The following is a 72,089-nucleotide window of genomic DNA, read 5'->3' as shown; positions in this document are numbered from 1 at the left end:
TTCTGGAGGGAAGCAGGCCAAGTGGGGCCAATTGGACTTGACTCCCCAGACTCTGACCTCCAACTTCTGCCCTAGGCACCCCTTCCTCTGCACCATGGGGAAGGACAAAGGGCCAACAACGTACGCACTAACTAAGCCGCTGCCATACTACAAGCCATTCAGGCATCCGGGGAGATGATAGAGACTAGAATAGGGGAGGTCAAGGTGGATGTCTCACTCATCCGGCAAGACCTCCGGAACATGGCCCACAGAATAATCGCAGGGGTGGAGGAAATCTCCATGGTGGAAGACGACGTGACAAAAGTGGCCAAGATTATATCCCTCACCATCACCCTGTAAAAATGCATAGAGGATGCGGAGAGCAGATCACGGCTCAACAACCTACGATTTCTGGAGGCTGCGGACTTCCTGCATGACTGGTTACAGTCCTGGCTGCCCAAAGAAGCCATTTCGCAACAGTTTGTGATTGAAAGGGCCCACAGGTCTTTGACCCTATGCCCCTCCCTTCCCCAGGGGCACCCCGGCTGATTGCTAGGATGATTAATTACGGCGACAGAGACTCTGTCCTACATGAGGCCAGGAGGATTGGGGCACTGACATTCCAGGCACCACAGATCATGATATTCCCTGACTACACCCGTGAGACACAGAGGCAATGCAATGTAGATCCTTCAATGAGGCAAAACAAAAGTTGTGAGCTGTCAACCTAAACTGTATGATCTTCTTACCCCTAAAACTCAAAGTCCTGCATGAGGGTCGCTCCCACTTCTTTGACTGCCCAGAGGATGCATGGGTGGGGCGGCCAAGCAGGTGCCCCTGTGCCACCTGGGACCAGACCCCAGGGCTTCCCTGAAAACGAGAGCATTCTTGCCACCTCTGCCTCCGAAATCTAGGCAACATCAGCATGCTAGATTCCATCAAATATGTGACTGCTCTGCAGACTCTCCAGACTCATCTGGCACAGAGATCTGGGAGCACAGTAATGTGGCCATCCCGCAATCGATATGGGGTGGCCAGCCTAAGGGGCAGGACCCGAACAGAAAAGCGACCTCTCTGGTGACTCCACGGATGGCAGAGCAGGCGATACCGAATGATTACCCTCCAGGCACATGTCAATGAGCAGTGCCAGAGAGGTGTATGAGTACCCGTCTGACACAGATAAGCCACCACTAACAACACCTGAAGGACCACTACCTTTCTTTTGAGTTGAAAGTTGGTTTTGGGTATTTTTGCGTGAAAGATGCTTCAGGGGAGGAAGTATGAGGTGGGGGAGTTGGGGGAATTGGAGATTAGTCGGTTTGTTGTTTATATTGATTTGGTTTGATTGTCTAGCCTACCTACTGACCACAACACATCTGATACCAACACAGAGATGACCAGTGACCGCTCCCAAGTGGAGGCTCTAAATTCCCTTTCTATGCTCTCATTGGATTCCCCCTTCAGTGTGGACACAGAGCATGACCACTGCGCCATATTCATGGAGGCATATACGACACTCACTTAGAATGTTATGGGTCTGTTGGACCGTACTAAAAGGACAGCAGTCCTGCAATACACCAAGCACCTCCAACAATCGATTCTGCTGCTCCAAGAAACACCTTTTGGGCTTCGAGCTGCCCTTTTCTGAAGCGAATTGGGTATGACAGGATTTTTCACGCCAGGCTCCGGGGGGTAGTGATACTCCTGCATAGATCCTTCCCTCTATTGGTTACCCGCACGATCACTGATCCCCTGGGCAGATATGTAGGAGTGGAGGGCCCACCTGAACAATGTCAGTGCAACATCCTCAGAGTTAACATCCCACCACACTTACCTACCCAAACCTACAAGGCCATCATGGACGTATTGTCAACTTTTCCTGCAGGTCTAACTATTATAAGGGATGACTTCAATACCACCCCTAGCCCTGATATGGATACAACACACCCTTTCGCATGATCGCAGAAAAATCGAGGGTGGATGGAGTCATTTGGTCTATGTGACATCTGGAGGACTTGACATCCAGACGGCTATTCGCTAGAATACTACAGAAAGTTTTAAGATATCTCATTGCCCCACCTCCTGGAGGACTTGACATCCAGACGGCTATTCGCTACAATACTACCGAAAGTTTTAAGATATCTCATTGCCCCATCTCCTCAACCCACATACAGAGGCAGTTCAGAGGGGCTGGGATCTACCGACATTAGACACAGCCACTATTGTGGCAATCCCGAAGCCCAGCCAACCCTTGCCTCACTGCAGTTCATATCCCCTCATCAACAATGAGATGAAGATCTTCACGAAAATTCATTGCCATTAGATTCCAACAGGTAATCTCCAGCCTGGTTCACCCAGACCTGTGTGGGTTCATGCTCAACTGAGGCTCTCGGCACTGTATATGCTGACTGCAGGTCACAGTGGCAAGAGTTCATGAGATATTCTTGCATGCTCCTGCTTCTTGATTTCGAGAAGGCCTTTGATTCAGTGGACTGGGGTTTTATGAAGACCGTACTGGTCAGAATGGGCTATGGTTCAGATGCTGGTTAATGGGGTACTCTCAGATCCCTTCCCTATAGGTAGGGGAACCTGCCAGGGATGACCCTTGTCACCCCTTCTGTTTGCCGTCACCATCAAGCCCCTCACCCAGCCCCTCACCCAGCTATTACATTGTGATGCTCAACTTTAAGGGTTGAGCTGGGAGGGCTCGGTGGAAGATAGAATTGCAATTTATGCCGATGACGTTCTCCTATACCTGGCTGACCCCGGTCAAACAAGCTGTAATATGCATCTGCATCTGACACCTCTACGAAGAGACCTCCAGCCTACCAGTGAATCCAACTAAATCTCTGCTAGTCCCAGTCCATGGCGATGCTGCGATGACACACTGGTAAGCCTCTGTACCTGTGAAAAGACTGAGATTCAAATATCTGGGTATTCACATCTCCCTTTTTCCTGAATTGGCCTGGAACCTCAACATGCCACCTTTCCTCGCCTGGGTGGGAATGGACTTGCAGTGTTGGGCGCACCTTCTCTTAACCTCTTGGGTCACGTGGCCCTTTTAGGATGATGGGTCTCCCACCCTGCCTAATCATTTTTTTAAATGTCCCCATGTTAAACCCTGACCAGTCATTTAGGGTCTTAACCTCCATGGTCTGCGCCTTCCCATGGGCCCGTCGCCAACCTTGCATTGCCTGGAGCAAATGCCAGCAGCCGGTGTATGACGGAGGGGTAACAATGGCAGATCTCCAGATGTGCTACCAGGCGACACATCTTCTGGTGGCCAAAGTTTGGCTGATCAAGGGTTGGGATGATTCTGAATATTGGACTGAACTCGCCATACTAAACCTGGATAAAGTCATGGGAAAGACCTATGGAGACCCCATCCCTAAACATCCTCCCAAAGTGACTAAAGGAGTTTTCCATAACTGGTGAGTGGCATCACAGTCCATGGGATGGCACAACACACATACCCAGCAGACCCCACTGTGGCAGAGCAACCGCCTTCACCATACCTCCAGCCTTGAGGCGTCAGGAATGGGATTATATAGGTATTACGACCCTAAGTGACATGTGGGAAGGAAACCACATTAAGTCTTTTCAGGGCCATCAGGCACAATGCGCCCTTTCTAAACCCCAATTCTATAAATGTTTACAAATTAGACACGCTTTCTGTGTATATGGGAAGCCTCAAAGCGCTCCTGGAGTACAGTCTGCTGGAAGCTCAACTGCTGATGTGCACGTTGGGCAAGGGAGGGGTGTCATGCATCTACCTTACTATGACTAACAATGCCCCTGATGTATCTGTCCCTATGAGGAGGATGTGGGAAACTTGGAGAGGTATGAGTTGCACTAGGTAAACCTTACCTAGTGTCCCCACATTGCACTCTGTGGGTTCCTCAGATGAAAACCCTTTTTCTGTGATTCGAATATGTGCACAAACTGTTTTTTTTAATTTTCCAAAGAAATTTCTTTCGTACTTTATTTGGATACTTTAGAAAATCGTCATGTTAAGTTTCACATCCGATTTTAGATTATGTGATTTTTCCAAAGACATTCAAATTTGAAACTTTGCAATATATAGCATGTCCCAAAGCATTTCGGGTACTAGACCCTTCATCAGGGGAATATTGCTCTGAAAATAGAAAACGAGAAACCACCTTCTACAAACAAAAAGTGAATGAACATGTGCATGACACATTTATCTACATGAAACTACCTAACAATCCAACAGAAGAGTTTAAAAGAATCTTGAGTACCATCATGGACCTAGGGACGTCAGTTGCTCCTGAGGCGGAAGCCGGGAGTTAGTTAGTTTTTAACCTTTGTAAATTGTTCCTGTTTACTTTTACTTTCACCGTTCTAATTAAACTTGATATAATTAAATTTTACCTGTCTTTTGCACATCGCGCTCACGAGCATCAGTCTACACCCGCATAGCGCAGTACCTTTGGGGCCTTCTTAGCTCCTCGTGACGCTGGCACTTTGGTACCGGGACCTAGAGGGGCCAACTCATTACAGCGGCCATCTTGGGGAGGACGAGGTTGGCACGCTAGTTGTTGGGAGGTAGGGCTGGACACGCAGGCAGGAGGCACATAAATTGAGTGGGACTGAACAGCCTGGTAAGACCTAGGGACGTCAGTTGCTCCTGAGGCGGAAGCCGGGAGTTAGTTCGTTTTTAACCTTTGTAAATTGTTCCTGCTTACTTTTACTTTCACCGTTCTAATTAAACTTGATATAATTAAATTTTACCTGTCTTTTGCACATCGCGCTCACGAGCATCGGTCTACACCCGCATAGCGCAGTACCTTTGGGGTCTTCTTAGCTCCTCGTGACGCTGGCACTTTGGTACCGGGACCTAGAGGGGCCAACTCATTACAGCGGCCATCTTGGGGAGGACGAGGTTGGCGCGCTAGTTGTTGGGAGGTAGGGCTGGACACGCAGGCAGAAGGCACATAAATTGATACGGTCCACTTACGCGCTAGCGTACGCATTTGCGGACGCGCCGTGAGCGCCGAAGGAGCGCCTAAGGAAAGCCCGTCTGTGCCCGTCCGTGCCAGGCCGGACCAGGACGGGGCATAGAGCCAGAGCTATGGAGTCCATCTCACCCAAAACTCTCGTTTACAATGGTGAGCGGTTAAAGGCACTTAGGAATGTGGAGAGGCTCACTTGCCCGATAGAGGCTTTACCTGAGGATATATGCACCTTCTGCCCCCATTGTAAGCATGCTAATCCAGGTAAATCGAATAATAGCTGTTATACATTCACCCTGCTAAACTGTAGATCCCTTCCGAAGCACGCCTTGGAGATCCATCTGATCCTAGAGGAATGTGATCCTGATATACTCTTCTTAACTGAGACCTGGCTGACCGAGTCATCAGACCCAGACATAGTCCAGGCGCTCCTGCCCAACTTTTCGATCATCAGACAGGATCGCCTGACAGGTCGGGGAGGCGGAGTTGCAATTATTCATAAAAACTCTTTCAGATGCAGAACCTATGAAAGTCCACTCTTAGATTGCGAAAGTCTTGGTTTCTCCATTTCCCTTGCGCCCACATGTACCTTTTCAGGGATCTTGGTGTATAGACCACTGGGTGCCCACCATAATTTCTGCCTTAACCTTGTGGACAAAATCTCTCACTCCATCAGTAATTCCCCCAATTTTTCCATTCTGGGTGACCTCAACATCCATCTCGATGAAAGCGATGCTGCTGCCTCGCAATGTCTGCTTGATTCCTTGGGATTAGTACACTTGAAACAAATTGTGACAGAGCCTACTCATGTTGCTGGCCACTTATTAGATCATTGTTTCACTAATCTCACGAACCTGGCATGTGAACAGCCCCTCTTTGTCCCCTGGTCAGACCACGCCCTACTTTCTTTTAGGTGGTCGCCAGAAACACAACACCACAGAGTTACTCTCTCTAAGAAAGTTAGCCGAGTGTGGTCTAGACTACCAGTTGGGGAGTGGGAGACTGCCTTGAAGAGCTGTCCGCCTTCTCTTCACGAGGACCCAGTGGTTGCTAATGAAGCCTTTGACAACTGGCTTAATTCCACCCTAGACGCCACTCTCCCTAAGAAAGAGATACACCATCGGAAGGGCCACAACAAACAACCATGGTACTCCGATAAACTCAAGGAACTTAAGCAGGTGTGTAAACGGGCGGAAAGGAAGTGGAGAAAGTATTTTGCACCCGCTACGAAAACTCAATATAAAGCCTCTCTCAGATCCTATAAAAATTTACTAAAATCTACTCAAGCAGCATATTATCAGGGTAAAATCTCAGAAGCAGCTAATGCTCCTAGAGAGATTTTTAAAATCTTCCAATCTCTGGTGGCTACTCATAGGACCACTAATCCTGCTCCAGATCCTCAAAAACATTGTGAGGATCTAGCCGCTTTTTTTGCGTCCAAAGTGTCCAATATTTACTCGACTTTTGCAACAACTTTACATAGTCCAGATGAAGTGGAGATTAGCCCTGAAACGCCGGATGTGGTTACCCCTAATTCAGCTGGAGCTCTCAAAGCCTTTCCGCTGCTTGATCTGGCCAATGTCGAAAGGCTCCTTAACCACCTAAAATCGGGCTCTCCTCAGGATGTTGCCCCCCGACGGTTCTCAAACAGGTTTCTGAAACAGTATGCCCGGTGATAATGCAGGTCATCAATGCCTCTTTAGCTTCAGGAGTAGTACCCCCCAATTGGAAGAAGGCAAAGGTTCGTGCCCTATTGAAAAAACCTAATCTAGACCCGGAAGATCTGGCGAATTACAGGCCTATCTCGCTTCTCCCGAGCCTTAGTAAAATAGCCGAAAAACACGTCAACCAGGTTCTTTTCTCATTTGTTGAGTCTTCTGGTGCATTACACTCATCCCAGACTGGATTCAGAGCCAAGCAAGGAACAGAAACTGCACTGGTGGCGGTAGTGGAGGCGACCAGGGCTATTGTGGATGCTGGAGGCTGCGCTGCGGTGGTCCTACTGGACCTCAGCGCAGCCTTCGACACTGTAAATCACTCTCTCCTGCTGCATAGGCTTCGCCATGCAGGGATTTCCGGATTGGATCTTAAATGGCTTCACTCCTTTTTATCGGATAGATATTTCTCCGTCTTTGAGGATGAGGTGTCATCAAGCCAGCTGCAACTGAGTCACGGCGTTCCCCAGGGATCATCCCTCAGCCCCACTTTGTTTAATATTTATATGAGACCTTTGGCTGAGGTGGTGCTTCCTTGGGGAATTCAGCTTGTCACCTACGCCGATGACACGCAGCTGGTTGTTTCCCTCGTGAGAGACGATACCTTACATCAGGGGATTAACAATCTTACCCCTTGTCTCTCCAATGTCCTTGACTGGATGACCTCGTCCTGTTTAAAGCTAAATGGAGCCAAAAGGGACATTATGCTGCTGGGCTATAAAGCCCCAATCAATTTGGACCCTTGGTGGCCGCATTGTCTTGGACCCCCTCCGAAGCCTAAGACCAAAATAAAAAGTTTGGGGGTCTGGCTGGACTCTGCCCTGAACTTCCAGAATCAGGCTAACAAAGTAGCCGCGACCTGTTATGGGCTTATGAGAGTTCTTAAAAAAGTCCTAGACCTGCTTCCTTTTGAAGCCAGACGTATATTAGTCCAGTCGCTGGTTCTCTCGCGACTGGACTATGCTAATGCTATCTATTTGGGGACTTCAGCAACTACAACAAAAACTTTGCAAGCTGTACAGAACTGTGCAGCTCGCTTACTCATGAAAGTCCCCAAACGGTCATCAGCAAAGCCCTCAATTCGATTGCTCCATTGGCTTCCAATCCACGAAAGGATTGTGTTTAAGACTATGTGATTGGCACATAAGTCCATTCACAACCTGGGCCCTCCCATTCTGGATCCTTTCTTTCGTCGTTATCATTCGGTTAGATCTCTTAGATCTAACCAACGCAATCTGCTTGTTGTGTCAAAGGTCAGGCTGGCCCGCATGGGCGGCCGTCGACTCTCGGTCCTAGCAGCTAAAGAATGGAATAAACTCCCTGACAACATCAGGCATGAATCAAATCACATTGCCTTCAGGAAGCAACTAAAGACATTCTTGTTTAATAACATCCTTTAATGCTTGATAATGTCCTTGGGTCTGACAGCGCTGGGATGCTCTAGGGTAGCCATGCGCTATATAAGAAGGTATTCATTCATTCATTCATGGGAAAAGCTTGTGACATGGGAATCATTATAGAGAACGACAAAAAGTACCTTCTGCTAGAACACCCAAAAAGCCCAAGTCTACATATGCTTCCTAAAGTACATAAAAATTTACAAAATCCTCCATTTCGACTTATTGTGTCCACCATTAACTCCATCCACGAACCTACAGGCAAATATCTGGATAAGTACCTCCAACCACTAGTTCAAAATATGTCCAGTTATTTACGAGACACCACTGACTTTCTGGTTAAAATCAACAACATTGTTTTTGAGGAAGACAGTACCATCATTATGTGCACCATTGACGTATGTGCATTATACACTTCCATCCCACATTTACTCGGTATTGAGGCAGTGGAATCATTTCTCATCAACCATCCTATCGCCGAACAACTGAAAGTGTTCCTTTTGGAACTTTTACAATTTACTCTCTTCCACAGTTACTTTTGCTGGGAAAATTAATACTTTCAACAACTGTCCGGAACATCTATGGGTAATTGTGCAGCACCTTGTTACGCGAATCTCTATATGCACAGACTCGAAATTGATAACATCTTATCCAACCGCACATGGAGCAACAATCTACTCGCGTACTGGAGCTACATTGACAAAATTTCGTCATATGGAAAGGAGAATTATCAGAATTATTACAGTTCCTGGAATGCCTTAACAACAATGATGACAGAATTAAATTGCCGAATACAATTGACCCGAATCAAATATCGTTCTTGGATGTACTGATTACCAGACAAGACAACAAATTGGAAACCGACCTTCACATCAACAGCACTGATAGGAACAACACTTTACACTTTAATAGTTGCCATCAGATCTCTTTGAAAAAACACTTGCCTTACTCACAGATTTTAAGAGCCAAAAGGATTTCGTCAAACAATGTAATCTTTGAGAAAAACAAAAACAGGATGATCACCAGATTTCAGGAACGTAAACATCCTACTCAATTATTAGAAAATGCCACTGAAGGGGGCGTGGCTTGGACGCCGAACAAGATGGCCGCCTGAGACCGGAGCTCTCCCGCGCCGCGGCGGACTTTTCATCTCTTCGCCGCTATCCTCGACCATTTCGGCGGATTTCTTGTGGCTCCTGTAAGCGGATGACTTCGTGCTGAAGATGTGACTGCCAGACTTCGTTTTCCTGCAGTTTTTCGCCCATTCCTGCCTCTCGATGTAAGTCCCTCAGCGCGACCGCCATTTTGTAATATGTGCGATGTGTGCGCGACGCTGAGGTGACTGCAGACATGCTTTTCCTGTTCTTCCTCCAGACACTGGACTTTATTCTTAGCAACTAAGGACCTCTCCTTTGTGTTTTGCGCCCTGCCAGTGCGCTATGTTTGCAAATTACTCCTCATGTCGACGCTGCCTCCTGAGTGACCTCTGCCTTCATGCTCCCCTCGCAGGCTACCAGATGCGCTGTGCTCTTCTTTGATATCTTACTTCAGTCTCAAGGCGTAAGACTCATACCATCCTCATTGCGTCTTCGTGCTGTTTTTTTGTTGCAATTTTGTTCACCAAGTCTTAGTGCGCATGGCTTTCGCGCCCACTGGTGATCTCCTTGTTATTACTGGAAACACTCTTTAACTCCTGTTTACATTACCTCTGGGTCCGGAGTTTCTTCATGATTTTTGCTGGTGTCCTTCACTGCTCCTGCTGACCGCTGGGTTCTTCAGACCGGACATATTGACATTCTTTGCTTTTTTGAGTGCAGGTCGTTGTGTTGGATTGCCTCTTTGCCTCCCTGTCACTGGCACGTTCAGGCTTCTATGGGCAAGCTACGCAACCCAAAGTTTGTCTTTGTGCCCTCGAAGACTCCACCTTCCTCCGCCTCTTCCTCAACGGCATTCTTCTCATCCTCCTCCCACAGATCAAATGGCGACAATATCCTCCACCCGTTCTTCTCCATCACAACCTACCTCCAGCAAGTCTTCTCCTTCTGCCTCCTTACCTAAGCGCTTGAAGCAGGACTCCTCTCCTCCTCCATCTGAGTCTTCTCCATCCCCTATATCTATGGAGTTGATACTTGAGGAGATTCGCGCTTTGCGCCCATTCGTGGAGGAGACTAATACTAAGATGCAGCTTTTTGAGGCTAAATGGTCAACTATGGAAGCTCGTGTTTCTTCTGTGGAGCAGCAGGTTACAGAGATTCAGTCAAACTCTCAACGCATCTCCTCTCTGGAAAAATCTCTTCTCGCCCTTCAACAGCACACTGAAGATTTGGAAAACAGGAATAGGAGGAACAACCTACGCGTTTATGGCCTGCCGGAATCCTTGGAAGGAGATGATCCTGTTACGTTTTTCTCCTCTTTCCTTCTGAAACTCCTGGACCTTCCCGCTACTACCTCTCTCAGTATCTAACGAACCCATAGACTTGGCCCTCGCTCCTCCTCCTCAACCAAACCGCGAGGGGTCATCCTCCTCTTCCTCAAGTTTACTGATCTCCTTCTGGTCCTCTCTACAGCTCGAGCGAAGCGCCAAGTGTCCTGGATGGGTCAGAGAGTTTTTCTCTCTCAAGATGTCTCTAATGTCACTGCTGCCAGAAGAAAGGAATTCTTGTCTCTTCGTGCTCCTCTGCGCTCTATTGGAGCTAGATATGGCCTCTTTCACCCCTGTACCTTCAAAGTAACTCATCAAAACAACACCTGGACTTTCCAAGATCCAGCTGAACTCAAGAATTTTATTCACATTCAGACCAATGCTGGCATGGATACATCCAATCCTACTACTGGTTGATTATTTATCTGTTTTGTTTCTCTCCTTGCAGGTTTTTGCTGAAATATTCTCTCCTTGGTTTGATTCTTCTCCTGCTTGATGTGATTATATAGTGGTTGTTGTCTGGGTTTTCTGTTTTACATATAATGTCTGCTTTTGTGCTGTTTATCTTAACATGACTTTTGTATAACACGTTTCTTTTTCCCTCCCTTAGATTATTCGATAAACCCTTTTGTATTCCTCTCCGTCTCATACGATTCGTCTTCCTCATATCCCGTCCTGGTGCGGTGTGTTGCTCTCCGGCTTAGGAGGCCGTTCTTGTCGAATCCTCCCATACCCCATCGTCATCTTGTCATCTCCCTTCCCCCTTCAGGTATGTTTTCCTCAGTCATCCGTTTTGGATATGTACTGTCTCTTCTTCTACTTCTTTTTTCTTCCCTCTTCCCCTCCTTCCTTTTTCTTTGCTTTTCTCTTACTGTATCTCCTGACTTTCTTTTGTCTTGCTCTTTTCTCTCATTCATTTGTTGTTGTCCTTTATGGCGTTCTTGGTTTTATGCCTTTTCTGTGTTCCTTGCACATTTTATTGTTTTTTAATTCAAAGTTATTTCATGGAATGTGAAAGGTTTCGTTAGCCCTATTAAACGACAGAGAGTGCTTTCCCATCTAGCCTCTTATACTCCTGATTTAGTTCTTTTACAGGAAACTCATCTTTCTGAGGCGGAGTCTCTTAAACTAAAGAGAGGCTGGGTGGGGACGGTTTTATTCTCTCCTACATCTAATAAAAAGAATGGTGTGGCCATTTTGTGTCACAAGAAACTCAAATGTAAAGTTCTTTCTCAAGAGAATGATACTGATGGCCGTTGGGTCTTAGTTAAGCTGTTAATCAATTCTGTATCCTTGACTGTTTTTAATGTTTATGGTCCCACTCATCCCGATTGTAATTTTTGGCCTCTAATAACTTCTAAATGTTTTCAATACAGTGATTCCCTGTTCATTTTGGGGGGGGGATTGTAATCAAATTGTTGACCCGTTTCTTGATCGCAAATCCTCTGCCCGCTTTACCCCCCACAAATCACATACGCAATTCCTTGACACTATTTCTAAATCTCACCTTCTTGACTCATGGAGACTGTCCCACCCTGACTCTCTGGACTATTCCTTCTTTTCACCTCCTCATGCCTCTTTCTCTCGGATTGACTACATCTTCCTTTCTCAGTCTCTTTCTCAAAATCTTCTATCCTCGTCTATAGAGCCGATAGTTATCTCAGACCATGCTCCCATTGTCACAGTTCTTGATCTTCTCCCTCCTCATCCCAAATCTTCTTGTTGGCGTTTCAATAACTCTCTTCTCCTGGATCCCCTCTTTTCCTCTTCTTTTCTTTCTTTTGCTACGGAATTTTTTCTACTTAATTCTGATCCCTCTTTAGCCCCTCATGTTATTTGGGACTCTTTTAAGGCTACCGCTCGCGGTTTTGTGATTGATTTTGTCTCAAAGAAAAAGAAGTGTTACCTTAAGAAACAGAAAGACCTTCTCTCCCATATTAAATCCCTGGAGCATAAATTCTACACTACTTCTTCTACTAAAACGGTTTTACCAGACCTTATACGCGCCAAACTTGATTTTAACAAAACCACTACTGATAATGCTTCTTCAATATTACTTCGGAGCAGTGCTCGCTACTACGGAGGTCGCAACAAATCAGGTAAACTTTTGGCCAACTACCTTAAGTCTCGCAAGGAGCGTAATTCGATTGATTCGATTTATTCCACCGATAATCTTCTCTTGCATAAGGAGCAGGATATACTCACCCAATTTCAAGGTTTCTACCAATCTCTTTATACTCCTGAATCCCCCCCCTCGGCTTCTCTTATTCAATCCTACTTAGATAAAATTCCTGCCCCCTCCACTTCTCATCTTAACTTCCCTAGTCTCGAACTTGATCTCTCTATTACTGAACTGGATAGCGCCTTAACGTCTCTAACTAAAGGTAAATCTCCGGGTCCGGATGGTTTCTCTGTGGAATTTTATCTGCATTTTTCAGATCTTCTGCTTCCTAAACTTCTCTCCCTGTTCCAATCCTTCTTTACCTCTGGCACAGCTGCCGGTACTTTTCACGAGGCTACGATCTGCCTTATACCTAAAGAGGGTTGCGACCCCCAATTCTGTAAAAATTACCGCCCAATATCCCTTGTTAATGTAGACTATAAATTATTTGCTAAACTTCTTGCCCTGCGCTTGGATCCTCTCCTCCCGCATCTCATAGGTAAGGAACAGTGTGGTTTTGTAAAGGGCAGGCTTACCTCGGATAATTCCCGCCTTTTCCTCAATGTTCTAAATAAAGTACCTTCTCTCAACATCTCTTTAGCTGCCATCTCGGTTGATGCTGAGAAAGCTTTTGATAGAGTAGATTGGTCCTTTCTGTTTGCCTCCTTGCGCTGGCACGGTTTTGGCCCTAATTTTATTTCTCTTGTTTCTTTACTTTATTCTGCCCCTAAGGCGTCTGTTTTAATTAATGGTCAACTATCCCCCTATTTTCCCTTACAGCGCGGCGTCCGTCAGGGTTGCCCTTTGTCCCCTCTACTTTTTGTTCTAGCCTTAGAGCCATTCCTTACGTCTATTAGAAATAACATTTCTATTTCTGGCTTCCCTTATGACAAGACTCATTTGAAACTGTCTGCGTATACAGATGACATTCTTTTGTTTATTTCTGACCCCGACCAATCCATTCCGGCCTTACTGCTTGAGTTTAACTCCTTTTCCCAAGTTTCTGGTTACAAGATTAACTCTGATAAAACTGAGATCCTTCCTCTTACCAAATTTTGTCTCCCTCATCAGTTTTCGACCACTGGCTTTGCATGGAATTCCTCTAAAATTAAGTACCTTGGAATTTGGTTCTCTAGCTCCATCTCCTCATCTAGTCGGTTGAACATGTCTGCTGTATTATCCCGTATTGATAAGTTGTTCTCTTCTTGGAATCCTCTCTTTCTCTCATGGTGGGGTCGGCTGGATTCGATCAAAATGATGATATCTCCCATTCTTATATACATCTTTTCCATGCTCCCCATTCATATCCCTGATATCTATTTCAAACGCATCGATTCCTGTCTCTCTAAGTTTCTATGGAATCATAAAAAATCGAGAGTTGCTCTAGTTGCTCTTCGTAAACCGAAATCCAATGGCGGAGTCAATTTTCCGGATTTCCGTCTCTATCATAAATCTTTTTCTCTCCGTCAGGCTTCTAATTGGCTTGTTCTCGCACCCTCCCCTCTTGCTCCTCTTTGGCTCTCTATTGAACGCTCACTCCTCTCTCCTTTCTCTCTATCTGAAATTGTACATTTCTCTGCTAAGAACTTAACCACTCCTCTACCCCTGTTCAAGCACACCTCCTCTCTTTTACATGCTCTGGTCCGTCCTGATCCGGTTTCTCGTGAATCCTTTTTGGCCTCCCCTATCTGGTACAATTCGCTTATTCTCCTCAATAATCGTCCTATTTGTTGGACTGTGTGGAGATCAAAGGGTCTGATGTGGGTTAACCAACTTTTCGATGGTCTTCTTCCATGTTCTTTTCCTCGATTCCGACTTTTGTTTCAATGCCCCAGGCTTTTTTCCGCAGATTCACTGTCCTCATGGCCATCATACTTGATGTTTATTATTCACTTCCCTTGTCATCCTCTCCCGTATCTCATTCCTCACTTCTTCAGATCTTGTCTACTCTCCCTAAAGCCTCTCTTATCTATAAATTCTTCTCCTCCCCCAATCCGACCCGCCCGAAATCCAAATTGAAACTTGCTTGGGAGCTGGATCTGGGCTGTGACTGGCCTATAGCTGTTTGGGACAAAGTTTGGGCCAGGTCTTTAAAAATTTCCCGTTCCGCTTCACTAACTCAATCTATGTTCTTTCTATATCACAGACTCTATCTCTCTCCTGTTTCTTTTTCTCGCTTTTCTCCTGATAAGGACTCTACCTGTTGGACCTGTTCTGCCCCTAATGCTGATCTTTTTCATCTACTTTTTCTGTGCCCTTCTGTTCTCGCACTTTGGGATCAGGTGTGGTCTTATGTCTCTCGTCTATTTTCTATCTCTATTCCATACTCTATCCCTCTTCTTTTTTTAGGTAGTATTTCTGACACTCTCGATATTTCTTCTCATTCCTCTGGTCTATTAGATCTTATGTTGGCTCTGGCTTTTCAACACATTTCTCCTAACTGGAAGGATCTCTCTAAGCTCTCTATACAATGTTGGTGGAATTCTCTCTGTCATTATCATAGGCTCGATGTCCGTTTTGCCGCTGCCTCCACTCCTACCCTCACTAGAGATTTATTCTGGTTGCCTCTCACAACATATCTTGACCGCATGGCTCTGAAATCTATCTCTCCTTTATCCTCTGAGAATTTTAAACCCCCATAAGTGACTCTTTCTCTGTCCTTCTTCTTCTTCTTCTTCTCCTTTTACCCTTCTTGTATCTTTTACATTTGCATTTGTCTTTCCTGCCTTTCAACTATTCCCTATCCTTGGCTTTCTTGCTGTTTCTATTCTACCTAGTCTTTGTCTGATCTCGTTATCTATTCTTCTCCTAATGCCTCATATTTACCTTTTTCTTTTTTCTTTCTCCTTTCCCTTCCTTCCCTTCTCCTCCTTTTTTCTCCTCTTTCCCCCTTTTCTTCCTGGTTGCCTTTAAAAAATTTTACAAAATGCTTTTTAATCTTCCTTCAGGTTTCTTATGTTAACACACGATGATCCTCTGTTTTTTCTCTTTTTGATTCTATATGGACAATGTTCTTTATATGATCTGTTTTTTGTTGTTCACTATACTTTTCTTCAATAAAGCATTTCAAACATAGAAAATGCCACTGAAAGAGTTGAAAAAATCGATAGGAACCAACCATTGACATGTCAAAAAGGATAGACACGAGTAATCGACCTGTATTTGTATCAAAATGTTCTTCCAAAAGCTATCAAATCAAAAGAATTCTATTAAAACACTGGCCCATGGTCAAAAATGAGAGCGAATTCAACGGGATCTTCAATGTTCAACCATTATTTGCGTATCAACGCACCAAGAACTTGAAGGAACTGATTTCTAAACCGTACAAACACGACAAAGGTAACTTCAAAGGCATAAATCCCTGCCTGAATTGTGGTCATTGTAACAACATTATCAAGGGATCATACATTACACACCATACCACAGGTACTCGCATTCAATTACGAACTACAGCCTCATGTGATTCAATAAATCTCATCTACTTACTGAAATGCCCCGGCGGATTGATTTACGTAGGAAAGACAGAATGGAAAATTAAGGTTCGATTGACCGAACATAAAAGTAACATCAGGAACCACTAACAAAAATCACCGATAGTAGTACATTTTACCAACTCTAGACATAATGTAAGCCAATTGCGATTCTTGGTACTCGAAGTGGTCACTCTGCTTGAAGAAGCAGACAACAAAAAAAGACTGTTACAAATAGAAATATTCTGGATAAAAAAACTGGACTCATGCCAGCCTAAGGGACTCAATGAACGTATTGAATACAGTTGTTTCCTGTAAAATGTACATTTTGAATATTAATTGGAATTGTGTTTCATGTTTAGAATTCACCTCACTACCCTTTCCAGTAACGTCATTACTTCCTAATCTAGCACAGTCTTGAGAATGTCGATATCCTCATAAGTTCATTGTGAATCTTTATTTCATTTTATTTGTATTCATGTCACGCATCTTCCACAGTCTTTCCCCACTTCACAGTCCACCCTTCCAAAATGGCCACCTTTGTCACTCACCTACTCGTTCTCTCCGAGCGCACAGTCCTATGTCGATCTTTAGTCTTCTTCACGCAGACACCAGCGCGCACAATTTAAAATCCACGAAACGCAGTCTCAGATATCCATACCTTGGAACCTAACAGGCATACAGACCGCTACGAATACACATTTCAAAACTGAACGGTAAGCAGCGCGACTTAATTTACAGCGTTCGCGCTGTACTTTGACACGCTTTTTAAATATTTCACAGCACCCTTGCTGTACCGCATCAAGGGATTGCTTCTTTAACTTTGGACCCGCTTCACAAAAGTTCAATTTGAATTCTCTTTAAGGGGTGGAGTATTGTAGAGACACACGTTTGATTCTTTTATAAATCCAACGGACTCGGAACATTCATTCTCGTATATTCCACATATATTTCACAAAGTCATAGATTTACCTGTTTGATCACTTGCACTATGATTCCTACCGAATTGCACCTGTGATTCACCTTTCTCTTGTTCATGTAACAATTTTCACCCTTATTAGCCACGTTTAGCACTCTGGTTACACTCTCCATTCCTACCGAATTGCACTACTGATTCACCTTTCCCTTGTTTATGTCACAATTTTCACCCGTATTAGCCGTGTTTAGCACTTCGATCACACTCGCCTTCACCAGTCTTTCCTTCTAAAATGAAACGCTTGCATGTGCTTGCAGACCATCGATTTAAATTTAAACTTAAAGGCAGGATCCGCACTCTTGAGTTTTTGATTTCTCGTTTTTTATTTTCAGAGCAATATTTCCCTGATGAAGGGTCTCATACCCGAAATGCATTGGGACATGCAATAATATATTGCAAAGTTTCAAATTTGAATGTCTTTGGAAAAATCACATAATCTAAAATCAGGTGTGAAACTTAACATGACGATTTTCTAAAGTATCCAAATAAAGTACCAAAGAAATTTCTGTGGAAAACTAAAAAAACTGTTTGTGCACATATTCGAATCACAGATAAAGGGTTTTCATCTGAGGAACCCCCGGAGTGCAATGCGGGGACACTAGGTAAGGTTTACCTAGTGCAACTCATGATTCTTAGTTCACTCCTCCAGGTCAGAGGGAGATACCTACGTGCACCCAATCTAGAAGACTATGAGTACTCTCATCTACAACATTTACTAATCAGTGTGCCTCACCTTTACTTTATTCTCTTAAACTTGGATAAGTCCCATGGATGACGTTGATTGGCAGGTTGCTCTTAAGGCCCCTTTGAGATAGCGGTGTCCTCTCATTTACGTCTTGTTTAATTGAATTATCTTCACTGTACATGCATAAAACCCTTGAAACTGTGGCAGGCCGGTAAATTACACACCATCACTTGCTTTCACTGCCCTTCTCCGGATGCAGACTTTTTCCATATGATGTGGCCATGTCTCCCAATCAAGGAAGAATGGAAATGAATAGCAACCTTGCTACCCAGGTCCTATGCTACACACTCACGCTGACACCCAGCGAGGATAATCTTGGTCATACCAGAGGTGAGAGGTACCTTATTAGGATTGCCAAGGTGGTGGCGAAAAGGGATATTACCAGTAAATGGAAACTGACTATTGCACCAACAGTGGCTGAGTAGAGTAAAGAGATGGACTGGTGCGCAGCATAAGAGAAACCCCTTTATGAGGCACCGCGATGCCCCCACAAATATGAAAGTATATATGGGGGTTGTGGTTGGATCATTATGGTCTGAGGGTTAGTGCATAACTGGTATCGTCTATAATCCCCTGCCAAATGCCATGATGTGTGTGGTTGGTTGGCAAGGGTGTGATTTAGATATTCATGTACTACATTGTTCTTAAATCAGTTTAATTGGTTATCAAAAAATCTTTTACAAAGTAAAATAAAAAATTATGTTACAATTATACAATTCAATAAACATAATTAAAAATAAATATACAAATTGATTTACAATGAAAAAATCTGATTACAATTACACTTAAAATTATTTATATTTTATTTAACATCCTATTCTTTTCCTCCATAATCCCAACAACCCACTACTAAAACATAACTTACTATTACTAAAAATAAAATTAAAATGTAAATTAACAAATTAAAACAAAAAATAACAAATAAAAAATGTATTTGCCTAAAAAATTAAATAATTGATTTAGAATTAAAAACTAATTACTGTTACATATAATGTATTTACATTTTAATAAACTTCCCACCCTATTCCCCTACAAACCCAACAACCAGTCACTACACTGTAAATAACTAATTACATTTAAAAATTAAATACTATAGCACTTAAAATTGCAAACTACATATTATAAAATGAATAACAATTACACTAACAATGCTAACAGCTAAAAATAATATATTAACTAAAACACATTAAATTAATCACAAAACAATATTTTTACAACTATATTAAAGAAAAGAATAGTTAAAACAACTATATTTTTGTCAACGATATTATTTACCACAAAACAATATTTTTGCCAAAGATATTCTGTCCCTATTTTTTTGACAATCTTTATATGCTACGATATTTAAAACTCATATATTTTATTCAGATACCGGACAGCATTATGTGCATGTGATCCATTTGAACCAGAACATAAAAACCAGAATGTAATGAGTAGGTGGGAGATAGCAACATGATTTCATGAAATTACTAGGCATGTCAGTAAGTTTAAATTTATACTAACTATATTTTTTAAATGACAAATGTTAGCAACTAAAGGTATGGAGAATTTCAGCACTTTGCTCACAATATCATGCCTGTTCTGTGCAAAAAAGATTGCCATTTTCACATATGCCAGGGTCTGTGCAATAGGTCACATCAAATACACGTATAATAAAAGTCATGCCTCAGATATGCCAATTCATTAGAGGGGAACATACCCAAATGTGTCACTCGGAAGAAGTACAGTTAGGTGCTATGTGTTTGGGAGATGCTTGGCAGAAGTGACATTGAGCTATATTTTACTTTCATGACACCGCAGGACGTTAAGGCTGGAACGGGTGCTCCTCCGAGGGGCTGAGGCTGGCGCCTGGAATGCAACTCCAAAGAGAGCCGTTCTTCCGGGTCTCCTGAACAACCTTCAAGCCAGGTGGCCACAGGAAGATGTCTCATTTCAAAACTTACCCAGGATCTGTCTCGTAGTCGCTTGTGAGAGAGGTCCCTGGTTTCCAAATATGACCCAGATGCGGTTGGACCACCCCCTCGCCGTCCGCGGTCCGTGCAGGTTGTAGCAGTCTAGTTGTTAGGCTGTGAGACTGCCTGCATTGCCTGAAAGGGTATCCATACATTGTAACACTCTCTGGCCAGGCGTGGCCAGAGAGGATAAAATAAACGGGCGGAGGCTGCACGGGACTTCCAGCCCAGACTACAGCGCTTGTGTGCATGCATTAATAATATAGCTCCCCAGCCCCTCAAGCCAAACACACAAGGCCGTAGACACCACCTTTCACATTGGCGACGAGGGTGGGCGTTTCTTTGCCCTTTGCATGCTGCCCGCTCACCTCCATGAACAGCTGACTGGTGGGAGCGTTGACGAGCGGAATCTCCGCGCTGCCGGTAATTGAGATCCGGCTACATCCTGTGGCGCTGGTGGAGCCGCGTGCGAGCGGTGAAGTTTGATTGCCGCTACTGTGTCTGCAGCTCTGCCTGCAAGATCGCCCAGCTGTCTGGCCCTGAATTGCCTGAGAAAGGTCCCAGAGAGTGTTCACGCTCCTGATCAGCACTGCACTGCCATCGCGCACACGCGAGCACCAGCCCGATCATCACCCGGCTCTCCTGATCGTTTCCAAAGACTGACGCAGCGCCACCTGCTGGTGGCCTCAAGGTACTGCATGCATACCGTACATAGCGTGAGGCCGGGACTTTTGCCTGTTAATGCTCTGCAGCCTCCAGAGTCAGCTTTTGCTCATTTCTCCATGCCTAAGACTTCCTGGTGCCAGGGGGAGCAGAGTTTTTCTGAGAGATTAATGCACAGGCTCTCTTCCTGACTTTATTCTAAGCCTGAGGGAGAAATACCCTTCCTTGCTGCAGTGCCCTGTTTCATCAACTACACCGGGGCGCCACCATGTCTGGCCCCGCAGCAGCGGCAGGGCCCGCGGCCCAACATAACGCGCCACCTGCGCAGCAAATAGTACAGCCCACATCTCAACATGCGCAGATTACAGCACTGCCCCCGTTCAGTGAGCTCATTGATCCCGCAACAGCATCACCGAGGTGGACAGTTTGGATCGGCAGGCTCAACAACTACTTTACCGCCACTCGTGAGACGGACGGCGCAGTAAAAAGGTCACTGTTGCTTCACTTTGGGGGGGAAGAAATATATAAACTGTTTGCACACCTCCCGGATGCCGGTCCTCCTACCGACTACGACGCAGCAGTCAGGGCACTAAATGCCCATTTTGACCCCCAGCTCAACCCAGATTACGAGCGATTCAAACTACGCCAAGCGTGTCAGAGAGAAGGTGAGACAATGGACGCCTTCCACGCTCGACTGCAAGAATTGGCTAGTACCTGCGCGAACGATGACCAGAACAAAGAAGTAAGAGCCCAAGCAATCCAAGAGTGCCGCAACAAACACCTTCGGACCCTCATACTGTGACAACCAGGAATCCCCCTGGAAGATATTCTTATCCTAGCAAGGTCGCACGAACACTCTGATGCCAGAGCTACAGTCATGGACACCGCACTTGCCCAGCAAGCGGAAAAGCCAATAACAATAAAGACGGAACGTGCGGATGCCATGCGAACTTCGTCTAGAGGCGCCCGGGGGCGATGGCCGACCAGAAGCCCGTGAGGGTCATGCTGTTGCTACCTGCACAAGGCCGGAAGTGCTCGAAGTGTGGCATCCTCAATTATTATGCCAGCGTCTGCAGAGGAGGGGCCAGAAGCAGAGGTGCTCGAGGAAGACGACTGCCGTCCACGGCAATACGACAGTTATCGCTTGACGAAGCAGACAAATCTCAAGGAATGAAAACTTCAGCCAACCGAAGGCAGTACCTAGAAGACTCATCCACAGAGGATGAGGCTGAAGCCTACATGATATCTTTTGCTGGCGATCTGAAACGAAGACGGAGGCCACAAACGACGTGTACCATCGAAATTGCAGGAACACCAGTAACCGCTCTAATTGACACAGGAGCGTCCGTAAACGTCATGGGCTGCCAGCAGTACAAACAACTGAAGCCGAAGCCGGCACTAGCCCCGTCGAACGTAAAGATCTTGAGGTATGGAAGCCAAGTGTCGCTACCCCTGAAAGGAAAGATGATGGTGCAAGTCAAGTCGGACACACACGAGGTCACTACAACTTTCCACGTCATAGACCGAGAAGCAGACATCTTAGTGAGCAGCCACACGGCAGAAGATCTGGGACTGGTAACTTTTGCTAACGCAGTCAAGACCCTACAGGCCAACGATATACTCGAGCTGTTCCCACAACTCTTCAAAGGCCTTGGATGCATGAAAAGAGCCCCAGAGAAGCTACACATTGACAAGGCTGTAAAACCAGTGGCCCTACGACACCGTCGCATACCTTTTCATCTCAGACCACTCGTCGAGCAGGAGCTACAGAACCTAGAGCAGCAGGGAGTGATCGAGAAAGTCACGGGGCCGACACCCTGGGTGTCACCCATGGTCATAGCCGAAAAGCCGAAACAGCCAGGGAAAATACGTCTCTGCATCGACATGCGCATGCCTAATCAGGCGATAAAGAGGGAGAGACACCTTACCCCAACGGTCGACGACATACTAGCTGATCTCAATGGATCTCGGGGGTTTTCCAAACTCGACCTCAACGCGGGGTACCGCCGGCTGAATCTGGCAGAAGAAAGCAGGTATATCACGACCTTCTCAACTCACCTGGGGCTACGCCGCTATAAAAGGTTGAATTTCGGCATATCTTCGGCAGCAGAAATCTTTCAAAACGCAGTTCAGGAGATGTATCTGGGTTCCAAGGCATCCTCAATGTCAGTGACGATATACTCATTCACTCAGCGACTCTCGAGGAGCACCATCGTCATCTCAGAACCACATTGCAATGACTAGTTGACCATGGAGTAACACTCCACCAGGACAAATGTCAATTCTTCCAAAAGTCCATTGAGTTCTTTGGCTATGTGTTCAGCCAAAATGGAGTGCAAGTAGACCCCAGGAAGTCGCAAGCTATTCAACAGGCACCAGCACCCAGCACAGCATCAGAAGTTCGGAGCTTTTTGGGTATGGCCACATACTGTGGACGGTTCATACCGAACCTGGCTATGGTGGCCGAGCCTTTAAGAGCTCATACAAAGAAGGATGCAGTGTGACAATGGAGAAAAGAAGAGGAAGAGGCATTCCAAAAGTTCAAGACGACCCTGCTGAGCAAAACCACCATGGCCTACTTTGACCCTACACGTCGAACAGAAGTAGTAGTGGACGCCAGCCCCGTGGGGTTAGGAGCACTCCTCGCCCAAGAGACAGAACCAGGAAAATGGGTTCCCCTAGCCTTCACAAGCAAAGCACTCACACCAACCAAAGCTCGTTACTCCCAAATTGAACGAGAGGCACTAGCTATCAAGTGGGCCTGCAAACATTTTCATCTTTACATTTGTGGACACCCGTTCAATGTCGTAACTGATCACCAGCCACTACTTCCGCTATTCAGAGGCACTGCTCCGCATCCACCGCCCAGGATTGAAAGGTGGGCGATACATCTACAACATTATCAAATGGACATAGAGTACAGACCCGGAGCCAAAAATCCGGCTGACTTCCTGTCTAGACACCCGTTAGACACACTTCCAGGAAGCGCCCGACAAGAACAACATACCGAAGAATACGTATGCATGCTGTCTCAATGGACCTGCCCACGAGCCCTCACAATTGAACAGATAAAGGAGGACACAGACAATGACGTTGTACTCCAAAAAGTACTAAAAGCCATACGCAGGGGGTCATGGGAAGGTTTCCTCCAAGGTATCACCGGATGGAACGAACCAGACCGAATCCGTCTAGGGAAGAGGTGGCGAGTACATGACGAGCTGAGCACTTCTGACAGTGGTGTCGTATTACGTGGATCACAAATCGTCATCTCGGTAGGCTTCCAGGAACGAGCAACTGTTCTAGCCCACGAAGGCCATCAAGGTACTGTGAGGCTGAAGTCATGAATGCGAGAAAAGGTGTGGTTCCCTGGCCTGGAGGCAGCCGTGGACACTGTTGTGAGGAGTTGCCGGGCCTGTCAGCTCACCAGTAACCCAGAAACACCATCGCCGGTAGTAACAGAGGATCCAGCTCCGTCCCCGTGGTCGTGGGTAAGCCTAGACTTCGGGAGTTTCCCAGACGGAAGAGTCACCGCTGTCCTAGTCGACAGTTACACGAAGTATCCTATTGTAGAGGTCATACCGTCAACATCATTCAACCATCTGCAGCCAGTGCTCGAGGAGAGACCATCACCCAGAATATCTCCTGGTTTAAACAAGTACAACCGGAGGGCATCGATTTTGAACACCCCAGGAGAATGGAGGATGTGGAGTGTCCAAGTGGCTGTCTGCCACCACACGCTGACAACACTCAAAACCCAGTGCCTGAAGATGCCATGCCAGCCATGGATGGTGGACAATCCAATGTCGTGGAAACACCGCCAACCGCCAGCGCAAGGAGAGGTCAGCGCGATGCCCAAGGCTGCTACAGCCTAAGGCTGAATCCAAGGCCGAGCCAGAGGCTAGCAGACTTTGCATGTTGAAGTATCGTTGACGTCCCCGAAGAACACTGATTTGGGATGGGATGTAGCAGTCTAGTTGTTAGGCTGTGAGACTGCCTCGATTGCCCAGAAGGGCATCCATACATTGTAACACTCTCTGGCCAGGCGTGGCCAGAGAGGATAAAATAAACGGGCGGAGGTCGCACGGGACTTCCGGCCCAGACTACAGCTCTTGTGTGCGTGCATTAATTATATAGCTCCCCAGCCCGCAAGCCAAACACCAAAGGCCGTAGACACCACCTTTCACACAGGTAACAACGGTGGTTTGGGTGGGGCGGTGGGGGGATTCCAACGGACGATGATGAGGGAAAATTATTTATTTATTTATAATAAATAAATGCATTCAAGTGAGGTGGCCTCAGCCCTCAGGATCCTGAATTAAGCACACTGAAGGAAGAAAGTGAGGAGTCTGTTATTTCTTTATTTTGTAGCGTGCCCCCTCGTGGCTACTGTCACCCGACACTGCTGGGATAGCACTTATCCAATTATGAGCTTTCCTTCCAATAAAATGAGGGAACCTTGCAGTAAGACTCGAGGGTGTGCATAGACCATATTGGAGCTATTCTACCGTTATTGAGATACTGTCTGATGCCCATTATGCACGAAGTAAATATTGCTCATTCAAGCGCCTGGAAGTCACAGTGAGTCGGAAGGTTTAGTGTTAAGAAATCCAGCTCAGAAGCGAATCTATTTAACTTGCTGATGAATGAGTATAAAAACCAATTGTGAATTTCACGGTAAAACGTTTTAACTTGAATTATCATCATAAAACTGAGATAGTGCGACCCCAGCTGCTGTTCCTACTTCATGGCGCTAGGAGGTAGCACGTGCAACTTCGATTTCAAAAGGAAGGGTCATGGTGACCGGCTCTGATAGGTGTATTTCGGAGCAGGGGTGTTTATACTCAGCCATACGCCACGCGTTTTACCTTCAGAGTCTGCGTTGACCTGTTGCACACAGGTGACTGGAGTGGCAGCCATGGTCCTCTCTAGGCTGAAAACCAGGTGCCACCTGGTAGACACCCAGACTGGTATTGTGGGTGAGAACCTACCTAAAGTGACTCTGCGTGAATAAACCTGAGAAGCTGCCTGGGGTGGAAAATACAGGAATTGGGCATGAGATGGAGAACTGAGAACAGTTACTTGAGATGAAAATCTTGGGGTGCATTTCAAACACCCACAATTGTAGCCTGGCATGGTGATACCACGGGGGTGCTCATTCACAGACAGATGAGATCTCAGGGTACCGACAGGTACGGTCAAATAAAGTAAACTCAGTGGTACCCACAGGTGGCAAAGCCAGTTGAGGGGATCTCAGTGGTGCCCAGAGATGGTGATGCCAGGGGGTGCCTACACACACAGCAAGAGGAGGAGATATCCATGGTGGGCGCAGGTACACACAGAAAAGGAGATCCCGCAGTGCCTAAAGGAGATGCCTGAGATGCCCACAGGCCAAGCAAAAGAAGGCGCTCTCATGGGTGCCCGTTGGTAGACCGTGAGGTGGTGATTCCAGGGGTGCCCACAGGCACGGCCAGAGATGTCCACCGGAAAAGCCAGTTAAGGAGATCTCAGTAGTGCTCACAGATGGTGCTGCCAGGGGTACCTACACACAAAGAAAAAGAAAGCGCTCTCATGGGTGCCCGTTGGTAGACCTTGGGGTGGTGATTCCAGGGGTGCCCAAGGCACTCCCAGAGATGTCCACCAGCAAAGCCAGTTAAGGAGATCTCAGTAGTGCTCACAGATAGTGCTGCCAGGGGTGCCTACACACAAAGAAAAAGAAGGCGTTCTCAGGGTGCCCGCTGGTAAAGCTTGAGCTGGTGATTCCAGGGGTACCCACGGGCACAAGAGACAGAGGGGGTCCCAGAGGAGCCCACAGGTATAGCCTGAGAGGACCTGCTGAAATGTTTAAAAGAAGGTTCAATCGAAACACACCATGGCTGGCAAAAAGGCGAGCACCAAGAAATCCAGCCTCGACCGACTTAAGATGAAGACGTTTGAGGAAGAAACCGCTTGTATAACAGTGCCTGATGACAAACATTGAGCTGGAATGCACCAGAACCTTCTCCCGGGTGCAAAGAGGAAGAAGACACCTCTCAGAGTCCATGCCCAGACTTCCCACTGAAAGCACTTCTTCTACTAAGTGGTTTGTGTCGAGCTGTGAACTGACCTTCACTACACAGCAGACAGATCCAGACCAAAAGAGATTAAATAAACTCAGAGAAGCACCAGCATGCCCTTTACCTTGCTTAGACCTTGAGCCTATCCAGGTCTGCAGACTCTGCTCACGGTGACAAGAAGCATCGTTGGGCCCAAAGGCACGTGATGTCCCCATCTGGTGGTGTCAGTATGCACTTGCTGGTCCCACACATAGTAACCCGTGGTAATCTGGAGGATTTGCCACAATTTTATTTTTCTAGAAATTTGGAGAGATAAATAGATTGTGGAGTACACAATTAGGAAAGGAGCAAAGGCTGGTAACAGTCATATTTCCCCATCAGGGGATATATTATAGATACGGCGTACTGTCCCAATCTGGGCTCGGAGCACACACACTGTATCACAGCAAATGCGCTTTAGTAGAAAGTGGAGCGGTTGTTTAATCCCATCGGTCTGCCTTTCAAGGCAGGTGTCTGTTAGACCTGGCACCTTGGCGTGAGTCTCCCTTCCACTTTTTGTCACTGTGCCTCATGTGTTTTGCTGGTGTTAGCTGCTCAGAGCACTGTGCCACTGCCAACCAGTGCCACAGTGCAAGTGCTCCCTATTTAAAATGTATATGTTGGTTGGATTCCATGATTGGCTTATTTGGTTTACTTTCAGACCCCAGTAAAGTTCACCAGGAGTGCCCAGGGCTTGCAAATACAAATGCTGCTGGTGGGCTTGCAGCACTGGTTGTGCCACCCACAGAAGCGGCCTAGTAAGATGTGTCTAAGGTCTGCCATTGCAGAACCTGCGTGCAGTCTGGTACTGTCATACTGACTGGGCAAGTGCACCCACTTCCCGGTCCCTAAACCTTCCCTTAACTTCATTTTAGTCACCCCTATGGTAGGACCAAGGGCAGGGTGCATTGTAAGCATAAGGTAGGACAAGCCCTGATGTGTGTGGCATGTCCTAATAGTGAATTACAGCCATTTTCGTTTTTCACTATTGCAAGGCTACCTGTTCCCATAGGCCAGAATGGGCTGTTAGAATTGTTACATCCTATGATCCTAACAGACCCAGGGAACATGGTAGAAATTCGAGTTTAGTATGCCTGAACTCAGAATAATAAAATACATCTTTTAGTAAAGTTTATTTTAATATTCTGTGTTTGTAAATACCACTTTTAGAAAGTTGGTATTTGCTTGCCTAACCATTTCAGCCCGCCTCTGCTATGATGTGTATCTGCCTGTCTGGTTTGTGTGAGTGACAGGGCTGGGGAAACCCAGAGGGGCAGGGCTAGGTAGCCTGGTGGCGAATAGAGAGATTGACATCCAGATGGGTGGGAGGAGTGCACCTGGACTCTGAATAGGGCTGTGCTCTGCCACCACAATGCTGGCTCCACCTCCTGTGGAGCGGCTGATGTCTCTGCCCTGCACCCTGAATAGAAAGGCAGTCATGTCAACAAAGTGCTCAGGAACTGGTTTGGACTGGGCAAAGGCCCCACTACCCCAGAGGAACAAAGGAATTAGGGGTATAAGTATTGGGACCCTGCTCCCAAGAAATTAGATTCTGCTTGACAAGAAGAACCTCTGCCTGAGGAGAAGGAACCGGGAAAGCTGTAAGGAGGAGTACTGTCCCTGACATGGGGGATTGGCCTGCAGTGGTTGCCTTGCTGCTGAAGGAGAGGAGAAAGACTACAAAGACTTTATTTCAACTTGTGCTTCAAAAGATCTCCAAGGGCTTGGAATAGAGCCTGCCTCCTGCTGAAGTCTCAGGAACAACAGACTTCACCCCCAGCTCCCCAAAGTTCTTTGGAAGTGCCTGCTGCTGTTGTTGGGCCTCCTGAGGGACTGCGTGCCGCAAGGTTCTGGATGCGCGACTCAAGAAGGAGAAGCGTGCCGCTGTCGGAACTGCTGTCGTCGCATCACGTAAAGGGTGTTGCCGCTGCAGCATCGCATCGAGCGGAAGCGTCTCGCATCAACCAAGAAGTGTCTCACAACGCCGAAGAAGCGTGTCGCCATCGCAGCCATCGTAGCTGACGCATCGCACCGCATCAAGAGAAGGGTCTCGCATCGAGGAAGAAGCGTGTCGCCATCGCAGCCATCGTAGCTGTCGCATTGTACCGCATCAAGAAAAGCGCCTCACATCCACGGAGAAGCGTGCCGCCGTCGGAGCTGCTGTCGTCGCATCGCGTAAAGGGGTGTCCCCGCTGCAACATCGCATCGAGCGGAAGCGTCTCGCAAACATCGGAGAAGAGTGCCGCTGCCAAGGCCGCTGTCGTCGCATCGCGTAAAGGGTGACGCCGCTGTAGCTGACGCATCGAGTCGAGTCTTCTCGCAACATCGGAGAAGCGTAACGCATCTGGAAGATCTTCACGTCTTTATTTCTTTGCACCAAAAACTTCATCGCAGCAACATCGTTGCAACACTTTCGTTGCCCTGCGTGTCACATCTAAAAGGTACATTGACTTAAAGTGTCGCATTTAAGAACTTAAGAGAACTAAGCAAAATTCTACCATCTAAAGTAACAGTATTGTGTATTTTTGTCGTTTAATGGTCTTGTGGTAACTCTATATAAAGAATCCTTATTTTTATTATAAAAACCTGTGTGGTGTCCATTTGTAGTGTTGTCACTTGGTTACTGTATGTGTTCACAAATGCTTAACCTATAACGGTCTGAGATAAGCCTTGTCTGCTCGCGCCAAGCTACGTAGAGCTGGGGTTATTTTAGGAGTGTAACCCCTTACCCTGACTAGAGGAAAGGTTCCCTGCTTGTCACAAGTACCTACCTGTGCCAACCAGAGAACCCAGATTCTAACAGTGTCCATTAGCCTACATTTGAAAGGGGAGCAGAGACCCCATCCAGGAGTGTGTGGTGAGGGCAGTGGCGGCTTCTCTGCTAAGGCAGAGGAGCGTCGCCCAACTCTTCAAAAAGAAAAAGAAAATGATAACGTATGGTTATTATCAATTTATTTTTCCTATTAAAGTCAGTGGCACTCGGGCGGGGCTGGCCAGAGCAGGGAGCGGAGTGGTTTGCACTCCTTAAGTGCACATGACTGCTTGGCCGGCCCTCTTGTGCCGGACAAACAGTCCTGCACCACTTTGTGTCTTCCCCACAAGGATTGCTTTACACAGCCTGGTGAAGAACATGCAAAGCCTCCCAGTCCCCGCCTGAGCACCGTGATTTGGCGCTCAGACCAATCACAAGGCTGCAATGCAGCGTTGTGATTGGCTATGGGGAGCCTGGGAGTCAGGGTGCTTCCTGTTGCTTCCTGCTGCCGGCGGAGACAGGAAGAAGAGGAAGGAGGAGAGGCTGCAGCGAGCCGGCCCAGGTAAGTGTTCTTATTTTTCTCCATTTCATTCCCGCCCCCTGGTCCACCACTCCCGATCAGTAGCAGCCACTACTGAGTGAGTGAATGCACGCGCCTGCTGAGGAAGGTCAGGGTGTTCCCATGGGGTGTCATCGGAAGGCACATTGGCTGGGCACCTCCTCATGATCTCTTTGCATCTGTGTCATATCACAGACTCAGAGGCAAAGTGTTCTCTCCCATGCTTTGGCCGTGCCCCATGCAAATGAAGGAATGCCCACTTCAGATCTTCTGGCACACTTTTAGCACTACTTGATCCGGACTGTAGAAGGGGCTGCACAAGTGTCTGCAGAAGGGACTCCACAAGTGTCTGCAGTCCCTACTGTAATACCATAGTGCCAGGCGGCACAAACAGCAGGTGCACACACGGGTTACATGCTATTTTGTAGCACCTTCATGTTGTTTGTAGACATGCTGTTGGAGCCACAGTGGGGTCCACTTTGAGGGTATTTCCTGCTACCTTGTTTATGTTACTGTATGCAGGTCTTACTGGGACTCTTCAAAAACAAACATGACAAAACCAATAGGTCTGGCTTTGAAGGGCTAAAGAATGCATGAATAGGACATTAGAGCGAAGCACAGGAGCAAGCAAGCAGGACTAGAGAAGGGGATATAGTTGTAAAGTAGTCCCTGTGCCGTTTAATACAAGCACTCGAGTGCAGACGGAAGGATACACTCAAACAGCCTACACCATTAGGTGACAGGGATCACGCTGCACTGAGCCAGGGTGAGTTTTCCAAAGTCTCAACTCAGTGGTTGAAAGAGATCATTCAAAGAAAGCAGTGGTTGAAAGTGGGGGGACCCAAGGCCCACTCTGTATATTGTTAGCAATAGGTCTGTTTGGCTGCGGAACTGTCAAAACCGTTGCCTAGGCTTTATTCAGGAGCCTGCATTGCTTGTTTTTTTTTAAAAAACTTGTAGTTTATCAATGTATTTTGTGCATCCAAAGGCATTTTGCTAATAGCCAAACATGTTCCATTGATTGCTTTCCATATCTTGGTTCTTCCCATTAACATCTATGTTTGCACCGAGTTCTGCGCTCGATGAGTAAGTATCTGAGAGATCTTTGTTCCATCTTTTGTTCATACTTGCACTTTCTATCTCTCATCGTTTTTTACTCTCATCCTCTACCTCAAGAACGCCTATATACCCTGATTGTGTCTAGGCCCCTGGCTGCGAGCCACAAATATATCTTAATATTTGCAGTTTTCCCAGCATGAGGTGTAACCTTTTTATTCAGAGGAAAAAAGGGTGGGCATTAAAAAGTGGTGGGCAAGGTGTGATGAGAGCTAAGCATTTTCAGGACCATAAAATTCCCACCTGCAATCGTTGTACAAATTGCAGCCAGTTTAAGAACCTAGAAGTCAGATCTTGTTGCCCTGGCTAGAAAGGAGGTAGATGGCTTAGTGATTAGGGCCAAGATTTACAAAGGTTTTGCATCGGGTTTGCATTACTTTTTTAATGCAAACCCGATGCAAAATCTTTTTGGGGATTTACAAGTCAACGGTAGTAATGTAAATTAGTGCGAAGCGCTGCTTTGCCTTACTTAGTGTCAAGGGGGCATAATATGGATGGCACATGGGCATTGCCGTGCAACCACCCATGCTTTTTGCCGCAAAACCCTATTTACTAACATTAGTACCAAAAAATAATGTGTGTGAAATATTTTTATTTCTCCATTCTTTTCCAACTTTGCATGCCTGCTGCACATACAAAGTAGGAAACGTTTTAAAACTAGCCTAGTCACAGCAGGAAGAGGTGTGGCCCAGCGGCCAGGGCGACTGACTCTGGAACCCGGGGGATCACGGTTTGATTCCTGGTGCTGGCGCCAGATCAGCCCAGCACCATGTGACTCTGGGCAGTAGCTCGCCTAATCTACCAGACAGCCCCCAGCGCCTTGACACCTTCGGGTAATTGTTTGCGCTTTACAAATATTGGACAGCATCATTTTGTACTGGAAGGGTAACCTTCCAGTACAAACCCTATGCTAGACTCATGCACACACCCTTGCACTATGGCGCAAAGCTGTGTGCGCGGCACTTGGAAGCAAAATTCTGTGCCGGCACTGGGTGAAGGGTAAGAGTGCCATATCTATAGACATGACGCTCTCCTGCTCTCGCCTTGTCACACAACGTAGCGCAGCAATTTTGGGTGCTGCACTGTGTTGCGTGACACATGTAAATCTGGACCTAGCTGTTCTGTCTTACTGACCCAAACCTCACTACTCTTCTGCTGTGAATTGAGACCTCTTTTCAAAATGAGACCCTAGTTGTTCTGGCGCATGCGGTGGGGTTTTGGACGCAGGAGTGCGTGTGTGTTTGTTCATAGATGGCGGTCCAATGCTGTGGTGTGGAATGATGGGATGATGAATGCGTTTTGAAAGCTGCTTAGTGAGTTGTCTTTTAGTAGGCTTGTTGTGAAAGTAAGATTTTTTTTCTTTATGGCATGAGCCCATGTCCTCACTTCGATTGGCATTGATGGCCTCTGTTCGGGGTTGATTCACGGAGGGCACAGGTAAGGGGCGCAAAGAGGAAAGTCAGGGAAATCTTGACATATAGGAATGAAAGGAAAGCTTCCATAAGGAGGCACACACAAGGAGGAATGATGGAGACCAACTCTGGGATGGGTTTATGTTTGGAGGTGGTGGGTATGATGGTAAGAGGAGGTGCAAGGAGGGATGCACATATGGATGTGAATGATATTGTAATTGTAATTGCATTTATATAAGGTGTCAAAGTGCTTTTTTGGCAAGTAACACGCTACTCTGGAACCCAAAAAGGATTAGTGGTGAATTAGTATAGTGAAATATGAATCTATTTGAGCGGTGGATATTTAGTCAGTTATTTGGATTGAGAAGGATAGCGGAGGGATAGAAGAGGAAAGGGTTTGCATATATATGGCATTTGCTACTCCTGATGAGGTGCCAAATTGCTTTTCAGCAGGTAGCACGCTACTCCGGAACCCATGGTAATTTGGGAAAGCAGACTGATGGAGGGGTAAGAGAAAGGGTTTCATTTGGTAGTATGTATCCTAGCTGGATGTGTGGAAGGGTGCTGGTGGGCATCGTTTAACATTTGGCGAGATCCTTGCCGGAGAGGAGAGATTCAAGTTGCATTTCTTGGGATATGCTAGTGGTCAAGATACGACATTTGTACATTATCCAAAAGCACAAACAGAAAGACACAAACTTGCACTGTTTCTTATCAAAGTAACATTTATTAGATCAATATATAATAAATAATGTTAAATATAAAAACTGCAGACTCTACTTGTAAAAAAAAGTGTCCACCCAGTTACCTTGGACTGGTAGTATAAATAAGTGTCACATTATTTCAGGAACAATAAAGTATCACATAATATGCTGCAAAATATTAAACAAATTACACTCTAACAAGTGAGAAATAAATAAGGCTACGTGTTTTAAATACATTCACGATGGGCTGGGTTTCATTAATAAAATACTTTTTGTAAACGAACAATGTACAGAATATGCATATTATAGGGGTGCCTGAGGGCCGAGTCCCATTTTTATCTAAAGGAGGATCTTGTTTGTTTTTCATAATAAGTATAGGCAGAGGTGGCTCCTAAGGGAGTGCTGGGGCGGGGGGAGGGGGGGGGGGCAGTAAACTCCGGCATACAGCCGAACGGAGGTGAGTAAAAAAATAAATAAATAAAACAAATTACATTGCGCGCTGCAACACCGATTTGGTGTTGCAGCGCGCGCAATGTAATTCTTTTTTTTAATGTATTTACTCAACTCCGTTCAGCCGTATGCCGGAGTTTACTACCCCCCCCCCCCACCCTGCCCCTCCCCCTCCCCCGCCCCGCAGCACTCCCTCGAGGAGCCGTCACTACGCATGGGACTGAAGGTATAACTTCACGCAAAACTGACACCTCACTGTTCCCAACATTAACAATGTTGCACCACAGTGAACAAGCTGCTAAAACGTCATGCATAAGGCAAGAGGTTTCGTGGCTGGCTCAGATGTACTGTCTTGCTTCAATAACCAGCATGTGTCTTCACAGTTATGCAGAGAATTTGAGAAAATAAATCGTTTTCTTCATAATAGTCACAAGTGGCACAACCACGTGGTCCTGTGGCTGAAAGGTTTTTAGAAGGTCTGTAAAGGTTTACGCCTTAGGGCCCATTTTTATCTGAAGTGACTGCTAAGGGCTAAGACCTTCTGAACTGATTGTTACCTTAAAGAGCTCTGATGGTTTTTGCCACTGACTCCCCAATTATCAACACTGTGTCCATTCCAAAGGCCAATATACCCGCTGTGTGAAGTGCTGCTTAACAGTCCCTTCTTTAAAAACACTTTGTTGGCGCCCTCAGCAAAACCGTTCACCTTATTAATAGAATCTGGTGCTGATGATTATTACTGCACGATGATCTAATTATTATTAGATGATGAAAGGGAATTTAGAACTTGTCTGGTAGTTTACTAAATGTCTCACATTCTAAGGGAAATTAACTTAGTACCAGATGTGTCGAAATGGTCTCAGGGGGGCAGATTTACCAGCCCCTTGCGCTACTTTTGCGTCACTTTTAACATGGGAAAAGTGACGCAAAAGTGGCGCAAGGGGCTTGTAAATCTGCCCCAGGGTTTTTAAGAGGAGGAGAAATGGCTCAGTTTTACCCTAGTTAACACTTTAAGCTACAATACTGGGTTAACGCCTTCGTGAAGCCTAAAATCCTATAGTCACTCAGTCTCTCATCCATCCATGGGTTAACTGGTTAAAACAGATGACTGACTGTGCATTCTACAAATGATGTGACAGTTTTAATGGGCAGTTTAAAGGTCTCTTCAGTAGGTCAGCAGTCAGTGACATGCAACTACGGTCTGTCGCGTACGGTGATTGTTCAGCATGCTGACTCTTTCTGCTGTCTCTTGCCCCCTCACACTTCCCTTTTCGCACATTCTGAACCTGAATTTTCCTCAGCTTTAGAAATCTCCTGAATTCTGCAAACATGATCAGCAGCCACATGGTCTCCATGTGATGCCTACCCCCCAAAAGATCTACCTGTCTTAACCGGAAAGCAGTGCTGTGATCTTCATGTACTTTTCCGCCATAAAGTTTTGAGTTGTGCTAATAAACCGGTTGAAGACCTCGCTAGTAAGTGCTCAGACCTCGCTAGTAAGAGCTCTGTTTGTACATACCAAGACAACTAAGTCAGTTTGTTCATGGCAGATTTGAGCATTAAGCCTGTGCCGCATTATAAACAGAGGCGTAAATATACTTGTTCGTTTTTGCTGAGTTGAAGAAACAACTGTTTCGATTCATTCTCTATATATTTTGAAAGACTCAAGAATATCTTGAAGTTTTTGTACTAGACCCCTTCTTGGAGGGGGCCTGATTACTCTGCTTCCACAGTGTCATAAGGAAACCTGCATTTTCCTTATGGGAGATTCCAACTTTCCAATTTTTCCGACCCCAAGGTTCCATAGAAAGGGAAGCCATTGTCCTATCCAGACCAGTGTCCTTTCTGGACCAGTGCATTGTTGCTCTCTCCATGGACCTTCGGAAGAGTTTGCTTGGGCTGCTGTGGCGCTGCTTCTACCGCTAACTTTATCGATCTATAAACTGCAAGTTGATTTCCTTTTCCGGCACCAGGAGTGTCCTGGTCATGGGTCTCACAATGCTATCTTCTTGCTCTGGCTTCACTTCGAAATTTGTCAGAATCTGAAAGAAAAAGGATAAGATTTTATAGTAAATTCACCATTGAATATGATAATAATTCTGGTGCATTGAGCTGGGACATTATTCTCTGATTTACGAAGGGCATTTTAGTTTTTTACGACCCATACGCCAACAGAAAATACCTAGGGCAACACAGATATTCGCCCAATCTCTTTACAGCCCATGGTTTATTTCTCAAACATTGCTTATGTATTCAATCAAAAACCACTTCTGAAACTAGTTTCCCGTGTAGACCTCCATAAACTCCTCACCACATCACTAATCTACACCTCATTTAGCATTCCGATTGTTAAATCATCCACTCAATAATGAATATAATTGATTTGTCTCGTCAATTTCACTGTACTATTCCTTCCTCTGCTCTCTGTTTTTTTTTACACTTCAGTAGTTGTATCGATCATAATGGGGCTCTTTGTTGTCCTTTGCTACTGACTGGCCCCATGCAATAAGTGGCGTGTCTCATAGTCTGCTGATATGTAGCTAAATAGGTTAAGTAAGTGGACTTTGTCCACATTTGTAGCACCAGTATTCTTCCACACCAGGTCGAGAGGAGGCTGCCTCATCTAATATCTCCTTAAAATGTCACTCTTCCTTACTATCTCTTCTAATTTCTGTACAATTTAATAGAGTGCTTCTCTGGTTAATATTATCCTCTTACAATTAAATGGGCGAAATTTAGCTGAAGATTTAATATGACACGTTCCTCCCCTTATGGTATCCTTGGTATCTGTGAGGCTTTTATGGCATTGTTACTTTCACTTAATCTCATAGGATTCTCCAAACATTGCGATAAGAGACGTCCCATCAACGTCCGTATCTTTGATCTCCGTACTCCCACATGGGCAACCCCCATCAGTACTCACTCTAGCCAGAGCCAAGTAGACTTCCAGCTCCGCAATCCGTTTCCCGATGCAGCTCCTCTTTCCAAAGCCAAAGGGGATGGAGGCGTATGGGTGGAAGGAGTTGTCCTTCTTCAGCCATCGCTCTGGCTGAAACTTGTCGGGGTTGGGGAAGGTTTTCTCATCCCGAGAGGTGGCATAGTGGCACAGTGTGATCAGCGTCTAAGGAGAAGAAGAGAACGATGTGAGGCAAAGAACCACCTGAATAGTAATTAAAGCGCACAGTGGTCAATGGAAAAAGCATTGCGGAGGAGTATCAGCACCTCCCTGTAGACCTTTGGCTGCTAGAGACACTTGGTGATCAGAATATTATTTAAGGCTTTGCTGAACTGCTAGAGACACTTGGTGACCAGGATATTACTTAATGCATTGCTGAACTGCTAGAGATACTTGGTGACCAGGATATTAATTAATGCTTTGCTGAACTGCTAGAGACGCTTGGTGACCAGAATATTATTTAATGCTTTGCTGAACTGCTAGAGACACTTGGTGACCAGAATATTATTTAATGCTTTGCTGAACTGCTACAGACACTTGGTGACCAGAATATTATTTAATGCATTACTGAACTGCTAGAGACACTTGGTGACCAGGATATTATTTAATGCTTTGCTGAACTGCTAGAGACACTTGGTGACCAGAATATTAATTAATGCTTTGCTGAACTGCTAGAGACACTTGGTGACCAGAATATTATTTAATGCATTACTGAACTGCTAGAGACACTTGGTGACCAGGATATTATTTAATGCTTTGCTGAACTGCTAGAGACACTTGGTGACCAGAATATTATTTAATGCATTACTGAACTGCTAGAGACACTTGGTGACCAGGATATTATTTAATGCTTTGCTGAACTGCTAGAGACACTTGGTGACCAGAATATTATTTAATGCATTACTGAACTGTTAGAGACACTTGGTGACCAGAATATTATTTAATGCTTTGCTGAACTGCTAGAGACACTTGGTGACCAGGATATTATTTAATGCTTTGCTGAACTGCTAGAGACACTTGGTGACCAGGATATTATTTAATGCTTTGCTGAACTGCTAGAGACACTTGGTGACCAGGATATTATTTAATGCTTTGCTGAACTGCTAAAGACACTTGGTGACCAGAATATTATTTAATGCATTGCTGAACTGCTAGAGACACTTGGTGACCAGAATATTATTTAATGCTTTGCTGAACTGCTAGAGACACTTGGTGACCAGAATATTATTTAATGCATTGCTGAACTGCTAGAGACACTTGGTGACCAGGATATTACTTAATGCATTGCTGAACTGCTAGAGACTCTTGGTGACCAGAATATTATTTAATGCATTGTTGAACTGCTAGAGACACTTGGTGACCAGGATATTATTTAATGCTTTGCTGAACTGCTAGAGACACTTCGTGACCAGAATATTATTTAATGCATTGCTGAACTGCTAGAGACACTTGGTGACCAGAATATTATTTAATGTTTTGCTGAACTGCTAGAGACACTTGGTGACCAGGATATTATTTAATGCTTTGCTGAACTGCTAGAGACTCTTGGTGACCAGAATATTATTTAATGCTTTGCTGCACTGCTAAAGACACTTGGTGACCAGAATATTATTTAATGCTTTGCTGAACTGCTAAAGACACTTGGTGACCAGAATATTACTTAATGCTTTGCTGAACTGCTAGAGACACTTGGTGACCAGAATATTATTTAATGCATTACTGAACTGCTAGAGACACTTGGTGACTAGGATATTACTTAATACTTTGCTGATCTGCTACAGACACTTGGTGACCAGGTAAAACAGCATTATTTTATGTTAACATTTATAAAGGGTTGAGCGTTTAGTTGAGCTCACCTTTTTTGGGATTGTGTACTCTCCCACTTGGATGTCTCTGTCCGAGATTACTCGAGCATTGCCAGGGATAACCGGATACAACCTAATAAGAAGAAGGAATAACTGCAGTTAAGTCTAGGTTGATGCCTGCTTCTGTAGGGTCACAGCTTCCTCCCAGAAAACACAGCTCTGATCATGGAATTCTATACATTTCTATAAAGGAATTCTATGGAAATGATCATTCGCATGAGCCTAACAATGGCCGCCAAACAACCGTTTTGGAAAACTGGGGCCAAAAACAAGGGGCTGCAGAATCTGAATATCTGGTGGTAATGGGAACAGCAGGAAATCTGGAGCAGGTATATTTTTTAGGTCACAATACCCAAACGTTAAAACAAAAAACTGAAATGTAAATGCCAATGAAAAGCATCACAAACCTAATGTCAAAATCCCAACCACGAGTCTAACCCCAGCCCTCACATCAAGGATAATGATATCCATGGCCATAGTCCTAAACCTATTGCTAGTCTTGTACTATGCTGACCCTGAGCATAACGCTAACCTGTACCTTGCATATGGGAAAAAGAAATATGTTATATGATTTCAATGTAAAATATTTCAAGATGTGAGAATGTTTACTTTGTTGTTGTCTATATTTCAGTTTTAGCATTAAGAGGGAACTCTGGATGCTAATTTCTCAAAGATATATGTCAGCCACATGAAACAATTGCTAAAGAGCTTCAGGCTGTGGTTGCATGATACATGCAAAAATACATGGATATGTGAAAATACTCACTTAAGTTCATAAAACAGAAGCTTTAGTAAAGTCAGGCTATTGGTATTTGGGTGTGATCCCAGGACCTGCACTGGATCCCCACCAGCCCCCTAAACCTGTGGCCTGTTATGGGCATTATACATTGGTAGAAATGAAAAGGGGTGAGTAGCCAAGGAGTGAGATAACCGAGTACTACACTTGTGAGGGAAACAGGTTGGTCTACATACGCGCAACGCTCTAACACTGCTGTCCCTCAAACTAGGCAAAGTGCCACCATTCGTATAAGCTTAATAATGCTTGGCGAATCACATCATGCTGGGACACATCGGTTCCCTCACTGCTCAAGCAGACCCATGCTCATTTGCTGTGTGCTGGACACATTCTCTTAAAATGGCAGCCGTCAGCTAAATACGGCAAGTGGTTCCTTTCGTTAGATGCATTAAAAAAGCAACCACGTTCAAGCTCATCTATAGTTAAATAGAGCTCTCACCTTAGCACTTCCTTAACAACAGCTTTCATCAGCGGCATTCCAGTCACATCTGCGGCAGAGGGGATCCGCCGGCCTTGCAACACATCCCTAATTTCGTGGTACAGCGCCGTCTGGACTTCAGGGTGGCGGGACAGCTCATACAGGCTCCAGGATAGTGTACTTGAAATCTGAGGACAATGAAGGAGAGACATTTAGTGGCCTGTGGGGATGCAGCACAACAGGCAAGATATTTCTAGGAACATTCTACTTCTGGCCTTAAATATAAGACATACATAAATACAAATCTTAGTGAAAAATGCCTCTTATGCATTGGATCTTCAAGTGGATCCCCATCGAAACAAGAAGGACAGACAACCAGGCCCTCTTCAGCAGTAGACTGGACTACGGAAACGCACTCTACGTAGGAGCCCCGGCCAAGCTCCTGAAACGGCTTAAATGCATCCAGAACGCCTCCGTACGCCTGATCCTCAACATCCCTCGCGACAGCCACATCACACCCCACCTGAGAAACGTGCACTGGCTCCCTGTCATGAAGAGGATAAACTTCAAACTCCTCACCCACACACACAAGGCACTCCACAACACCGGACCAACGTACCTCAACAGCAGACTCAGCCTCTACACCCCCACCCGCCAGCTCCACTCCGCAGACTGCACCCTCGCCACAGTCCCCCGCTTCTGAAGAGTGACCGCCGGCGGCAGATCATTCTCCCACCTCGCCGCTAAGACATGGAACTCCCTCCCCATTCACCTGCGGCAGACCGAAGACCTGACCTTCAGAAGACTCCTCAAGACCTGGCTCTTCGAACAGTAGCAGCTCCCCCCCCCTCCCACCCCCCAGCGCCTTGAGACCTTTGCGGGTATGAAGTGCGCTTTACAAATGCCATGATTGATTGATTGATTGATTACAAGGAGACGGTGGAGGAGGGTTTAACATAATTCCTCCATACTACTTTCCTGAACCTCCAGCCTTGTTCGGGTCTTTACCCCTACCAGTCCCACATCACACTCAATATTGAAGAACCTGGCCCCTATTACTGAAACTTTATTTTACAATCTCGATTTTATTCCATCTCGTTCTGTGGCAAATGCAGTCTAGTAAGTAGCACATTATTTATTGTATTAGGTTAACTAAAAACCCTATCATAATTAAAACATGGATAAAGCATACAAACCATCAATACATGTGCATTTAATTTTGTTATAAAAGATTCAACTAAAACATACAGTTTTGTGTTATTAGAGGAATCATTAATGACCGGTTACAATTAAGCCATTTGAAGTGTGTTCAACTAAGGCTAAAACTTTCTTTGTGCTTCTCATCAATTTTTCACTTGGGCCTTTGAAGCACAATAAACTAGCTTCTTTATTTGCTCTGACATCAAAATTAATTAATATTGTTATTATGTATTTCTTTCGTAACTCAAGTAGATTGGGGTATAGACAAACACATGTTCAATATCTTCTTTTTCGCAATCGTACAGCCGACAGAGCATTTGCTTCTTTTCGGCAAAGTTCGATAATCCTTCAAATTCTGACAAAATCATTTATAAAAGTCTGAACCTTAAAAATGATTTTTTGTTTGTGAATTGATGGTGAAATCCAGGTAAGATTGTTTTTATAGTATATATTGGTTGTATGTAACTTGAGTTTTTATATTTTGATGACTGTTTAAGATCAGACAACAAGTGCAGCTTTAATTGCCTTCTTCACCGGCAGTTTGCATTCAAACCCGTCCATCTTAGAAAGTACAGATATTGTTGGCTATTTATATTCGATCAGTAGAGTACTAAGTTGGTGATTAGCTAAGGATTGCGGCTTCCCAGTTGATGACATTTCATTAATTTTTTGGTGTGTTCTAATTTTAGGTCATGCAATAGCAGTAAAAGTTGATAACGTTAACACTGTTGGAAGCAACTGGTAAGAGAGAGCCTACTTCAAATCTTAAGTGACAGTGTGTGGTGGCTGATCTTAAATTTACAATATTCCGGCTATTTCTTATCAACAATTTCTATAGTTTATGTACCATATGTTGTTTGAAAGCCAGCACTCCAAATAAAATCAGAGGGAGTAGCTTGGTTGTTTCAACAGCAGTGATTAGACCAATATTCCCGCCATATTTCCTAGACAAACATTTTGTTACCCAACAAACTTCTGCAGTCTTACTTGATAAAACGTTTTGTGAGCATAACAGATCAATTTCTTTTCTATGTTTACTCCAAGATAGGTAAAGTGCATGTGTGTGGCCTACTCAACCATTTTGTTTTTTAGGATCAAGTTAAACCTTAGGTAGTACACCCAAAGTACATTATGTTTGTTTTCAAGTGATGTATCTTCAAATTTTCCAGGTTACTGAAAGCTTGTAGTCGGTTTTGTTGGCGCTGAAGGATGTTTGTGTGGAAGTTAAAATTTTCCGTTTGGTCTGAGTGCACTAAATGAGTAACAAATGTTTGCCCAAATTTGGGGGTGTCACTGTGACTCAATATAACAGGTAAGCCAGCAATATAAGTGGGAAAATAAGAGGTGTGTGGATATATCCCTGCTTTAAGTCAATCACTGCATGTTGGGATTTGTGGCTTTAAGCCATTCCCGTCAGACAATTTAACTTGAATCCAGATTTCTGTATGTAGTTCAGCTAGTAAATAGAGGAGAGTATGATCGTCCTCATGGCAATAATTAGATACAAGCATACCTGCGACAGCCCCAAAACGTGACACACTAAGATGCTCTATGGTAGGCATGCTTCCCATCTCTTAAAGTAATCATGCCTCTTTATTTCTCAAGCTTCTTCTTAACCATTGTTGCAACAGTTTTCAGCAATAAAGCTGGTCAGTGGATGCTGTTGCCTTTGCATTATTCACACTGAATTGGGCAACTGATGGCGTGATGTTCCTGGGACATCTAAAGGGACTTACCGTGTCAACGCCGGCCAGCAAAAGTTCTGTCACATTCCCATAAATTGTCTTCATGGAGAGCTTCTCCTGAGCCAGATAATATGTGAGGTATTTGCCTTCCACAGATTCTCCCCTGGACACTTTCTCTGCCACTTCAGCCATTCTTTTGTCAATATGTCCTTTGGCTGCAAAGAAAACATGACATGTGGTGAGACGAGAGACGGGCAGCAGGAATTATTTCCCTAGAGTCAGAAGGAGGATTCAATGGGAGATTTCAGAAAAATCTACCTTGCTTTAAATCAGTTATCAGAATGGCAGGAAAAATGCTGATTATGAACCTGACACAGGGAACAATTATGGACCCAGAAACAATGACTAGCATGGGAGAGAGCCGGTGAGCCACTGACCTGGGAAGCTGGGCTGTGATGGCAGGAGAAACATGGCTAATGCATTTGGCATCTACAACTGGCATTATATGATGGACATTGGTTACAAATTGACAAAACTCCTAACATCAGAGGAATAGGGAGGGATGAGTTCACCGCCAATTTGTCCTCTTGTTCCATGCAGAAACCCAGACATTTGTGTGGATAATGCCTGGAGTTCAATCAATTAAAACGAGTGAGGGCAAACGGTCGGATTACAAAGCAATCCTAAAAATGTTGGGGCTTTTAATGTTGATAGTGGGGGGGAGCAGAAGGTCAGGCTGGGAATGCATCCCCACAAATATGCTGAGTTCCAGCAATGAGGGATCATAGCAGGGGAAGGATGGGAATTACCATAGATATGAAGAGTTCCCATCAAGGTAAAATGTCATATTTTGACAGTGACAGACAGACAAAAAATCTTCCTTCCATTATATCCAATATTCAAAAAAGTACATACACAGTTATAATATTGGATAAAAACATTTAAAAATCAAACTTTTGCAACAATTATGTAGACATTTTTAAACAAGAGCCAACATCAAAACTGGTTTCTTGATCTTTAAGTGCCTGCAGATGTAAAAAAACCTAGTCTACAATCTATAAAATTATTGGTTTTCAATAAAGGATATAAAACATTTTTGCATACAAAATAAAAAGTTTACAAAAAAAGAGAAACGTGCATCAGTGTTTGAGGTGAAACACCATCACAGGACAATCATTTAAGCAATCTCCATCAAACTGGCACGACAGGAAATATAATAAGGTTCATAAAGAGCCTGTTAGGAATTTGAGCAACAAGGCCCTCTCCCAATGGGCAAATGTATGCAATAAATACTGTTTAATGCCCCGGGTAGTTTGCAGATTAAGATATTTTCTGTTGGTAGGCTTAACGAGCTACTTTCTGTCTCTTTCAGTGGGCCTGACTTCAAAAACAGTACGCTATAACCATTGCTCACCTTATTTAGGTATAGAAATTGGGTCTGCAAAAACGGAAGGCCTGCCCATGTTAACACAACGCTTAACAAAAGATAACCATAGGTTATTCAGTCTCAGGTCGCAGTTAAGGTAGTCTCTTATAACTTGCTGAATGAAGGAGGCATGGGGATTAGTCCAGATAGACAACCATAGCAACAGCAGAGAGAGTTGAATTAAGTCCTCTGTAAACATTGGCCATATTCTTCCTGACAAATAGGGAAAACTGAGACTGAAGCGGTTCTCCTCTATTTTGATGCATTGGGCTTGGGCATTCCCCACACACCAGACCTGTAAATGACTACAGGCACACATTGTGTTCTATAGATCACAAAAAATGCTGCAATGGGCTTTCTTCCCATTAAAGGGCCATGGTTGAAAAAGGTACCAACTGCAGAAATGTGTGGCATTTGGCTGCAATGTTAGAGTGCCATAAGCCAAAGGCATCAAACCAAAACCCCAAAATAGGAAAAGCTAGAAACCTTAGTCAGCTTGTTAGAGTTGATGGTTAAAGTACTAGTGTTCAAACTCATTCTGCTGCAGGCCATTATGTGTGACATAGCGCAGTTGATGTCCATATCTAGGCTAGTCATAAAGATAGCAAAACCCCAGACCAGATTTTTTAAACTTCGAAGTGTACGCACCAACAACACGGTGACATATAATAAGCAGAGAATTAGGACATGGTCAATCAAGGGGACATCCTGCCCACATTCATTCAAGTGGAAGTTCAGCTTGCTAACGAAAATAATAAAAGGTATTGGTGCTAAGATACAACCCTGTCGCAGTCCTATTCTAGGCCAAAAGTATCACAAAATTGCCCATCAGAGCAATGTTTTACTCGGGCAGATAACTTGCTGTGGAAATCGGACACAAAGTTCACCAGAGCCATATCAAGCCCCAGCTCCATCTGCGGTCCGTGCAGGTAACAGCGATGGGGTGATGGGGCCATGTAAGAGGGGATCCCGAGGGACGATGCCGAGGGAAATTAAATAATTAATTGTCCCTTTGCTTTCCGAGGGAAATTAAATAATTAATTTTCCCTCAGCATTGTCCCTCGGAAGCCCCCCTTACATGGCCCCACCGCTGTTACCTGCATGGACCGCGGCTGCCCAGCTCCAATAGCATAGGCCACAACCTGGACCTGTTAATGTGACTGAACAAGCTAGACGGGTCCATGAGAGCCAAGTACATTGAGCTGCACCTGGCAATGATACGCTGAAGGTTCAGATGCTGTTCCGTGGTACCTAGGCCTTGTCTGAGCCCATACTGGCAAACACTAAGAATATTTTCTTCATTGACTCAAGTCCTTATTCTGTTAAAGATCACTCTACCCAAGACTTTTGCTGATGAATCAATAAAATTGGCCTATAACAGCACCAGTCACGACAATCACCCTTTATAAAAATCAAGGAGGTCGACACGGGATGTACAGCAATTAGACTGAAACATATCCTCACCGAAAGCGAACATGTAGTCCCATGACTCACAGAACTTCTGCCAGGGCCTTCTGAAGATCTTGTGCAGGAACTTGGGCATGGCCATGGTGAGCAGCGTCATCACAAACATGGTGTTGATGGACTGGATAAACTTCTCCGTCTCCCGAGGAACAGTTAGCTCCAGGCAGCCGATACGCGATTCAAAAAGCACGGACGAAATACCTGGAGAAGAAGAAGAACATGAAAGATCAGGACAGCACACTGAGAACAAGAATCTGATGGTAACTCAATAAGTATAAAAGAAAATGGATGGGACACCACTCAACCAGATGCCAATAAAGCAGAGAGTGTAGAAGAGCTGGTCAGAGGCACCGGGAGCACACACCAGATGTTAGGGGCACCAATGCTCAATAAAGGTTATTTACATGCGTCAAGGAATGAAAGGACAGTGACAGAGTATATGGTTGTGAACAACATGAGGCTGCTCCTAAAGTATGTTGGCTGCCACAATGCACAACTTTTTGAATGCATAGCACTGTACACATAGTTGGGGTTTTTAAACCCACACTAGTAAGCACATCAATAAGTGTAAAGACACAACTACCCTACCACAAGTCTCTATACTTGATAAAAACCAAATGATACTGTTCAGTTGCTGCACAAAACACTACCCTTGAGATTCAGGTCAGCCACTGAATGTACATACTCACAGCCAACCTGGAGAAGCACACTTTGCTGTTGTCGTTGCTAAGCACCATCATGTCAAGGAGCATAAAAGTGCAGCAAGAGACAACGCCCTTCAAAGACATCTTTCTCTAGATTCTGGAAATGCATTTTCAAAATGGCTGCCTTTGGGCAATGACCCAGGATGTATGGAGGATGGGACACTAATTAATGGCTTCTATAAGTTAAGGGTTAAAGCGAGACAGTTATTTACTGTGATAGCGCGGTGCCTGCAAAGACACAACAGAGGGCTCTATGCTTACATCGCACATTCCTTGATAATGGCAGTGAATGGTGCATGGGAGTGGAGGAACACATGACACACACACAGTTTCCCTCTTTGTTTCCATTCTCAAACCCGTCCACAAGTCCCACCTTCCAATCCAAACTTGTAGAACTCGCTGGAGATGTCCTTGACCACTAGCCGCTCGTTCTGGCTGCGCTGATGCTGCAGCTTCTTGACCAGGTCTCCAACCACGTCGTTCAGGACCCCACTGTAGGCCTCAACCTCCTTTGGCTTCAGCATGTGCTTACCCAGCAGGCTGCGCAGTTTCTGCCACTCCTCCCCCTCTCTGGAATAGGGAGCACAGAACATAGCACTTAAAATACATAAACACTGACACCTCGTTCTTTGATACCAAGCTGCCCCACCGTTTATGCAATCGGATTATTTTTTATATTTCCTGCCCCTACTTTGTATTTTTTTTAATAATACATGCAGTGCTGATATATATTTATATTGGGGTCCTATTTTATCATATCAAAGTACTTGTGTGACATCAGATGTAGCCTTTAAAAAAGAAAGCTACCATCAGCTGTTCTAGAGCTCTGCTTAAGTTCTTACAGGTGAGCGGAAATGTGTATGATCCACACAGTTGGCAGCAGCTTGCCTGTGTAAACCAAAAAGTTGCCATGTTCAGGATGGGCCTGCCAAGTTTTAGAACCTCAAGCTGACTTTTTCTTGACTTTGCAAAGATTGAGTTGTGTTTGTTCATTTAGATCCTGGTTTGTACATTTAGATCCTGATTATTTCCAGGTCTTAAAGACGTCGCTGTGCAACAACAGCAGCTGATGTACAACGTGAGAATATTTTTTGTAGTGTGACAGGCATACAAATTTGTTCCAATGCAATAATGACTAATCGTTGTATTTAGAGAGAGAAAGTACCTGCACTTCTCAGCACAGGTGCAATAGTTTTAATTGGAGCGTACCGGCACGGCTTCGAAGTAAGCAGGTACTCTGGCATAGGGTACCTGCACTCCTATTTTTCCATTCTGCAGCACTGATTTTACATCTATTCACTCACCTAGCAAAATACTGCCATTGACGTTAATGGAGTCACCCGCTTTTCAAAACGACGTCACCCTCTAAAACGTATTCAGTCTCCATGAACCTCAATGGGATTGCACTTTAAACACATGACTTCATCTGCATTTTTTAGGCCAGAGGTCGACAGCTGACATGGAACTAACTGACATCTCTGCACATCTGTGATGATCACCAGAAGGCCTAAAGTGAGGAGGGATTAAACGTCTACCGCGTTAAATTAGGTAACCTGCAGCCCCACAGTACTCCACGAATTACTCACATCCTGATCTACTTTGATGTCTGAACTAGTGACAACATGTGCAGGGCCCGATGAAGAGGGGATGAGTAAACGAGTTGTGAGTCACCCACTGCACAGGGCGGCAGACTATCTCTTTACAAATCTAAACGAAGGCACGCCTCGACGGCGCTATCTTCCCTGTTGCCCCGGCCAAGAGACTCCGGGTAGGGGCCGGAAGGGGTAGGGCTGTGGGTGACGCAGCCGAAGACTGGCCCTCCCGAGGCCATACACCGGTGCCAAACTGGCAGCGCGCCGGAAGAGCGGGGTTACTGCGGCAGCAGGCCTCCCGGAAGTGAATCAGATGCGGTGTCCGGCAGCCCCGATGTGGTGGCCAGTGACGTAAGGCAACTGGAGCTCCTATCCCCTGCACAACAATGTGATGGAGAGACCCTTACATCTCTACCTTGGAGATAGATAGCGGTTGGGGTCTCGCGCTGCATCTCCAGGGCTGCGATGTAAAAAGGCCAAACTGGCGAAAACGCGACATAAACGAGTCCCACACCTGTGAGACAATGAAGGTGTGAAGCCCCTCGCCCCACCCACCGCCCGCAAAGCTGGCCCTAGCTGGCAATTGGAACACACTGAGTGTAACATGTATTACATTTATGTGTTGTCTTTCTCTAGTTTTCGACCCTACCATGTTTATTTATTTACCGATGCTTTGCTGTCCTTCGTTTAGCGAAATCAACACCGTTTTTTTAAGGTAAACACGTTTAACAGTTCATGTAGAACGTGTAGAGCTGATAGCTGCCCCTGAAATAGGGGCTATATTTCAACTTCCCCGAGTAAACATTTCACGGTATTAGGGGCATATTATCAAGACAGGCGATAAATGGGCTTGATAATATGCCGCAGAGAATTCCAATAGAAGCCCATGTTGACACCAGAACATGGGCTTCTATGGGAATTTTCATTAAGCATATTATAAAGCCCATTATCGCCTCCTTAGCGGCAGTTTTCTGCCGCTAAAGCGGCAATAATTTTAACGCCTTTCTTGATAAGATGCCCCTTAGTGTGATGGTACAACTCGCTTTCCGTGTTAAAAAGGATGCAAATTAACAATATAGGGGCATATTATCAAGAAACGGCGTTAAAATTATTGCCGCTTTAGCGGCAGAAAACTGCTGCTAAAGCGGCGATAATGGGCTTTATAATATGCTTAATGAGAATTCCCATAGAAGCCCATGTTCTGGTGTCAACATGGGCTTCTATAGGAATTCTCTGCAGCATATTATCAAGCCCATTTATCGCCTGTCTTGATAATACTTCCCTAATACCGTAAAACTGCGGCATATTATCAAGCCCATTATTGCCGCTTTAGTGGCAATAATTTTAACGCCGTGCATGATAATATGCCCCTCATTTATTTTTTATTTTAAAATGGGTCTCAGTTTATTCTTTAAAGCACTAAAGAACCACACAACCCAGTTAGATTTTTTTAGTTTCTTGTCTTCAAAAATGCATCACTGATTATACTTTTGGACCCCCCTTTCATTTGAAAATCCGGTAACAGGCAAGGAACCAAGCGTGCAATTTCCACCTTATGGTTGTCTGTATTGGAGACCTTTTTTGTGGTGAACACAACGGGCTACACCAACACCTGCCATGCTCTTGTTAGTGTAGTGTTATTTGGTTGTTGCTCGGCTCTGTGTGTCATGCGTGGTCTCAGTTTGCAAATCGACGCACAACCCAAGATGGCGCATCCTGGCGTACTCACGCAGTGAGGAGTCCGTACGCGTGCCCCCGGCACTGGCGGTAGTCCTTCCAGGAGGAGAGGTCTGAGCGGATGGGGTGCTTCCCCTCTTGCCTCAGGACCTGTTCAATCAAGGCCGGATCGGCGACGTGGACAGTCAAAATGGGGCCGAAGCTTGCCTTCCAAACGGGGCCAAATTTAGCTTTTCCCTCCAGCTAGAAAAGAGAGAGGACACATCATTTAAAAAATAATCAATACAAATATTTTCAGGAAAAAAGTTGTTTCGCATTAACTAATTGCATAAAAAAGGCTCCCTGATGTCTCTAGGAGCAACTGACTATTTCTACATAGCACCAAAGCCGTTATGACTATGTTTATGTGCCTGTACATAAATGTCTAGTTTCTTTAGCAGTAAATTCTCTCAATTTCATTGGTAAAGGCACTGAATCACTGGACAACAAAGTGCTTTGCCCATAATGGCACTGTCTGGATAACTGCAGAAATTGAAATTTTAACGCAGATCTTCAGCTTTCACAAATCATGTCCTAGTTCAATACTCACGGCTAGCGACAGTAAAACAATCATATCCATTCTGCATTTTTGGTATTTCTATGGTAGGCTGCGGCTAGGGGCCTGTTTTCACAGCTGGAAGGGCTGCTGTGACTTAACCATATCCTCTGCCCCATTCTAGTCATGGCGCCCATCTGTGTAGGACTGGTTTTAACATTTTTGCAAGGCCTGTCTTTGGTTTTCGCTCCAGCTCTGATAATGTTTATATATATATATATATCAAATCAATACTATGTATTGTTCCCGACCCTGTCCATCTCAACATCTCATATCGCATCAAATTATCTTTAGTTGTGGTTGATGAGTCAGCTCAAAAAGCATACACTTCCCTTGGTTCCTTTGGTGGTTTTAATGACTTTTTTTTAGCACTACAGACCACAAATGATGTCAGGAACCATCGACTGGGTGTTCTCGTTTGTCGTCTGCTTCCTGCAACGATCAAGGGTTGCATCATGCCAGGCGTGGGTGGTTTTTCTTTGCATTACTGTTCCTTTAGTCATTCTTTTCCTATGATAAATTCTCCCAGTGTAAAGCCCGACAACCACAAAGCAAAGGAAAGAGGAGGACATAATACAAGAGACGGAAATTGAGTGATGCGTAGCCTTATTAGCTCTGCATTATGCTAACATTTAGCCTTGAAAGCTTTCTCATTGTGATTTCCAGGTGATGTCATCAGCAGCTCCAGTAATGCTGGAACTGTCAGGCCAAAAAGACACACAATTGATGGACGAAATACAGAACAAATCAAACATTCACCCCCAGTCAAAAGATCTGGGTTAAACCCATTATTTTGCTCACCATGCCACCCCAATTCAGAGCCGGCCATATGGAAATCAGTCTTGACCCTGTGCCTCATGGGAACAGCCCAGCCCTAACTGGCAAGCCAGGTCTTCCCTGGACCGGAAACAAGCATCCTTGGACCGGTTCCGGGGTTTCACCCCTCATCAGCCAGGATAGCTTTAATCTTGTGGCACAGTGAGCCCAGGACCCATGTCTGGACTTACTCGGCGCACTTAGGGTGAGGAAGCAAAAGACACACAATTGATGGACGGAATGCAGAACAAATCAAAACATTCACCCTCAGTAAAGAGATCTGGGTTAAATCCATCATTCTTTTGCTCACCATGCCCACCCAGTTCAGACCTGGCCATATGCAAAACAGTCCTGCCCCTGTGGCTCATGGCAACAGTCCAGCCCGAACTGCCAAGCCAGGTGTTCCTGGGACAGGACACAAGCATCCTAGGACAGGCCAGTCGTAGTATTTTAACATCACTGCCACACTAGCCTTCAGACCTAGGCAAGGGTGTGCTGAAAGATGCACCCAAAGTAAAATATGACTAACAATGCTACTGAAATCCCCTATCTGCTGTGAAGTTCAGCTGGTCACCCAAAATCAATCCCAAGCCTAGTGGTGAGATACCTAAACAGTAAGACAATTTGTTTCCTAAGTGCTCCCTGGAATACAGTGGAGCCCACCCTGGCTTGTAGGAGTCAGGATGAACTCGATGATGAAGCATGCCACTACTAGAGTGGGTGAGGGTTATACATAAAAAATAGGTTTTCTCCTCTTCCTGCCTCTGAGGCCAGTGGCAACTCATATACCTACTATTTCCCTCTTCTCTCTCAATTTCCTAATCTCAGTGAGTAGATACCCTTTTGTTTATTAAATGTCTCAATGCGAGTTTGCACCTCTCCTTTCATGTATAAAGGATCTCTCTGCCCTATAGGGTTTTGTTGAGGTTCCACCAAAGACCTACCTGCTAAAAGAGATACCTGTGCACCATGTTTGCATTCTTACAGCTGTGTTTTTAGCTGCTACTGGACACCAGTCGCACAAGAATAGGCCAACATGACGTATCAGCATAATTATAGTTGTCCGATACTTTAGAGGAAGACGGGGAACTGTGGTTCTTGTCCTTAAGGGCTTAATATACCAATAAGTTATTTAAGAAGAACTCAAGATTGAGGTTTACCCTACTATAATGGCTATTAGCAAATCCCCAGCACACGTCAAAACAATAACTTTTAGATCAGAAATTAAGGCGAAGAAGTAAGCACAAAATATCTTGGACATATGTAAGTTTTCTTGTTTTTTTAAATTCTGTGTCTCTCCAGGCTGAAAGATCTCCTTTGGACAGTAACAGCCGACACGTGTTTCGTCGCAAAAGGGAAATATCCCGCGACTTTTTCAAGGCTCTTTCCTTTCAGATAGAAGCCTATAAATCGTGGTTTTAATTCCGTCCCACGAGGGATTCAAAATCTTCCCAATCCTAACCGTATAGTGTTCATAGGGTCCGGAAAGGCATGAATGTTACAGCTAGCGCATCTGATAGAGTGTCATTAAAGATCACAACTAGTGATATTTTCCTTAGTGGCGCCTAAAAACCTACAATAAACATACCACTGTAGCTAGTCATTACTACTATAATGGCTAATTTCTTCACTGACTCTACAATGTTTTTAAACTATCAGTTACCCAACTACACTGCTTTTTATGTGAACATACGCTCTCAGGTAATTCACTTTGAATGAAGTCAGTTGAAATGCACATTTTTCCTTTCAGTTTTGAAACAAGAATTTCAACTATAGATTAAGACTAAGTGTACAGTTAAAATATATGTTTTTGCTCACACGGGCTTTGATCAATATTGGGGTCCGGGTGAGAAGACTGCGGGTCTGGTGCTTGTGGACACATTGTCCAGGGGGCCAGGGTTGCGCGGTCATGCCACAGTTGTTACTTTGCAGCATTGGGCGCCTGGACTGTGGTATTGTAGTGGGTTTCAAACTGCGCAGGGGACTTCACTTTTATTATGTCCTAGCTCTAACCCAATCCAGGGGCCTCCAAATAACCACAAAAGTATCAGCGCCCAGAAACCCAGAACCCACCCAACTCCTACCACACAAACCGCTATTTCTTGTGGCTGTCTGTTAAGCAGCTGCAAGCTAAACACTGACATACCTGTAAACCATCACAACTAACTTTCTTCTAGAGTAGAAATTGTGTGAAACTAATGGGTATATCAGCTCTAATAATGGTGCATAATATACAACTAATTGTAGCACCTGCAACTAACACTATGAACTAATTCTGGTCTCCACTGAGGGGCGCCCTATCTGTCTGCACAACATTTCAGTGCCTCTCTAGAGGTAATAAGTGCTATATAAATCCGCAATACTATACATTTGTGTATGTAGTTAATGTATTTGAAAGTTAACTATTTTTGGTCCTAAAGGTTCCATAGTCTCACTGGCAGACATCATCACTTATATGCAGGAAATAACTGAGCTGCCTGTGAGATGCACTGACTTTATTGTCCACTTCCTGGGTGCTGGACATTGTTCATTTATGTTTTTGAGGCCAGAGGACACACACAATGGAACTGCATCGCTCATCGCTGTGCTCAATGACTGGAAACCCAATCTGTCTCTAGGGCCAAGGTGAAATGTAAGGTTTTTTCCCCCAAACGTACCACGAGACTTCAGTGCTACTCATCGCACTGTGAATTGTGGGATATTTTCAGTGGAAATTGATTCTATATATTTTAATTACAGGTTTTTGTGTCTCTACACATTTTCTGGCCCAAATTGGGCCTTTCTAATTTTGAAGATAAGTAGGGCAAATCTGCCACTGATGGACGAACAGTTCTTTTGCCAGCCCTGTCAAGCAGACACCACTCTTTGGCGATGGCAGTGTACTAAAAGAACAATAGAAACGTCTGAAAGACGTGATCACATTGACATGGATGGCACACCCAGTGGTTTTTGGATTTGAGGGGAGTCATACAGAGGAGCACCCTCCAGCAGTGTTTTGCGGAGCCCACCCAGCTTCCACATAGTGTTTAGTATTCTCTTGCTGGCCAGCAGGGTAGATGTCATTGTCATGTATCCCTCACGGTTGCGTCATGGGTAGTCGTTTGTACATCTACACAGCCCGCTTAACTAACTGGACCATGGATGAAATTTCCTTCCTTAATGTCACATGGGAAGGATTAGGCCCATTCCTCTGGGTAGGAAATAGCTGCTGCCCTTACGTCATTCTTAGGTTAATTTTCCCACAGATAACTATGCATTTTACCGGTCGCAAATGGCCCAATTCGCAGAATCGTGCAGTTTGCTACCAGTAAAATTGAATTTTGGTTTGTATGAATTGCAATTTGCGATTCGGTAACATGGTACTGAATGGCAATTTGGAATTGCGAATACATACCGATTCAGGTTCAGGGTGTCCCCTCCTCATAGCGAATCACAGCGGTATCTAGGAATGCTTTGTGACCGAAATGCGGTCACAAAGCATTCGCATTTTACCACCTACTTCAAGTAGGTGGTAGCCCATTCGCAAATGAGAAGGGGTCCCCTTTGGGAATGGTAGCGAATATGTTTTTTCAGAGGAGAAAGTGGTCTCACCAACCACTGCCTGCCCTTAAAAAATGAAAAGAAAACTTTTCATTTTTCTTTTTTAAACACAAGGCATTTTCCTCTAAGGAAAATGGGCTGCATTTAAAAAAAAGGATCGCTTTATTTAAAAGCAGTCACGGACATGGTGGTCTGCTGACCACATCAGGGCACCATCCCCATGATTTTAGTGATTCCCAATGGGTAGGAAATTGCAACCTACTTCATTTATATTCATGAGGTAGGTTGATTTTGGACCTACTAGGAATCACTAAATGAAATTCATGGAGTTTCATACATTAGGAATAGTGATAACTTAATTGTGATTCGCAGAAAATTGCAATTAGGTAATCACTATTTCCAATATTGATACATGTAGCCCTAACATTTTTGGCAAGATGCTAGGTTTTCATTCAATACAAATTAAAATTTTGAATAGAATTTGAGGAAATTGGCAGTTCCGCATAGGCCTACATAATCCACATCTCAAAACAGACATAAAAACATTTCTAGTGTCGGCACCAGTTTTTACACGGCAGTGATGAACAACTTTACAAAAAATAACCCAGTTAAACAAACCTAGCTTTGTGGGTGGTTTTTGGAAGGCCCTGCAATTTGGGAGAAGGGACCTGCTGCCGGGTTACTTAACCATGTTTTTGTGGAAACATTAGCTTTATCTTACACTTCAAGCATTTGATGATTGTTGCAGAATTCAAAGGGGATTGATGGTGGCTTTATTCACAATGAAAAATGAAATATATTGTTTCTTACAGCCATATTATTCATTGTGTTGGCCTTGGAAGGGTGAAAGAGTTAATAGACCTTGCTGGGACAAATGGTTACCTACTCATTTCTGTGGAAGCTGCATTAGCCCCCTGAGCTAACTACAGTAACTTTGCAAAACATAGTTCATGTTAATGGTAATAGTAAACGACAAACGATTAAAAGCCAGATGTCTTCAAACTTGCCAATATACAAGGTGTGCATGAAGGTCAGGTTTAATACGGAACTTCATACCAAAACTTACTCCGTTATCAAGCACTCACAATGCTGCCTTGTATGGTAACGAGTAGAAGGCACTATCATGATTTGACACACAAAGGATGATGAAAGGAATGCTTGCAATCTGTGTAACCACTGCCAGTCACTCTGGGTAGCATTCCAAGCCATTGTTTTTCACCCACAGTGCCACTCTAGACAGAGGCCTATATCCTAAGTGTCTGGGTAGCATTCCAAGCCATTGGTTTACACCCACAGTACCACTCTAGACAGAGGCCTATATCCTAAGTGCCTGGGTAGCATTCCAAGCCATTGGTTTACACCCACAGTACCACTCTAGACAGAGGCCTATATCCTAAGATGTCTGGGTAGCATTCCAAGCCATTGTTTTTCACCCACAGTGCCACTCTAGACAGAGGCCTATATCCTAAGTGTCTGGGTAGCATTCCAAGCCATTGGTTTACACCCACAGTACAACTCTAGACAGAGGCCTATATCCTAAGATGTCTGGGTAGCATTCAAAGCCATTGTTTTTCACCCACAGTACCACTCTAGACAGAGGTCTATATCCTAAGATGTCTGGGTAGCATTCCAAGCCATTGGTTTACATGTGCAGTACAACTCTAGACAGAGGCCTACATCCTAAGATGTCTGGGTAGCATTCCAAGCCATTGTTTTACACCCGCAGTACCACTCTAGACAGAGGCCTATATTCTAAGATGTCTGGGTAGCATTCCAAGCCATTGGTTTACACGTGCAGTACAACTCTAGACAGAGGCCTACATCCTAAGATGTCTGGGTAGCATTCAAAGCCATTGTTTTACACTCACAGTACCACTCTAGACAGAGGCCTATATCCTAAGATGTCTGGGTAGCATTCCAAGCCATTGGTTTACACGTGCAGTACAACTCTAGACAGAGGCCTACATCCTAAGATGTCTGGGTAGCATTCCAAGCCATTGTTTTACACTCACAGTACCACTATAGACAGAGGCCTATATCCTAAGTGTCTGGGTAGCATTCCAAGCCATTGGTTTACATGTGCAGTAGAACTCTAGACAGAGGCCTACATCCTAAGATGTCTGGGTAGCATTCCAAGCCATTGTTTTACACCCGCAGTACCACTCTAGACAGAGGCCTATATTCTAAGATGTCTGGGTAGCATTCCAAGCCATTGGTTTACACGTGCAGTACAACTCTAGACAGAGGCCTACATCCTAAGATGTCTGGGTAGCATTCCAAGCCATTGTTTTACACTCACAGTACCACTCTAGACAGAGGCCTATATCCTAAGATGTCTGGGTAGCATCCAAGCCATTGTTTTACACCTGCAGTGCCACTCTAGACAGAGGCCTATATCCTACGAGGTGACCTGTAACATAATAAGATGTGCAGATACAAGCTCTATGGTAAATGAAAAAGTAGGGTAGCAAGTATTATAGTTGATAGGATGGTCTATTCCTTAGGATAAGAGTCATATGGGTACAAGTACAAGATGGTAAGATAGAAGCAGCAAAGTCCCACTGGGAGCAGCATCCTTGCGTGCTCTGCCCAGGCACCCCAACTGACATTCTCTCAACCAGGCACACATCAGAGTTCTGTTACCTCACACTGGCTGAGCAGCAGGGGACATAAAAATAAGGAGAGTATGCGGGGCATAGGAATGAAGATCCAACTAGCTTCAGCCGAGAGAGTTATGCAGCTACGTTGTAGACTGCGATGTTCAGCGGCAAACTGTAAATTATGAGATACCCTTTAAACTGCACGTGCTCCTGTAACCTGCAGACAATGGTGTGCGGCCAGAAGCTGTGTGCCGTGTGCAGCCACCCTGCACACTGAGATGTTCAGCTGCAAGTTGGCAACTGTCATCAACAGTAAGAAACAGGACTGTGATGTGAAGCTATGAATTGTAGATTTAAATGTGCACTTCCATGCTGCTAACTGTAACCCCTCCCAGACGTGCGAGTGACCCCCTCCACCCGCAGCCTTCTTCGTGCACCTTATCTACACCCCTCTACTGGGTAATCAGAGTCGGAGTCTTAGCTGGTGCATAACAGCTGCAGTTTATTTGAAAGCAAGAAACCTAAATATCACATTTCCATGGTCATTCGCACACTCCATGATTTCTACACTGCATCGCATCTATAAAACAAGCATTGGCATAGCCAATAGGTCTCGCCTTTGGGACCTTATAAGTGTTTAGCAATGCAACAGTTGCATAACTAAATACTTATAAGGTCCCAAAAGCGAGACCTATTGGCTATGCCAAGCGGCCGCGAAAGTGATCGGGGTAAAGCGCGGCGCCCGCGCACATGCACTGTAGCTCTAGGCTGGCCTTGTTGCACTTTTTGGAGCCCTCTCAATAAGTCTCGCCAGACCAGCGCATACGCTGGGTCAGGCGAGACCTAATGATCACACTCTGATGCGTTGTTCTCTACACTCCTTGCAGCACTACCAGCACAGCCCCCTGTGTGACCGCCCCCTTCCTTTGGTGTCTAGCGCTTGTGGCCCCAGGCTACACATGCTACCGGTAATTGGAGTGAGTGGCCGTCAGGGCCAACCCAGGCTGCAAGTGCCTTGACCGCCTGCTGCTGACCCCAAGCTGACCAATCACCTGCCCCCTCCTTCCCGGGTGCCAGGCTCTTTTTGTGGGAATTTTGTGGCTTCCTGAGGCCCCGCCCTTTGAAGACGTTCCTCGCGGGCCTCCCCAGAATCAGGCATCCCCTTCCCGGCCCGTGCCATAATATGCAGCAATGAGCTGTAGGCTGCGATGTACAGCCATAATTTACATGCAGGTATCCACTCTAGCAAGTTTACACTGTGCATACTTTTGGGAACTTTCCTGTGGACCGCCACTGTGACATATTAGGTCTATGCCCGAAATATTATGATGTACATTTACATCTGCTGCAGCATGTTGCCGCACACTATGGGATCTGTTCAGCTCTACCCCACAACTGTACTTTTAATGTATAATAAGTTTCCAAGTAAGTACGTTTATTTTATTTGCTATAGACCTCGGCTGAGGTCAACAAATATACAAACACGATTTTAAAACATTTAACAGAGAACTCATATCATCAACTTTAAACATTTATGATGCTAAATCCATTCATCATAGCTTTTTAAAACGATTTTAACTCAAATCTGTTTAAGAGTTCATACCACTTAAAGCATTTAAAACATGTTTGTTCGTCTGGTGGTTGTTTTCAAGATTTACATAGACCTTGTGAAAAAATAAAATTGGATCTGTTATAGATTGGTCATAAAATCGGCTTTTGATATTTAGAAGTTTAAATGTCTAGTTTATTCCTGTGTCTTCTTTCGGAAACCTGAATTCGGAATTGTTGCTTTGTCTTGGAAAGTATGCTTTGGATGACTGCTTCAATGAAAAATAAAAATAAACTCAATGCAATGCTAAAAGGTATGGACTGAGCTATGCAGCTGTGCATCACATGTACAGTTGCAGGCTGTAATGTGTAATCATGAGCTGTGGAGTGGTGTGTAACTAAGATGTAGACGATATGGGATCGCGGCTGTAGGCTATGACATGCAGTTATAAACTCCATGTGCTCCTGTAGCCTGCAGTCTATGGTGTGCAGAACTATGCTTTGCAATGGTGTTTAGCTAAGCCAACGTGTGGGATGTTATATTAAGTTGCAAGTTGTGGGCTTCGATCTATCATTGTACACGGGTGTGATGTGCATATGCAACTTGTCAACTGAAATGTGCAATTACATGTGCAAAATGTAATGTGCAGCAATGAGCTGTAGATGGACATGTAAAGCCATGAGCTGGGTGCAGTTACAACCTCGAGGCACAGATCAGAGCTGTGGACTGAGATATGCAGCTATACCCCCATACTTGCAGCTGTAAGAGGCGGACTGCGCCGGGCAGCCACAAACTGTGGATTGTGTGTGGCTAAACTGTACACTAGAGATGGTGATGTGGAGCGGTCAGCTGTAGGGAGCATTAGACTGCTGTACACTGCGGACTGTGACATTCAGTTATAAGCTGTGGACTGTGAGATGCATTATTGAGCTGTGTACGGTGAGATGCATTATTAAACTGTGAACTGGGAGATGCATTAATAAGCTGTGAACTGGGAGATGCATTAATAATCTGTGAACTGGGAGATGCATTAATAATCTGTGGGCTGTGAGATGCATTAATAAACTGTGAACTGGGAGATGCATTAATAAGCTGTGAACTGGGAGATGCATTAATAAGCTGTGAACTGGGAGATGCATCAATAAGCTGTGAAATGGGAGATGCATTAATAAGCTGTGAAATGGGAGATGCATCAATAAACTGTGAACTGGGAGATGCATCAATAAGCTCCGGACAGGGAGATGCATCAATAAGCTGTGGACTGGGAGATGCATCAATAAGCTGCGAACTGGAAGATGCATTAATAATCTGTGGGCTGTGAGATGCATTAATAAACTGTGAACTGGGAGATGCATTAATAAGCTGTGAACTGGAAGATGCATTAATAATCTGTGGGCTGTGAGATGCATTAATAAACTGTGAACTGGGAGATGCATCAATAAGCTGTGAAATGGGAGATGCATTAATAAGCTGTGAAATGGGAGATGCATCAATAAGCTGTGAACTGGGAGATGCATCAATAAGCTGTGAACTGGGAGATGCATCAATAAGCTCCGGACTGGGAGATGCATCAATAAGCTGTGAACTGGGAGATGCATCAATAAGCTGCGAACTGAAAGATGCATTAATAAGCTGTGGACTGGGAGATGCATCAATAAGCTGTGGACTGGGAGATGCATCAATAAGCTGTGGACTGGGAGATGCATCAATAAGCTGTGAAATGGGAGATGCATTAATAAGCTGTGAAATGGGAGATGCATCAATAAGCTGTGAACTGGGATATGCACCAATAAGCTGCGGACTGGGAGATGCACCAATAAGCTCCGGACTGGGAGATGCATCAATAAGCTGCGGACTGGGAGATGCATCAATAAGCTGCGGACTGGGAGATGCATCAATAAGCTGTGGACTGGGAGATGCATCAATAAGCTGTGGACTGGGAGATGCATCAATAAGCTGCGGACTAGGAGAGGCATCAATAAGCTGCGAACTGGGAGTTGCATTAATATGCATTAATAAACTGCGAACTGGTAGATGCATTAATAAGCTGTGAAATGGGAGATGCATCAATAAGCTGTGAACTGGGAGATGCATCAATAAGCTCCGGACTGGGAGATGCATCAATAAGCTGCGGACAGGGAGATGCATCAATAAGCTGTGGACTGGGAGATGCATCAATAAGCTGCAGGCTGGGAGATGCATCAATAAGCTGCGAACTGGGAGTTGCATTAATATGCATTAATAAACTGCGAACTGGGAGATGCATTAATAAGCTTTGAAATGGGAGATGCATTAATAAGCTGTGAAATGGGAGATGCATCAATAAGCTGCGGACTGGGAGATGCATCAATAAGCTGTGGACTGGGAGATGCATCAATAAGCTGTGGACTGGAAGATGCATCAATAAGCTGCGGACTAGGAGAGGCATCAATAAGCTGCGAACTGGGAGTTGCATTAATATGCATTAATAAACTGCGAACTGGTAGATGCATTAATAAGCTGTGAAATGGGAGATGCGTTAATAAGCTGTGAAATGGGAGATGCATCAATAAGCTGTGAACTGGGAGATGCATCAATAAGCTGTGAACTGGGAGATGCATCAATAAGCTCCGGACTGGGAGATGCATCAATAAGCTGCGGACTGGGAGATGCATCAAGAAGCTGCGAACTGGGAGTTGCATTAATATGCATTAATAAACTGCAAACTGGGAGATGCATTAATAAGCTGTGAAATGGGAGATGCATTAATAAGCTGTGAAATGGGATATGCATCAATAAGCTGTGGGCTGTGATATGCAGCTGTAGGTTGCGGCCTGTGATGCGCAGTGATAAGTTGCGGCCTGTGATGCGCAGTGATAAGTTGCGGCCTGTGATACGCAGTGATAGGTAGCGCCCTATGACGTGCAGCAGTAAGATGCAGACAGTGATATTTAGCTAGAAGTTGTGTCCAGTGATAAGAAGAGAGCTGCGGCTCACTGGGGTTCCTAAATGAATGTCCTTTAAAAGTACTTTGCTTCTGTCAGGGGCTCCATCTTGTGCCCTACCTAAAGTTTGCTTAGCCAGCTGTCATGGAGTCTGATGTGTCCCTTGGCATATGCATGAAGGCCACAAGCAGTGGCTGTATCTTATCTAGATAATGTATTCTGTACATGTCGAACATTAGTCAGGTATTCTCTGCAGTAGCATCTTCAATTGGGGAAGCTGGCAGACCCTGGCAAGGAATCTCAACTTTGCTATATATGTATTCCTACAATGCTGGTAACTTTGCTTAGCGTCCGCCCACAGACCTTCGCGTCCCAGGCTCAAACCCTGGCAGGGCCAACTCAGCCTTTCATCCGTCCGAGGAAGATAAAAAGGGTATTAGCAACATCCATGGCTTTAGCCGCCCAGGCAATCCAGTCTGTGGATGCTATTTTAACTCAAGATTTAAATGTGCTGTGCATATTTCCCCCAAATGAATGTGTTTGCTAAAACAATCATAAACTCATGTATTTTTATTCGTCAACTGTAATTTACTATGCCTATAATGAGTTTTAAAGCAGTCCTAAAAGGATAAATACAACTATTTCATATTATGTATTTTTTTTTACCTCAGTCGAGGTCTGAATCAAATAAAATTTCGAATTTGAATTTGTCTGTGGTGTGTTCTTCATATAAGTGGTCACTATATTTATTGAACTGCTGTAGTGCGGCACCGGCTCCGATAATAAGAAAGTGGGTCATCAGGGGAGCCTTTGGGCCTGCTGCTGAGCTTTCTACATAGCTGTGCATTGTTCATTAAATGTGTTTCTCAGATTGCACACATTGTCCGCTCTGGAAGCCAAAGGTTGAACAAGATACATTTAATTTTGTATGTACTGATTTTAGATGTCTTTTTACGCAGAATCGGATTTTAGATGTCTTTCCACACAGAATAAGATTTTAGATGTCTTTCTACACAGAATCTGACTTTAGATGTCTTTTTACGCAAAATCGGATTTTAGATGTCTTTCCACACAGAATCTGATTTTAGATGTCTTTCCACACAGAATCTGTTTTAAGATGTCTTTCCACTCAGAATCTGAGTTTAGATGTCTTTCCACACAGAATCTGTTTTAAGATGTCTTTCCACTCAGAATCTGAGTTTAGATGTCTTTCCACTCAGCATCTGAGTTTAGATGTCTTTCCACACAGAATCTGACTTTAGATGTATTTCCACACAGGATCTGTTTTAAGATGTCTTTCCACTCAGAATCTGAGTTTAGATGTCTTTCCACACAGAATCTGACTTTAGATGTCTTTCTACACAGAATCTGACTTTAGATGTCTTTCCACACAGAATCTGTTTTAAGATGTCTTTCCACTCAGAATCTGAGTTTAGATGTCTTTCCACACAGAATCTGACTTTAGATGTCTTTCCACACAGGATCTGTTTTAAGATGTCTTTCCACTCAGAATCTGAGTTTAGATGTCTTTCCACACAGAATCTGACTTTAGATGTCTTTCTACACAGAATCTGACTTTAGATGTCTTTCCACACAGAATCTGTTTTAAGATGTCTTTCCACTCAGAATCTGAGTTTAGATGTCTTTCCACACAGAATCTGACTTTAGATGTCTTTCCACACAGGATCTGTTTTAAGATGTCTTTCCACTCAGAATCTGAGTTTAGATGTCTTTCCACACAGAATCTGACTTTAGATGTCTTTCTACACAGAATCTGACTTTAGATGTCTTTCCACACAGAATCTGTTTTAAGATGTCTTTCCACTCAGAATCTGAGTTTAGATGTCTTTCCACACAGAATCTGACTTTAGATGTCTTTCCACACAGGATCTGTTTTAAGATGTCTTTCCACTCAGAATCTGAGTTTAGATGTCTTTCCACACAGAATCTGACTTTAGATGTCTTTCTACACAGAATCTGACTTTAGATGTCTTTCCACACAGAATCTGTTTTAAGATGTCTTTCCACTCAGAATCTGAGTTTAGATGTCTTTCCACACAGAATCTGACTTTAGATGTCTTTCTACACAGAATCTGACTTTAGATGTCTTTCCACACAGAATCTGTTTTAAGATGTCTTTCCACTCAGAATCTGAGTTTAGATGTCATTCCACTCAGCATCTGACTTTAGATGTCTTTCCACTCAGAATCTGACTTTAGATGTCTTTCCTAACAGAATCTGACTTTAGATGTCTTTCTACACAGAATCTTATTTTAGACGTCTTTCCACACAAAATCTGACTTTAGACGTCTTTCCACACAGAATCTGACTTTAGACGTCTTTCCACAGAGAATCTGATTTTAGACGTCCTTCTACACAGAATCTGATTTTAGATGTTTTTCCACACAGAATCTGACTTTAGACGTCATTCTACACAGCCAATTGCGTGGGTTGCAGCTACTGTGTAGTGCCTTGTAGAACCAGTGTGTTTTTATGTTATGCACGTGAAGCACATTCAGTCCAAGAAACAAAATCCGTGATTGTGAATAAGTATTTTGCACAGGGCTGTCTTTTCGCTAGCAGTAAGGCGTACAGATGCGCCCACTGGTGATACATGCCGCGAGTTTTCACTAAACTATGCACAACTGCATCCTGTGCTTACATCACACACCTTAGAGCCGGCCTGCTATGACCGGAGTTGTGATGGTTTTGAAGTGATACCTCATAACACTCACCAAAAATCATATTGTCTAACTGAACTTTATACTACAGATCTGGTTGGTGTTGGTCAAATCAGCATTACACTTGGTATGGATTTTAGAGGCTGTAATGTCAAATTGTTATGTCAGACTCTGACTGTGAGATGCAGGATGCCCACAGTGCAGACCTTTGCATATTTCATAGGGTATTGAATAGCCCATCACATCTGGGTTTTTTTTGTATCTTTCTGATGTGGGACGTGTAGCTTTTGCGTGTTCCTTTGTGAATGCGGAGCTCTAAGTGCCAGAATACTATGAAAAACTCAAGATCAGGTGAGTCATTCACATTCCACATAGAGCAAGTTCGGATCTCTGGAACAGATCTTTCGGCAGCAGGTGATGTAACCCACTGAGCTATCCTACCGGCTGGCATGCAGCGCTGTGTCTTACCTGCAGTTCGTGCAGCCTCGACAGCCCCTTCTTGCAGAAGAGATCAGTGATGAAGCTGAGCGTGGAGGGTCCTGGCACATCTGCCAGGGACTTGTGCCTTTTGATGACCTTCTCGGTGCCCCGGAGGAAGGACTCGGTCCAGAGCTCTGGGAAGCCCCTGAGAAAGAAGGACGCCTTGAGGGACTGAGCCATGACTGTCGCCCAGGTGGGTGCCAGGTACAGGTTGCCAGCAGCATTTTGGCAGCCTCCGCTGTCCGTATTTATAATAATGCTGTCTCTCACAATAAAGTTGTAGGCTGGCACAACTTTCTGGAGCGTCCACACCCCCCGCACACCCTCGGAAGGGCCCGCCAATGAGCGCCCGGTATTGTGACAAGGGACGGGCTGCGGCGAGCCAATGAAAGCCTGGGTGGGCGTGGCCACGGAGCTAGTGATGGGAGCGTGCTCAAAGAAGTGGGATCCACGTGGGCTGAGCCTGACATTGACCTGCGGGCGGAAGCCTCTGGCGGGGAAGTGGTTCTGTTGATGCAGTTGAACTTTATAATATATTCTCCCCTGAGGATGGAGGTGCATAAATATATATATATAAATACAACATTTGGAGGGCGGAGGTGCTGGGCAAGTAGTGGAAACCCCTCGTTTTATATTTGGGGGAGGTTTGGTTGGCGGGGGCGGCTTTGTGGGCATTTTTTTTGCAGTGATACATAGCACGAACTTTGCCCAATTGCACTAGAGCGCTTTAATGAGCACTATAACACTTTACACTCTAGTTTTTATTTTTGAGCCGCGGGGAGTATAAACCTTACACTTCAGGAGTGCCATCGTTGTTCAGCTTTCAGGAAGCACTTAAAATTGGTCACATGAGTTGTCATGTACTGAGTACACGCTCTTGAGAATCTGGGGTTCTCTACTTTTAAGTACCGCCCAGGCAGTGATCACACGCATTTCTGTGTTTCCATTTCAAATAATGCCTGTTGTGCCGGATTTTGGATGTGTTACTAATTCAGTTTTTTTCGGGAGGGGGGAGGATAAGGGTGTTATGATTGTTCATTTTTTGTTTGATGGAGTTAATAATCTGCATTTTGCCGGTTTCCCCTGTAGCCCGTCCTGTATGAGTAGGGTCGTAGCTTAGCTTCAGGGACTGTTTAGGGCCAACACCTTTCTAATACTTTTATTTTCTGGCAATTAGTTAGAAGCAAGTGCTTTTAATCGGGTATGTTGTGGTTACTGTCCGATTTCACCAGGAATTTTTACATACAAGCAGACAAAAACATGCAATCTCCCCATTACTCTTTTTTTTTTAAAGTCTTCCAAAAATGTGGTAAGTTTACAGAATGCTGTGTGTTTTCTCACTTAGTACCCCTGCCAATTTCTGCAATTTCTGCATTCCTCTCCCTTTCCACCGCCTCTTGAGCCTCTCTCATGGGTCCTGCCCTCCTATAGTGTATTTTAACATTATCTGCCAGCGTGATCGTTGGAAAATCTGAAGGCCCCGCCCCCCCATGTTACTGACCAAGTTTACTCCCTTGGGTATGAGAACCGATTGACTGTAGCACACACACACACTGACGCTGCCTGGTGGAGGCGTTGCTCTCGACTTTGCCAAATTATGAGGGCAGACAGTATGAGTCACAATCCTGTTTTAGGGGCAGTGACCTTTCACCCAATGAATGTCTCGGTGACCCCGCCCGTTGAATTGGGGAAGCACCACATTCGTGCTCATGTGCTTTCTAAAACGGAAACGCATTCATGCCCGTTGCACGAGTGCTCACAAGTATATGTCAAACGCTGTAGGTAAGATACGCCACAGTTCATATGAGGTGGGTGGCCAATGGTAATAATGTATTTGCCATTACTTAAAATAGCTCTAAAATGTCCTAACAATGAATTCCTGCATTACAAGTCATTCTCACGCGCGAGGGGGAACCCAATCCACAACTTACTGAAATGTTGCAAGTGTCTACAGCCCCTTCCCAGCTGCAGCATTATTGGTAAGGTTTCACAACTTGGAATCCCCCTTATAGTCTTGTTTTCTGAGGAAACCTGTGTCAATCATATCAGAGGTTAGAGGGGAAATGATTGAGCACTATGCCCCGTGTCATCAAGGGAACTGACGTCATAGGAAGTGACTAAACCAAATAAAATCAACATTTCGTATGAGAATTGTTCAATTTAATTCCGCGGGATCATACTTTGTTCAGGATATTCACCAAAGGAGCGATGTTGCAAGGGATATGTTTGCATATCATTCGTTTTTATGTCTCTGATTTGTTTGATCTTGGCATTAAAACTCGGTATACATGTTTATCTAAAGGTTAATGTGTGATGTTACATTTGTCACCCCGAGTGGGACAGGTATGCCCAGACGTGGGTCCCGTGCTCTCCATGCCACTGGAATCAAGCTATCCTGGCTGAAGAGGGGTGAAACCCTGAAACCGGTCCTAGGATGCTTGTTTCCAGTCCAGGGAGGACCTGGCTTGGCAGTTCGGGCTGGACTTTTCCCATGAGGCACAGGGTCAAGACTGATTTGCATATGGCTGGGTTCAAACTGGAATGGCATGGTGAGCAAAAAAACGATGGATTTAGGCCCCGATCTCTGTACTGGGGTGAATGTATGACATTGTTCTGCATTCTGTCCATTAATTGTTGTTTTTGCATAATGTGTGATGTTGCCATTGCTCAGAGTAGTGTGGGACTGCAAGTCACAGGTACCGATTGCAATAAAGTGAACGCAGCTTTTCATTCTTAAAAGGTCAGTTTAATCAAGGACAGGTTAGATTGCATATTTCTAATTGCATTAAAAATATTCTACTTGCCACATAAAATGAACCAAGAGGATGAAAATGGTGACCAGGAGGCAAAGAACCAGAGGAGGACCAGGAAGAGCAGGAGGAATGATAGGACCCAGAGTACTTTTGCTAGAAAAATGGGTTCCGACCTGGGTAAGCTACCAGATTGTGGCTTTCTGACCTTGGTTTCTGAACCTCTGCTTTCTGGTGGGAAACAACCTTTACAACGCAACTATTACAACGCACTACACTTACAACGCAGGCATTACAACGGAACATCCATTACAACGCATGACACTACAACACATACCATTACAACGCATGCCATTACAACGCATGACACTACATCGCATGTCACTACAACCCAGGCATTACAACGCATACCATTGCAATGCATACCATTGGAGTTAGAATAGTAATTTTTAACCCCTACACTATCCAACACTTACCCTACTGTTGCACCCCCTGGAGTTAGAATAGTAATTTTTACCCCTATACTATCCAATACTTACCTTAAATGCAATGTAACAGTATGCGTTGTAATGGTATGCGTTGTAAAGGTAGTATGCGATGTAATGGAATGCGTTGTAAAGGTAGTTTTTTAAAATGCGTTGTAGTGTCATGCGATGTAATGGAATGCGTTGTAGTGGATGTTGCGATGTAAACATTGCGTTGTAAGTGCATGCGTTGTAAAAGTATGTGTTGCAACGTCATACATCCCTTTGTGGTTAGCCTCCATAATGGAGGCTCACACCCTGTGGGTCTTCTGAAATTGGGTTGTGAAATGCTCCCTGTAGAGCCCACTTTTTTACTATAGGTCAGTTGCCTGATGGTAAAAGGCTCTGGGTAAGTTGCAGTTGACCTGTATGTAGAGTGCGTGTGTGCTGTGCATGTTGTGCGTGTGGATAATGATGAGTGGTGACTCTCTCTGTAGTGCTTGGATCCCCTCCTCGTGGATGGAGCACAAGATGGAGGGTGGCAAGAGCTTTCGAGACGGATGCAGATTGTGGGAGCAATCATGAGGTCCGTTGAAGTGGATCCTGTGTAAGAAAGGAGGGGGTCAGCTGCACATTTGAAGTGCGGAGACAGTCCCTGACCACTTCCTGCTTCTTCCTCCCCCCAGAGGTGTTACTGCATACAGTTTCGTGTAATCCACAGTCATTGAGCACCCAAGATCCACCTGCTCATCCTGCTGAGCCATGAGTGATGAAAAAATCTAGCCTGACCACTTATAAAATGTCATGAACTGCCTGAAACGAATCCACAGCTGGATCTCTGGAATCAACATTGTTGTATCCAAGAACAGAATAAACACTGGATAGGAACGCAGGCCAGGGTGTTTATATTCTCATTCACTAGTGTCAGGAGCCAACCAGCCGGGTGATGGGGAACTACTTGTGCACCGGGATGCCTGGTTGCTGTCTTACATACGATGGGGAGGTGGGAGAGGAGTGTGGATCGGGGGCAACCTGGACAAGACCCATGCTAGGTCAGTTGCAAACTGCCTTAGGCACTGCTAATCTGCGCCCCACGGAGGGGCGCCTGCCTTTTGTAGTCCTCAGCTCAGCTGCCTAGAGTCTAAGGAGCTATGGAGGGGACGAGTCCTAGCCCTGTTGTAGAAGCCACACTTGCTTTGAGGGAAAAGGCATAACTCCATGTGAGGAGGGGGTGCTTCCATTGTGACCATCAGGAGGACAGTGTCTAAAAGAGGAGAGCCCATCTGTGAAGAGAGGACAAGGAATTAAGATTCAGGAGTGAGGAGGCACATAGAAGGTGCACAAAGCAGAAAATCCTGTTGAATTTGGGCCAAAACATTAGACAGAGATATCATTGACGGAAAATGATCCTTGTGCACAGCGTATTGTTTGTTCCTTGCAGTGTCGTCCCTGAATTGGGGAGCACTTGCAACATTTGATAACTCCCAAGTGGGACTCTCCATTTTTCCACCAGGAGACCTAAGCAAGGACTGAAGGCCAAGTCTGTGCAAATTCATGCCAATCCCCCTGGTGGTGGGGGACTGAGAACCCTGAACATCCATTGTCTCTGGGGAGCCCTCATACCTGTGACGCCAGCCCTGTAAGCAATGGGAGATGACCCAGCATCAGGAGTATGTCCAGCCCTCACCTCTTTTCCCCCAGTCTGGAGGAACATAGCCAGGCCAGCAGGGATAAGAGAGGAACAGCTGAGTCCTCCATCCCTCGCGAAACAGTGTCAGGTGAGACCGTCCAATTTCTGAAGCCCGCCACACGGTCTCTGTTCTCACGTGCACTTCTAGTTCCAGCTTGCTGAGGTAGGCTCATCAAAATTAAAGCTAAAAATGGAAAAACAAGAAATATTTAGTGTCCCACGGCAGCTGTGTGACAGAAAATACCTCTAGATGAGGGGCTGGCCCGTAATATTTTACAGTGCTACTCCCCCAAAGGGAAGGGGCGCCCCAAAGTGTTGTATTTGTGTTTTGAGGGCAGCCGAGGCCAACAGAGAGTCCCCCAAGCCTTTAAAAACCAGGAGAAAAATGGCTCCTTAAGTCTCTTGGAAGGAACAATTAGTGACCTCATGAAAAAGTGCTTGAATATAAATTGCTGTTATAGTTGAGTTTGAACCTGGTATATGCAGACAATGTAACTCTAGCAAGTCAAGCTAAAGTCTGTCTGCAAAGGCTTACTAACATCTTAGCGGGGAATGCAACTAAAATGATACAGAAATAAACTTAATGAAGACTAAAGTGATAGTGGTTGACAACAAACTAAAGAAAACCCATAAATAGTACCTCAATAGAAGCCAAATCTGGAACGTGGATGAGTACCAGTAACTTTGGTGATTGTAGGATCAAAAAGTTCCTTCCAACGACAGAAGAGGTCGTTTAGAGTTAACTTTTGCTCTCTGATGGTAGTGTTTCAAACTCCACATAAAACATTTAGATGCCACATGTTAACTCCAATTTTGAAAGCAATATCTGCAAAACTATTACCAACGATAATTTATGAAAACAAGGCATTATGAGGAAGGATTCAATATAGATGGATGCCATGGTTTCTAATACATGCCAGTATCTTTTCTGCCTTCTGAAGAACGAATCCCCCGCTCAGATATGCCTGGAGATTGGCATTTTAAGCAAACAATAGCCAGGCAGGGGTTTTTCATCAAGTGCTGCCACAGATTGAGAGCAATAACTCAAAACTCTCTTAATCCTGTCTTTGGGTCAGAAATAGCACATGATTGTGAGCTCTCGCCTGCAATAAGGTACCTGAAACCCCCTAGGATACTCTTCAGATAAAACCTTTCTCGGTTGTGCTAGTCATGCACACCTACTTTAAGAAAACATTGAATAATGTTAACAAACAACTTTCATTGGCAGAGGACAAAGTGTACCGTCCAAACAAAAACATACACCGATGCGGATGAATAATTATAACATTTTAAAACCTCAACCATATCCTGGGATAGATTATTCACTTTCTATAAAATGAAAATTCCAGTGTGGCAACCTCCCTTCATTTCACCGGATTTCAGTCAGCTCAAGAAAACTGAATGGATTACCTGCAGATGACGTGATTATGTGCTGTCACATGACTAGGGTAGGCCTGGGAATAAACACTGCCATTTTACATGTACACTTTTATAAGTTGCCTTCTTTTCTACACAATGACTTTTGACACACATTTGCTTATGTGCCAGTGCAGGATTAGTGTCTCTGAATCCACATTGCTTACAAATCCACTTCCTAAGTACACTATTACGACTCCTTGAACATTTAGTATGAGGCCTAGACACACATTGTGCAAATATTGTTGTTTGGTATTTAAAGACAATAAACAATGTCATCCATGCTCAAATTAGAGGAGCGCTCTACTGTCATTGCAAGGTCGTCGCTGTGTCGGAGTCTTAGCCGAGCTGATTCCTGTTTACCTTCTGCTACGAGAGATGTGCAACTTGTGACCAAAACAGGAACCTACATAACTTGCCTTCAGGTAATGGGGAGTTAGAACATCCAGTAGAGGATTCTTGGCAGAATACACGCCCTAGGAAACTAGGTTAGGGAGCGCATAATAGGACTACACTATAGCCAGCACTTATATGCCCGCATATCTACACTGTCAGCACAATGGTGGATTTTTTAAAATCCTTTTCACTATTCTTATATTGCTAATCACTTTTTTCTGCTTCTGTCTATTAATCATAGTAGCACATTTATTATAAGTATTGAAAATGCCCCTTTGTGTATTTCTTATGTATCTCTCTGAGTGAGTATGCGTGACTGTGCAAAAAGGTTCTAGATCTGTTACCATGATGCCTTGAGGAGTCAGGGTTGTTATGTTCTGAGGTTGCCCAAGCCATTTGTTATCTTCTAAGGTTTAGGGGTACTTATGGTGGCACTGTGTGCTAGCAGGTCTATAGGCTAACATATCCTGAGGGGTTCATGGAATCATTGTGACACTATCCCAATGCCTATGTTGTCCAACAAACAAACAGCTCCTGCTGAGAAAGTGGAAACTGTACGACATGGTGCCACCAAAGTTGGTATATTGGGTTCTTATTTAATGGATCGCCTGAGTAGTTCTCTCATGCATAGCCAGAGACCCCTACCCACCACCTAATCGGAGATGTCTGTGGTGGTAGGGTCTATCCTTCTCATCTGAGTAGGTATCTCCTATGTATTGGCTGTAGATTGTTCAAGCTCGAACTTTTCTAAGGATTTTCCCATTGTGTTACCCTCTCTGAATTCCATTTCAGATTATGTCTGAAATCGAAGACCCAGCAGCACTTAACATTGCTGAGAACTGCAGACATGCGGCTACTCAGATGCTA

General features: G+C 44.7%; 1 protein-coding gene across 1 annotated transcript; it reads right to left on the bottom strand.

Moving 5' to 3' along the window:
- Positions 1–33,705: 33,705 nt before the first annotated feature.
- CYP27B1 (cytochrome P450 family 27 subfamily B member 1) lies at positions 33,706–64,717 on the bottom strand. The gene is made up of 9 exons (XM_085600803.1): positions 64,495–64,717; positions 49,374–49,564; positions 46,426–46,622; positions 45,349–45,549; positions 42,510–42,673; positions 39,595–39,761; positions 38,351–38,432; positions 36,462–36,659; positions 33,706–35,580 (listed from the first exon to the last, which is right to left on the bottom strand). Exons 1-9 carry the CDS (start codon positions 64,684–64,686, stop codon positions 35,467–35,469), a joined length of 1,506 nt encoding a protein of 501 aa, XP_085456929.1. The 5' UTR covers positions 64,687–64,717; the 3' UTR covers positions 33,706–35,466.
- Between the last annotated feature and the right edge of the window lie 7,372 nt (positions 64,718–72,089).

The sequence above is a fragment of the Triturus cristatus genome, chromosome 4_2 (genome assembly GCF_964204655.1).
Source record: "Triturus cristatus chromosome 4_2, aTriCri1.1, whole genome shotgun sequence".
Taxonomy (NCBI): domain Eukaryota; kingdom Metazoa; phylum Chordata; class Amphibia; order Caudata; family Salamandridae; genus Triturus; species Triturus cristatus.
This window is presented reverse-complemented; position numbering and strand designations above follow the sequence as displayed.

Bases quoted from the DNA above. Each gene is read 5' to 3' on its own strand.
- CYP27B1 (XM_085600803.1), bottom strand. From the start codon at position 64,686: ATGGCTCAGTCCCTCAAGGCGTCCTTCTTTCTCAGGGGCTTCCCAGAG. The intron at 49,565-64,494 runs GTAAGACACAGC...TCTCTTTTCTAG, and splicing joins CGAGGCTGCACGAACTGCAG to CTGGAGGGAAAAGCTAAATT. The intron at 36,660-38,350 runs GTGAGCTCAACT...TCTTCTCCTTAG, and splicing joins AGTACACAATCCCAAAAAAG to ACGCTGATCACACTGTGCCA.